Below are 72089 nucleotides of genomic sequence, written 5' to 3'. Positions count from 1 at the left end.
GATGCATGGTTTTGCAAATGTGCCAGTGTTTTATTTTTTGACAAGTGTAATAATGTAGGTACAAAAAATAGTCATATACCTTTGGTGACTGAGGTATAGCCTGTGGCCGTGGGCAGTAGCCAGATTGTCTGGGTCATGGCATAAGGTCATGACGTGGACAATCTGGCTACTGGCCATGACTAATAGGGATGAAAAATGGTGTTAAAGTGGCCATGTCTACCTGGGACCGGCTATGTGGTAAAGTTATTCGAAGGTAGCATAGGTTTGAAAGGGAAAACAAGTGCTTGTGGTAATATGTTCATAGGGTTTTGCAGGCTGCCATGGCAACGGAAGAGTGGCTGCGTACGGAGCCCCGTCTTCTCTTTCTATGTTGGCTGTATTGGAAAAGGATGCTGGCGTCCCGCTGTAGGAAGAAAAATATATGTTTTAGCACCCTGGGTTCCCGCTTTGGGAACGAGGGGTGCTAATGGCCTTTAACCCCCATTTCAGGGGCTGCAATGGACAATGGTCCGTAGCCCTCTTTATTTATTTATTTATTTATTTATTTATAACACACCAATGCCTGCTGACATCTGGCTGTGTGGTTACAGTATTTGTTACGGAAGATGAGGTGGAGGTAGACAGCTTACTACTTGCTGAGAAAGGAACAACCTTTCTGAGAGCATTGCGGTCATTGGATTTGGTGTGGTGGCGCATTGAGGTGGTCCCAAAGGAGTACTGTCCAAGTAGTCTGCGACTCACTCAGTGCATTTCACTTTGGTAGCTTTAGCATTTGGTACACTCCCAACAGTAGCAAAGAACTGGCACACCCATGATTCGATCTTGGTGCTAGAAGTAGGCACTTCCTCTACCTCATCTTCTTAGTTCTCTTCATTGTCTTTGAAAGTACTGCGCTATTTTTGTTGTGAAGGTCCTCCAGCTGGTGGTGGCTCTTGGGGAGGAGGGATGGCAATAACTGATGCCATTTTTAAGATAAATAGCAGTTTTGATCAAATTCTTTCAAGTATGTACTGCCTACTAGATTGATAATTGATAATGAGTACGAAAAGGTGTAGGAAGTGTGCAAGAGAAATTTTGAAGTTCAAGGTTCCTAGATTAGTAGAAAATGCAGTTCCGAAATGTCCGCGATGGACGGATCTTATCGTGAAGTGCGGACAGGTTCTCGGACACGTCATCATGCCGCGCATCAGTGTATGGTCATGTGGCACTGTCCGGAAGGTCTGCAATGAAGTCAGATGTTCGTAGACGTCTACGGATGCAAAACTAGTTGATATAGTTGCAAAAAGTGTATAGAAGTGTTAAAAATGATTCTAGAAGGTGGGAAATCGCAGTTTTAAGGTGACACTTTGTAAATTGGACACAAATATTATATTTGGTAAGTATGATATTAGTAAGTTGTAGGAAAATAGCATGCACTGGTAAAAAACCATGAAATTCACTTAAAAAATGTAGTTAAAGGTACGTTATGGTTAAGTTGGACTAATAAAAAACTATCAAATTCAATGAAATAATTTTGTTAAGGGGACGTTATGGTTAAGTTGCACTAATAAAAACCTATGAAATTCACTGAAATAACTTTGTTAAAGGGACTTTATGGTTAAGCTGCACTAATAAAAACCTATGAAATTCAGTGAAAAAACATTGTTAAAAGGACGTTATGGTTACAAGTAAAATCGGAAAAAAAACCTGAAAGTCACCAGTTATGGTAAGCTAAGCAACCATAACTCACGCCATCACCGTGCACTGCTAAGACTAACACCCAGGACATCAAAGATGACATCACAAATATCATTGATGACATCACATGTGTATTTACTTTTCATACAAGGGGTTGTGAATGTAATGTTGGCAAAAAAGTATCAGGGATTATCGGGAGATGTTTAATAAACTACATACTTCATTACACAATGTAGTGTTCTAAAGAACATTCCATTGCAGTGTTCTTTCTAGTACAGGAACCTACTCATACAGAAATGTAGGTATTGGCTGCAGCATACACCACAGAGGTGCTATGTTTGTAATTTTCCAAAGTTATATAATAAAACAGTGAATGCTTCTGTATCAGACTTTTCCGTACTGTGAAACATGTACTAAGAAGCTAATAATCCATCACTTACTACATATTTCTACTAATACACACAAAACATAAATAGACTACAATGCATACAAATATGGGGCTTATATATGGAGAGTAAAGTAAGCAAAAAAGAGGCAGTATCATTAGCAACTGTGTATAACCGACATGATTGTATTCACGCACAAAAATGATTGCTGTGTTTCACTTAAGGGGTTAATGAAACAGAAAATGTTAGAAGGCATTGAATGGCGAATACCAAAATCACCAAAAAAGGCCTTGGCACTGGTTGGGAAAACCCATGGCAGTAGGGCTGGGTCGATAACCCTGGTTCACGGATACTACACTTCAGCATGGATCATTGTAAAGTGGAGAATGTTGAGAAGGGCCCACTTTTTTTCTTTTCGTTTTTTGATTTCTAGGGTTAATATTAATGCATATAAGTTTTCCTGTGTCTTTTAAACAAAACAGGGGCGTAGATCAAACCACCCAACAGACGTCAAACCTCAACCCGGTGGTCCAGTGGGCAACAAGCACCACTTTCTTTTTTTATTTCAATGTTTTATTGGTTTATTTTCCATACAGCATGAAATTTAACAAAATTGGTTGAAAACATTGAGAACAGTCTTAACATTACGATCATCTATATGCATAAATACAAGATTACAAATCTATTAGGTAAGTATCATTGAGAACAAATGACTGTTTCTTAGAGAAAACAATCCGTTTTCATCATGACAAATCCCAAAAAGCTTTGGCTTGCTCCACACCCACGCAGGTGACATTTCCTCACAGGAACAGTGAGTCTTGTGTAACTATTGTAGACTATTGTAGACTGTGATATTCCGTTTACTATTCAATATACATATTCGACCACTGCATGATCTTCTCAGAGAAGTAGCGCCTTTCCATATCTGCTCAGGTTATACCCAGGTGAATAAGACCCTGATGCGAACCTAGATGAAACTCTTACCCATTTTAAGATCCTGTTTGAGTTTCTTCAGAGTTGGATGCCGCAAAACTGGTTGAGTCTAAAGCAGTCTAACAGATTTCCGTCATGTTCTGGTTGATACCAACTACAGGAAAGATCAGTAGAGCCTGGACACTCGCCTGTTATCAGCCCATCTACTGCATCTCAGAAGCAAACTAAATCATTGCAAGTGATCTCAGACTCAGCCCTGTTCTTGGTCCCACATTCCGCGACTACAGGGAGCATGCAATGTCAGAACTTGTTCAGTCCCAGGAGAAAGGACTGCATTGCTCAGGCCCTTATAGGTGCTAGAATAGATCGTTGGAAGGAAGTGCTATAAGAAGCCACTGAATTTGAATGCACCAAGAGCTGTGCCTCCAAATTACAATCATTCACACTGTAAAAAAAATCTCACAAAGGGAACATGTCTCTCCTAGCCTTGTGAAATTCACTGGCTTCCAGTCAATCCCATCATTTCTTTGTGGGCGTTGGTGCACAAACCTCTTTATGGTTCAGCATCCTCTTATTAGAGCACTAAGATTGACTGGAATCCTCTTCCATATTGAGGATAAAAGCAGATATCTGGTAAATACATTTTACATGGCTGTGGCCTTATAAAAACAATGATTCCAGGTTTTGGCTGACAGAATGTTGAATGTTCTCAACTATGTTACCTGATCTTCAGGAAGAGATTGCATACCCAACTCTTTTCTAGATGCACCCCCCCCCGACTTGCTGCGGTTAGTAGAAGCAATCTATCCAAATGAAGTATTTCCCCAACACAACCTCACTGTACCCCACTACAAACAGAACCGTAACGCACATTGCAACACTACTTCACAACAATCATTTGCCCATGGCAGGCATGTTACCTAATATTTAAAGTGGATATTAAGAAGTAGAGGTGTAATATAGGCTTCCATTTAATTTTAATGCAGTGGAGTGGCTTTTGTGTAAGGGAATTGCATCACTTGGACAGAGTATTGCTACCTAAATATTGGCATTCTCAGCCTTTCTAGACTTGGTTTTGTATCCTTTGGACTGGGTATTTGTTCCTTAATGTCTTTGTAGATTCGTTTTTATAATTATTAACCTTAACTGTTATAAGTTTCCTCCTTTAAAAAAAAAAAAGAAATGGCTATTTCCTGTGTATCCCCAACATACTTTGTGTGTGTTGGGTTGTTGGTGTTGCATGTGCATTGGGTATATTCCATGTTTAGGCATGTGAATACTGTCTCAAGTAGACACACAGCATGTCTTATTGTTCCTGTTTTAGAATACATGTTCTTAGTGCAGACCTGTAGTGTCTTGCTTATGTGCCTGCATCTCATGGACTGTTCCATAGATCATAAAAATAGTCTTTCCCTTGGGGGTACATAGTGTGAGCATGACGTGTCTGTGTGTGTGTGGGAAGGGTGGGTGTCTGCGCGTGTCATCTGCACAGGTGTGGGTGAATGGTATGTTACATGTGTATGTTCGCGCAGGCTCTTTATTGTTGCCTTTGTTTATGTTGGTGTATTCATTGTCCACCAATGTGCTCTGGTTAGTGTGCACGTGCATCATATTTTCGATGCATCCTATTTGTATGTGGGTGTTTACATCATACAGACAGGCATTATTCATTCATCCATCGCCTAACCACTCATTCATCCATAAACCTCCCCATCTATCCAGTAGCTGCTTCACCCATCCATCAGTGTGATTAGCCCTGCACCCCTGCCTGCACTCCTTCGTCTACTCTTCTGCCCCCCTCTCCTTCCATTACTCTGTCCTTCCATGCCTCCCCATTCCTCACTCATCCCACTTTACACCACCCCTTTACAACCCCTACCTCAATCTCTCATATCTCCTCGAAAGCAATACATTGGGCCTCATTACACGGTAGGCGGTAAACCATGGTGCTATTAGCACCATGGTTGCCGCCGGTACCATACCTGTACCACCATGGAGAAAAGGGGAATTACCACCCCATTCCAAGGTTGGCGGGGCGGTAAGTCCCCATTAACCCATTTACCCTTCCCCATTCCCATTTTTGCCCCATAGGGCTTAATGGGAATGGGGAAGGGGCTAATTACGGTATTGCAATTTGCCTTTGCGGGTCCCAACTGTAACGGCTGGTCTACACCAGCCGTTAAGGTCGGGTCCTGCAAAGGGACCTCGTAGTAAGGCGGGAAGGGTTTACCGGTACCGGTGCCCTTACTGGTACCGGTAAACCCTTACCGCCTACCGTGTAATGAGGCCCATTGACAACTGTGTATCATCGAACAATATTCTTTAATCACTAACATGTCACCACTTGCTAAAGTATATAAAGTCAGATAATTTGAATGAATTTACAGCAGATTCTGTAGAAATTGAATGTATAAAGTTTTCTTAAAAAACGTGTTATCTATTTAGGCATGAGCTGTCCAGATGAGACAACCGCGAAAAAATCACACCAGGGGCCCGATTCATGGCCTTTTTGCACGGTTCAAAGTGACTTTGCACTGCTGAAAAGTGACTTTGCACGACACAAACCCTGATTCATGGAATTGTGCAAAGGGCATTTGTGCAGTGCAAAGACATTTTGTACAGCAAAAATGACTATGCACTGACTTAGCACTGCAAAAATACACTTAGCACAGTTCCATGAATCAGGGTTTGTGTCGGCAATGCAACGTCTCTGTTCAGCAGTGCAAAGTCACTTTGAACAGTTCAAAAATTGCATAAATCGAGCCCTGAATCTTTTCATACACAAAAGAATCGAGTTCGAAAAATATTTTAAGTACTCCTGGAGAATTTTCTGTGAACTGCCCGACTCATATGAGCTAGCAAATCCTGCAGTGCCCCCAAGTGTCCACTTTGGGACTACACCTCATTGCAAATGCTTGTTTTGACAGGAGGCAGATTCTGTGTAGGTGTGAAGCTATTTTTTTGCCAGCTCAAATTATCCGCAGATGTACTCGGATGGCTTTGTTTTTGGAATCACTGATTTTCCTTCTTCATGCAATTAATTAGGCAACTTGGTACAATATATATATATATATATATATATCTCACGTGTTTTCTACTGAGCCAAGACCCCTGTAAGTGCACTCCCCTCTAAGAGAAAATACAATTTCCTGGTGAAAAAGGCTCTCATCCCTACTCGGATTGGCCTATAGGGCAATAGGCCCATGGTCGAACCAAAAAATGCTGATGTGGGCCAGTTTTTAGGGTTAAAGTGGGCCATTATTTCGGCCAATGTGGGCCAGTTTGATGAGTTGCTTCACTATGCAGCTAGAAGCTTTGACCATTGTTTCTGAATAAATATTCTTTAAACTACTCAATTTGCATTAAAGTTTATTAAAAACCTCCTCTGTGGGTACTATTGAAACAGTCTGTCACAAAAGCAATGAATTACCATTTGCAACTGTGGCCACTTTTTTCATTGGTGCCCGAGCCAATGTTATGGGCCAGTCAGACCCTGCTCTCATCTGGGCTAATTTGCATACCCACATTGCTTTGCTGCTTTGGCTCAGAACACGAGGTGAACTTCCAGCAATGGCTACTAGGTGGCATTGTGGAATCTGTGACTTGGCTCAAATGAACTAATCTCACATTTCATGTAAATATATATATAGCTCCTTTTTTGTATGCTTGGACTGCTCCCTGGTTACCCCGATGGATCTTCCAGAAAGACATATGGCAGTTCAGAAAAACTGAGGAGGCAGCTTATCCAAAGGAGTTGTGGTTTCAGCGAATTTAAATTAAATTCCAGAGAGCGCTGGATTTGGCCTTTTTTATCAATCAACAGCGCGCGGGTAATGCTTCCATGCAGATTGCCCGCGCGATCAGTCATAAACGCAAAGGAGGGAGTGAGAAGGAAACCCAAACCAGGCCCCCACAGAATTAATATCCGCAGACCTGTCTCCTTTCGTCAAAGTCTCAGGTTTAAATATTCATTGGCCAGGTTTACTTTCTGATGCATGTCTTTAACCGCAAAATATATTTATCATGTCCGCTCGTGAAATGAAAAATGTTACCAGGAGGGGTTTAATCAAAGGCATTCAAACGATGGAGAGCGCACAGCAAATTGGTATTCCATGACAGAGGGCTGTCAGGAAGTAATAAGAAAAATAGGACTTTTGACAACGTTGTTGAAACGGAATACATATTTTTCATATTTTACATTTGCATTATGGGTCAGCCTGGCCTGCTAACGAAGCGATTGCCGGGAAGCTTTCCTAGAGCCAAGGATTTTTGGCTAGCTTAACACCATTCCTCCTTAAATGTTTCATTTGAAATTAGTTTGGGCTATTTGGTGGTGCTTTAGCGACACCTATAAGCTGAAACTATTGCATTACAGTACAGCTAGGGCGAAATGCCATATGAGGAGGGACACAAAGCTTGTAGGTGTTGTTTGGCTATTTGTCCACATATTGACTGCTCGTGGCCATGCTAATCCCTATGGCCATTTCCACCCAGTTCCTGCCCCTACCTATCCAAAACACCTCCTCATGGGAATTCTTTGAGATTTTAGTATTTTTTTTAAAGCTGTCGATGACTTTAAAGTCATCGAGAGTTAATGACTTAATTGGAGCTGTAAACACACTAAAGGTATAATAAAAATGTCTGAATCAGTTCTGTCCTCAGTCACTCAATTTATAAGCACTATGTGTGTCCTTCACGGAAGTCCTCTTAAAAACCATCATTGGCAAATCCAACCGTTTTGGCTTCTGCATAAGCATTAGGCATCTGCCAGGCATTGCTACTGTATGCCCAGATACTTCCACCATTTTCCACCTGTTACCATCAATGGCCAGTTAATACCACTACCGCAGTGCTTGGCAAGCGCCTCTCCCATGCCTACACAAAAGCCCAAACGGTTGGCATTGCCAATGCTTTTTTATGACTGTCTTCAAGTGACTGCCCAAATGTCAGAACCGGAGCTACACAAGACCCAGTACAATTTACAATTTCTCTTTTAGGAATGCGGACATCACCACCATAGTGGTCTTAAAGAGCTGAGCCCTTGTCTGTTTAGATGCACATTGTGACCCCTACTATGGGCGGCAGTCAGACCGAGGTCTGTGGGGTGAAAAGAAAATGGGGCCTGTTAAGGGTTTCATTCGGGCAACACACCTTTGTTTTAGCCTAGTATGTAGCGCACAACTGGAACGCTTTCTCTTATTTCTATGAATTCAATTTGAGATGGTACACAACCCGTCTCACACCCCCTTTTTCAAATACCCCGGGTCACAATGGACCATGAACCAGACCAGTTGGTGGGAATGCAATATTTATTTGTTTTTAAATTTTAAAGAAAATCATACACATTTTAATATTGGGCAGCAATCACCAATGGGGTGATAATTACAATGGAAACTGAAGCAATACACTTGGTTAACCTTCTATTAGAACATTTACAAAGCAATCATGAACAGGAGCACTTTTTCTCTTTGGGTAGATAGCACCTGAGTTAAGATTTCCTCCTGCAATACCCTCCCAAACCCCTATGAATCGAATTTGGAATGGACAGAAGGTTCAGTGAGTCAGGGATATTGTGCAGTAAACAGAATCAAAATCCGACCTTCCCTCACAAAATAAGAGGCAAATGCAATGGCATGAAATGACACTCGGAAATTGACAAATAAATAATCAATGTGCGGTCAATGTGCGGTCTCTCTCGAGCCAGGCCGACTGAAGTTCTGTAAGGAGCTCAAAACCTTCCTCTTCTCCTCTGCTTTCTCTCTCTCTTCCCCGCTGACCTACCTGACTGGTTGCTTGCCTTCCCTCAGAGTCTCACTGGGTGCCAGGCTCTTTCTTGATCAGTCACCCTTGCACTACCTCTGGGCCTACCACGCATGTAGGGGCTGGACCCGTAACCCTGCAGTCCTTTGTTCTCCTTGCACTACCCAGATCTGCGCTGCCCTGGCTGAGATTACTCAGAGCATTGCTGTCCTGTTTTCTCCTCCCCTCTCTCTTGCCCTCCCCAGCCTCCCTTTCCCCTTGCACTTCTCGTTCTCGCACTGGCATGATCTGAATGACACAAGGCCTAGTAAGATTGATTGTCTTGTCCTCCCTCTGTCTTCCCTCCCTTGTCTTCTCGCACCTAGAAACACTTGTGTAACGGCGTGTTATACATTTCTTGTATGATATCATAATCTGTGTTAGGTCTGGAATTGAAACTACCCAAAGACAAGAGATCTTGTCGAATTTGTAAGATCCAAATTCTACTTCAAACTGGTGATGCATACTAACGGAGTGTACGCAGCTTGGACCTGTCCATATGTGTAATCTAGGTAAATATGTTCATGAGTTAGAATCTATTCAGAATGATTCCTTCTTGAACTATTGCCTAAATACTAATAATAAATGAATGTAGATGGCACTTTATAGAATATGGAAACTTATTATTTTTTTTTTATTTGGTTTAATTGTATAAAACAATTTTTACAAAGTTGAAGAGGAGACAAAAAAAAAGAAAAAAAAGAGAGAAATCCCCAAATTAGCTGGTCCGGATTCCCCGCAAAATCATTCTTTGTCCAGAACCCCAAACATCTCAAAATTCCCCGAAAGGCTCCGTCAGATCAATTCTTTTTTGATTCTAGTTCAAATTCAAAATCAGAGTCAGCGTCCCCCCAGGATAAGTTAAGGTGAGGACGCCCAGCTGGCAATCCTACTCACTCATAACTACAGTCAGGTAAACAGTTCAATCTCTCGGAAGAAGCCCACCACCGCAATCACCCAAGTAGTCTTCTCCCCACTTAGAAGCCGACACCACCATTTCATTTCTCGCCTCCTCACTTATTGCTAAAGACCTAAATGCCTAATAAGAAACCGAAATTGAATGTATGTTATGTTATTTGGCCTTTATATAGCGCTCTATATATCATTGGTATGACATGAAAGCACTGCTAGATTGAACGCCCTCGGGGACCGCAGTCCAGGTCAGTCGAGAGAGTAGGGTGTAATAGGGTGCTTGAGTGCACTGATTATGTGTGCAGCTGATGCAAATGCGTGCTGGTAGCTGCATCCTAGCATTGGGTGTGGTGGTATTTGTTATCAGTTGAATGTGTGCAGTCTGGAGGGAGTTCACCAAGACTGGGTTTTGGCTGTGTTAGGCCTGTGTAGGATGCTTGTGGGTATAACTGCGTTTAGCAGAATGTTGAGGTGTTCATGGAGTATTGTTCGTATGTGAGCAGCTAGGCCGAATTGATCGAGGGGTGTAGCTGCGCTTCATTTGTGTGTTGGTGTAGAGTAGAGAGTGAGCATAGTGGTAGGAGAGGTGAGTGTCTGGGTCGGGTTCTGATCTAACAAGATCGGTATTCTGTATTTCAAGTGTTTTTGATTGCCGTGTTCAGAGTAAACTTATTAGTGTCTTAATTGGCGCATTCGGTGGCATTATTGCTACTTATCTCATTGAACATTCGTCATCGGGTTGCAGGTCTCAGTCGCCGTAGATGGTCTTTGTGGGTTTTATGGAAAGAGCCAAGTTTTTAGAGCTTTGCAGAAGGTCATGTAGTCCTGGGTGTGTCCAATATGAGCGGGGAGTGAGTTCCACATAGTTGGGGCTAAGGTTGAGAAGGCAAATCCTCAGATCCTGGCAGAATTAGATGTTGGAATCACTAGAAAGATGGCAGTGCTTGATCTTAGGGTGCGAGAAGGGCGGTAGGGTTTTAGCTTCTCTTCTACGTACATTGGGCCAGTCTTGTGCACTGCTCGGTGGGTAATGCAAAGGGTCCTGAAGGTGGCTCTTCGTCTGACTGGGAGCCAGTGCAGTGTTCAGAGAGTGGGTGAGATCTGGTCTCTGTCTCCCAGTGCGAGGAGGAGTTTGACGGCAGAGTTTTGGGTTCTTTGGAGTTTGAGTTGGTATGCTGGTGCTCCCAGGTAAAGGGAGTTGGCATAATCCAGTCTCGACATAACAATAGACATAAAAGCAGCGGGTCTGTTGGGGTATGAGCGGTAAGGAAAGATGTGTTTAAGAAGTTTGAGGTGGTAGTGACAGCATTTTGAAACATTATTGATCTGGCGGGAGAGGGTTAGACCAGAGTCCATCGTGCAGCCTAGATTTTTGACTATATCAGAGGGAGGGGGTGGTGGGCCGAGGGAGGGCGGCCATGGGAGCGGCTGTGGGAGAAGGGAAGTATTGCTGCATACCATGATTTCAGTTTTGTTGGGATTCAGGAGGAGGTGGTTACTTGTCATCCATCGGGCTATATCACAGAGACAAGCTTCAAGGTCGGGAGGCGGGTCAGTGTTTGTCTTGGGAATTCTTAGGATGATTTGGGTACCGTCGGGAAGTTGTAACAGGAGAGGTTGCACACGTGAAGGATTCCTGGTAGAGTGTCAGATAGAGGTTGAAGAGGAGAGCAGAGAGGCATGCGGCTTGGGGTACTACAGTGTTCACTCGCCGAGCAGTAGAGAGAAAGGGGGGCGAGGAGGGCGATTTGTTTGCTGTTGCTGAGAAAAGAGGCAATCCATTTGGTGCCGAGCCACCTATTCCAAGGGAGTAGAGGTGGTCAAGGAGGATTGAATGTTTAACGGTGTCAAAGACTGCAGAGAGATCGAGGAGAATAAGTGCTGCGCAGCACTCTGCCATGACTTTGAGATCATCCCAGATTGAGATCAGAGTGGTTTCTGTTCCATGTCGCGGTCCGAAATCTGATTGTGCGGGGCCAAGGATTTTGTTGGATTCTACAAAGGGGTTGAGCTGGGAGTATGCAGACCGGTTAATGAGTTTTGCGAGAAATCTGGTGTTGGAGATTGGCCTGTAATTCTTAGGGTCAAGGGATGCCTTTTTTAGGAGCGGCTTGACATGCGCTATTTTAAAGGCTTCAGGGAAGATGCCAGAGGTGAGGGAGTCGTTAAGTATGGTTCTCGCATGTTCTCCTGCGCAGGTAGAAGAGAATATTTCCTTCAAGAGAGAGGCGGGGCAGGTGTTGAGGGGCAAACCGGAAGGTCTGCTGGCTGATAGTAGGTCTCTGGAGATGGGTTTCATAGAGTTCAATGTCAGAAAAGTTGGCGTCGGTGGAGTGGGATCACGAGGGGTTGGTGTAGGTGAGGAGGTGAGTGAGGGCAATTTTGTGTTAAGGGTTGCCATCCTGTCAAGTGCAGTTTTGTAGAAATGTAGTGAGAGGCAGTCACAGAGTGATTGTGTGGGAGTGGATTGGGCAGAGGTGTAAGTAGGTTTTACAAATTCAGAGATGATCTTGTTGAGTTCTTTGCTATTGCTGCCACAGTTCATAATTAATTAATTGTAATGGGCTTTTTTAGCTTTTTCAAATCTCGGTTTTCTAATTACGGTGGTGGAGGGCGAGCATGGATCTGCTGAAATCAGTTTTAGATGCTCACCATTTAAGTTCAAAAGAGTTATTTTGTTTTTTTGACAGTCCTCAGATGGGCGTGAACCATTTGGGGGACGGTTCTTTGTGAGAGGTTGCGGATTGCAAGGGGGTGAGAGGAATTAGTGATTCCTTACGCCAGGAGTAGAAGGAGTTGATGGTTAAGGGTCTACCAGAGGGCATTGTTGCAGGAGGGCAGAGTCACAGTGCTTTTGCTAGGTTGGGGAGTCCCTTGACTTTGTTCCAGCATTTGTGATCATGGGTGGTGGTAGGGGGAGCTGTAGGAGGAGGGGTAGCAGTATGGATCGAGAAAGGGATGGCAAGGTGGTCTATCCCGATAAGAGGTTTGGGACTGGATCTATAAACCAGGTCATTCAAGCTGAAAATCGCATCGAGGGCGTGAACACCTGAATAGGTAGGACCAATGGTATGTTGGGACAGGTTGAGTGCATCAAGACTGTCAACCAGTGGGCGGGTCATGGCGGTGTTGGGCATATCAAACCAGATATTGAAATCTCCCAGGAGAGGTAGAGATGGGTGATTTATCTGAATGGTAGCTATTGAATCAGAGGTTGTTGACAAAATGTCTGCCATATCCAGGGGGTCTGTAGGAAGATGTGAGTGAATGTTGATAGCAAGAGCTTCACCAGAAGGGACCCACAGGATGCGTTGCTTGCCTGGGATTTGACGAGTGAGATGGTGAAATGGGGTTTGTGGTGGATTCCCACTTCGCCACCTCTGGAGGGTCTATTGTCGGTGATAAGCAAGTAGCCAGGGGGGGAGGACTTGTGCGTGACTGGTGCAAAATCTTCGGAGAACTATGCTTCAGTGATATAAATGAGGTCGGGATTGGCAGAGGATAGGAGGTCAAAGATGCTGTGTCTGTTTTTTGCAACAGAGCGGGCATTAAAGAGGATGCATGAGACTTCGTGAGGGGAGGTGGTTTTTGTGACACTCGTGCAGGGGGTGCTTGTTGGACATGGGTGCCAGTGGAGGCAGGGGGTGTGGTGGGATCATTCTGGGTGGTAGAGACTGGCTGGGTTGGCTGAGAGGGTTACGTTGATGGGGGGCAGGAAGAGTAGGTGGATGGTGGTAGGTATGTGAGAGATGAGGGGGGATGAGGGGGAGTTGGGAAGGTAGCAATTAGATCACTTGAGGTGTGGGGGTTTAGGCGGGTTGTTTCTAGTTCGAGTTTGGAGGGTGCTGGGGGGTTTGGCATATTGGATGAGAAGTCAAGAGCAAGGGGGTAGAGACTCGGAGAAGGGGGAGGGTCTGAAAGTAGGTGTGGGAAAGCCAGGGAGGTTGGACCAATTGAGATGAGGTGAGACATGGAGGGACGAGGGAGAGGACCAGACACTCTTTTGGATTTTTATGGGTTTTGGTGCTATAGGATCATGGGAGAGGGTAGGAGGCTCAGAGGGGGGAAGGGGTTGAAGCTAGCATTCTAGAGAGGGTGAGACGTGTCACTTTTAGAGACTATACTGTAAGGTACTTTGTGCACTGATAAAATGTTACCAAACAATAGCAACAAAGTGAAAGACTATGGGAAACATTAACGAGTTTGCCAGTAAGAAAACCTAATTACCGGCATGCCAGTGCCACTGTGTCCGCCGGAAACACCAGCTGCCGGAAACACTGGTTGATTACGTGTTGGTGTGCATGCGCATTCCGGCATGTCAGATACAGTGTTACCGGCATGCCTGTAATTCCGACATCCCTCCAAAATGCCAGTGCCGGTGACTCTGAATCTGGCATCACGCTGCCAGGTCCACCAACACCGGTAAAACGGTGCTGCAGTTACTGTGACTGGAAATACAGTGATTGCCGGAACAGGAAATCGAACGGCGGCCATTAATAAAAAACAATCCATTGCAATCCTGAGAGCACAGGACAAATACCTAAATCCTGAGCACAGATTTGGATAATACACCATGACATCAAGAATCTGCCAACATGTTTAGCTCTGCCTCGCTGAAGCGTGGCTTGCACCTCTGGATTGTACAGACACCATTGTCCAACATGCGGATGAACTGTTCTCCACCAACCTACACAGGCAGGCATGGCTCTGCAAGAAGACCATCTGGGAGGAGGTTGCCCAGAAAGTGACAGCAGTTGGCACAACCACCCGCACTGTGTGTGACTGCTACAAAAGGTGGGATGACCTGTGCTTAAGTGTGCGCAACCACCTGTCATCCCAGCCAGACAGATTATGGGCACAGGTGGCGGCAGCGCATCCCCTATCCACCTGCAGCCCTGGGAGGAGACATGCATCAGTGTGCTGCATAGTGCATAAGAGGTGTCGGTGCTGCGGAGGTTGCAGCCATGACATCCAAGGAGGCTGGTGAGCACACGAAACCCCAATGCCACATCAACCTCCCTTTCCACCCTGCACACACTACAGCTGCAAAATACATCAAGTGCGTTGTGCATAACAACAATACAGCCCTTCCGGATCCCCCATGCCCCACAAACTGCAACCTGGTTGCACACAATGACATACACCTTTACCCCAAATCCCACTCATACCCCAATCACATATAGAACATAGCACTGGCACACTGTACTGCCAACATAACATGCTCCTGCTGCCATTCAGATACACTTCCCCATGCCACAGCAACATTTGTGTGTTTCTGCTGTGCTAGCCCAGGAACAAAGTCACGTCAGTACCAAGCACCTAGACCACCCACAAATGAACAGTGTCACACACCAAGGAAACCTGAGACTCTGTCGTTTTAGCCAGCCCGACCCATGAGCACAAATTTCCACCGATCCCTGTAAGTGCGACAGGAAGCAGGCAAATGCAAAAGGAGCATACCACTTGGCTTATTGTCTATGTTGATTTTATTTCATACTAATAACAGCCTGTAGGTTTGCTAGAATTCAGAGGATTTGCTTACGCGCAGAGTTCTGGTAGACTCAGGCTTACGTCAGGGTTGTGTATTTGCCCTGTTGTTTAATTTATATATTTTGTACTAGCCCTGTTTGTTTTGAGCAATCAGTTCTCCATCCTCCCAGAATGGGTACTTTGGATGGTGGCTGGCTAGTTTACGTGGATGACCTACTCCTGAAATGATGAGACTCTGATAGGTCCCCAGCGTAGGCTGTCAAAGACTGTTCAGTTCCTAACAGATAATGATATGTGCATCAATCCCAATAAATCTAGTGTTCTGGTTTATAACCCACTCCCTACACTGAAGAGGATAAGTTGGTGTATTAATGATGTCAAAGTACCTCATCTTCTTGCAATAATTTACTTACTTTTCTTACCTAAAAAAATAACATTGTTTAGTAAAAACTAGACTTGAAGAAAAAATAAACTCTTTCAGTGTCCAGATGAGAGCATTGAAAGGCGACTGTGTTTTTACTCCGTGTTGCCCGCTATTACCTTTAATAAGGCTAAAGTTACTCCTGCCATAGTGTATGGCTGTGAACTATTACCATCAAAGTTGAAGAGATGGTGAAAAGTAAAAGAAGGGACTTGTGGCAAAAGATCTTGAACCTTCCCCCCCAAAACAATTCCTATTGAAGCGATCCGACTTGAACTGGGCATCAAATCATGGTGATTTTACCAAAAATTGTTTCAACCGAGTTTATACTAAAAATTCCTGAATAGCGATAATTGTGAGTTTTTCATTCGACTGAAGAAGCAACAGCTCAAAAAACAAATATGACATGTCTTTTTTTCATAGATGAATGCAAGCAATATCTAGACGAAATTGTATGGGAGGGGACTTTGGTCTTGCCTACTAGCAAGTTACATTTAATCACTCGTGATCGATCAGAAGCCCTACCCCATCTGAATGAATTAACTTTGCTTAAAGATTATGCAGTCTTAATGTCTTTGACTGCATTATCTAATAAGCTTAATCCATAACCTTATATTTTAAAATCCTCCTGATCAGTTAGATTTAATGTATTGAGGTTTAGGTTTAATCGTTATATTGTGTTAGATATCTTGGGTCCTCGTGACAGTCTTATTGACTAGTTGTCACCCCTGTAAAGCTTCTTGTGAATCTTTGCATCATCGTATACTTTATTGTCCCATTTGTTTTTTTAACTTTTGCTTTAATTAAAGTTTCACACATAAACATGAATTACCATTATAATTGTTTCTCCAAGTCATTTTTCCCCAACCAATCCACCCCTCCCCATTACCCACCCTCCCCAACTATTAAAAGCGATTTCAAGCTTTTATCACACCTTGTCAGGCTCAACTATTTACTCTGAAAATAAGTCTTGAACAGCCTCCTTTCAGCTCACATATCCCCTCGGGGTTCTTATGCCTTTCCTCCCTTTGGTTTCTCCCCACAATATTATGTGCATCATTATGCTCCGCCCAGAGCTATCCGGCAAATTTATCACACCAATCCGACTCTCTCCATTTCTTCTGCTCGTCAACATCATGAAATTCTGGTGTAGAGTCAGCTTAACATTGACTCTTGCATTCACCCTTTTTCTGCAATGAACGCCCCAGACGCAATTCTTTTTTTGAAAATCATATTTTATTGTCATTTTCTTGTTACCATATCATACATTAAGTTTCATCAATATTCACCTTCAAACATTTTAACACTAACCCTTGTCCCCTGCCCTCCGCCCTCCCCCTCCCTCACCCTCAGCCATGGATCGGGCTCTGGTATGTAGTTCGTCCGGCGAGCTCATGGAAAACTTTTCAAGGCACAATCTGTCAGTTCCTTGCGCACTGGTGTCTTGGGCTCAGCTTTTTGCCGTCCTTGTAAGGTGATTATTCATATAGTGCCTCGTGTATATGGGGCATCATCCCTAGTGGCCATTGATGTCTGAATCAGTCCCCGGTGTGCTATTGTCACTTCAGGCCAGGCGTTCATACTTCTCAAAAAAGGGGAGCCAAAGTTCTTCAATATTAGTTCTAGATTCATCCATGAGGTGTGTCAAAAACTCCATGTCGTAAATGGCCCAGACCTTGTTGACCCAGTCTTTTTCTCCTGGCATGTGTGGGCTCTTCCACTTTTGGGCCAGACAGCACCTGGCTGCCACCAGCATGACCTGTAGCATGTGACCCTGGGTTTCCTCATGATCGTCTCCTACATCAATCCCAAAGAGGCCAAGGGCACAAGATCCTACCCGCTCCATTGACCCCTTTAATCCAGGATAGTACCTCTCCCCAGTATATTTGGACCATGGGGTATTTCCACCACATGTGTATGTAGTCACCTTTTTCTTTCCGGCATTTCCAACAGTGCGGGTCGTATCACGCCCTCATCCTGGCGATCCTCTGGGGGGGATAATGCCACCTATGCAGTATCTTCATGGCCTGGTGTCGGTATTGAAGCAATGTCATTGATCGATTGGCTCAAATGCACATTTTGGACCATCTTTTGTCATCAATTGCCCCTCCCAGGTCTCTTTCCCATTGTGTCCGGGCTGGCGGGGGTTCCCCGGGGGCCGAGTGCAGGAGGAGTTTGTAGAGGCGAGATATGACCCACCTGGAGCCACGGATGGAGATTAGCAGTTTCTCGAATTCTGTCAGGTCTCTCCTAAGGGTGTCTCCCCATGAAGGTTCAGTGAGGACTCCCTTGAGCTGGAGGTAGCGTAACGGTGAAAGTTTGCCCAGCCCCAGGGCCTTCTCCAGGTCTAGTTGGGGTAAGAAGGTCACCCCACCCACAGATGGCCTGCTCTAGTGAGACCTGCCTCATAACATTGCTGGAAAGCGGCCGGTTCAGCTATTTTGTCTATAAACGGGGGGCCCAAATGCAACTCAACGGAGAGGGCCATGTGGTGAGCCATCTGTAGTAACCACCTTCCCTCCAGACCGACCACAAGACCCCCCAGCACCGAGTGGTGTAGGACCCTTCTTGGGATGCGTGATCTTGGGACCCACAACCATTCATCCAGCGTTACCGGGGCTAGTACCTTGTTGTCCATTGCCACCCATTGCTTCTCCCTCCCAGGGTTAAAGTGATTTGTCAGGACCCTCAACTGGGCAGCCTTACAGTATGTTTCAAGGTCCGGGAACCCCACCCCTCCGTCTTCCTTGGGCTTCATTGTATCGCTGACCTGCATCCATCCCTAAAGGAGCCCATGTAGTAATTGACCATAGCTGCTAATTTGGCCATTTAAACATTTCTTTAAGTTTATGTAGCCAGTCCGAATGACCAGGGGTTCCAGTGCTCTTCCACTTCCCATGAAACATAATGCTAAATATTCTGTCCCATTTCTCCTTAGAAATCTCCTTTTCTCCCAGCTCATTCCAATATTTCTTGAAATGTTGTCTATCTGCTATGTCTTTCATAATCAATGCCCCATAGATTCTGGATAGAATTATTTTCCTGGACTCCGAGGAGTCTATAACCTTCTCAATAGAGTGAGAGCGTGCCACCGGTTGGTTCCCCATTTTGATCCGTGAATATCCCCTTGAGCCTGAGGTACTCATGAATCTTGATCTTTTCTCTGCCCAGGTCTTCACTGACTGAATCGTAGTCCAAGAAGGTCTTGTCCTTAAACAGCTGTCTGGCTCTTTCTAACCGCTTATATGACCAAGCTTGCGAACCCCCGAAAAAAAACCTTTCTGCCGTAGGTCCACATTTGTATACCACACCAATGTCATGGGCGATGGTCATGAGAATCATTTCTCATTAAACCCACTCCACCTCCACAATGACCACAACACCCCCAGTGTCGACTGGTTCCACAGTCTACTTGTTATGGCCATTCATGGGGCCCATAATACTCACTTTTGCTGGGTGAGTATCCATATCCTCTAGATACGTCCAGAACGTCCCTAGATCATCCCTCATGTGTTCTATTAAGACTCTCAATTGGGCTGCTAGAAAATACAAAAAAGGTCAGGGAACCCAAACCCGCCAGAAGCCCTCGGAAGGGGGATAGTGGTTCTCTTAATCCTTGGGCACTTGTTCTGCTAGACAAACCTGGACACTGCATATTGTAGGTTACCAAAAAGACTATCCGAGAGTTTCATCGGTAAAGCCGTGAAAAGGTATAGAGCTGGGGGAGCATGTTCATCTTTACTGCTGTCATCCGCCATACAAGAGATGATATGGGCAGGTCCCACTTCTGTAAATCCAGTTTGACAGTCTTCAAGAGTGGGTCAAAGTTTATTGCATAGAGCTTCAATAGATCTCTCGGCAGTAAAATGCTGAGGTACCTAATTGCAATCTTCTCCACCCATATATAAAGTATCTGTCTCCTGTGCTGTAGGCACAAATCCAGTCTACGCAATGCCATAATGGAATTAATGGGAGATTTGAAAGTATTAATTTTCAAACCTGGGAAGAGTCCAAATCGTACAATGAGAGACAGTAGAGTCGGGAGTGGGGGCTGTACATCTCCAAGGTAGCCCAAGCTGTCATCTGCAAACTGGGAGAGCTTGAATTCCACTTCCCCGTCTAATCCCTTTTAACACTGGATGAACTTATATAGCCCAATGTATGCCCATGGGCATCTTGGCACTAGCAGCAAATGGATTTGGGTTGTTTTGCCAAAGTAGAAAGATTAGCAGCGGAATTGACGGTAGCCGATTTTGCAGCAAATCATTTTTTACTTTAGCAAAACAACCCACATTTGTCCGCAGACCAAACCCCCCCCACTTACCTTTTAACTGGCAGCCGCTGCTCCTGTACCCCTACGGTGTCAGTTCCATCCCTCTAACATGGGTCAGATCTGATGCTGCAGGGTCCCTTTTTGTTTTTTGTTTCTTTTCTTTTTTTGGGGGACCCACGCTTCCATTGTCAAGGAAGCGGGGGACACCCCTGCACCACCGAAGCCAAAAAATATCAAACATGGGGAGCGGGGGACACCCCCGCAATGCCTGCTCCTCATGTTCAGTATTTTTGGGCTATGGATTTTTGGTGCAGTCCGATTTTGGCTAAATGGTCCATAAAACATTTTTTTTTAAAATTAATTTGGGTGTTTCCGCAGCAAGCGTGTAGGAGGGAAAATCAGGATAAAATTATAACAGGTAAGTCTTTAGAGACTTCCTAAATGACCAATGGTTCTCCATAGAGCGGCATATCAATGGTAGGGAATTCCAAAGTCTAGCAGTAGCAATTGTGAAGGCATCATGAAGCAGACACAGACAACAGGTTCAAGTTTGGTCCACAAAGTTTTATTAACTTAAAAATCAGGATGGAGTAAGGCCTAACATGCCCTATGCTAAGGTGAGATTTCTAAGGATAGTCTGTGCCAGGAAGTCCAAAGCAAATGTCTGTGTCCAAAACGTATACTTGCCCTCACGTCTAACTGTATACAATGTGTAGGGATTCCAGCATCAAAACACAAAGTGTTCAAAGAAAAGTTCAGAGCTTCTTCAAACTCTTGGCTTTTGCTCAGCTTTCCCTTCCCCAAAATAGTTCAAAAGGCACAGGGCTTTCTTTCCTTTGCCAAAAGTTGAAATCTTCCAGATTTTCAAAACAACAAAATTCCTTGGGACACTTCCCAGCTCTTATGATATTGTACATTTTCACTAGTTCACATAGGCAGTTCTGTCGCTTGACTTCAAAACCACACAATATGTTGTTGTAAAACACAAACTTCTTGATAGGTGCTTTCAGCCGTTTTTCCATACAGGAGTGCACTCGGTCTAGGCAGAGTTGTCCGACCACATGGTCCATCCATTACAGGTCACGCAACCAATACCCGTCTTGGCTGCTTTCCATCAACACTATGCCACTGCTTCAACTTGACAGTGATGCTTGATATATTTACCTGTGTCACACTTTCCTGACACTGTATGGTGGCTTGTTTGGTCACTATGGATTTGGTACACTTTCATGCACTCGCCTGGCTCATGTTTCCTCATGACATACATTCCTTGAATCCTCTTGACTTTTGCCAATGTTTGTTTTCTTATATAATGCAGTTCTTTGTATTTTTCATATAATACAGTTCTTTGTATTTGGCAGATTACAAACTTTCCTTCACTCTGCTCAGTAGTCACAAGTGCTCAAAACTTGCTTTCATTCCGTTCGGTATTCAAAAGTACTTTTTTTACGTTCACTTCATTCGGTGTTCAAAAGTGCTTATATTTGCTTTCACTTCATTCAATATTCAAAAGCACTTATACTTGCTTTCACTTCGTTGGGTATTCAAATCAATGTTCATTGCCTACATTGCATATTTGACTGCAAGGCCGGTGTTCCCCCTTCTTGGTACACTCATCGGTTGGAGCGTACGGCTTTTCTGCGAAGTCCTCTGCTGCCATAAGTGCACTCCTTCCCCTGCGATACCTCGCTCTTTCTCCCAGCAGCTCGCCATGGTACTGCTCTCCCAGCGATGCACCTCCTACAGCTCGGGACTCTTACCACAGCTTTGCAGAGTCACGCCAGTCTCCCTCTTGAGCTCTGCCACGGCTTCCAGCGTTGTTCAGCTTTGCTTCCCATTGCATAAACTGCATGCTTGAACAGGCCTAGAGCGCTCTGCGTGCCGCACCACTGATCCAGAGAGGTCTGCCTGCGCCCAGCTGCCTGTAGCCCTGCTTCAACAGCTGACTCCATTTCCAAAAGGATGTTAGCTTTTAAAGTTCCTGCCACCATGAGGAGTCCAGAAAAGACTAGACCACTCACTATTGAAACAGTAGTACTGCCTTCCTCTTGCTGTCTTCCTCTTGGTCTCAGTACCCAGCTGTGGCTGGTATGTGTGTGTATTAATAAAATGATGTGTCTCTTTAGTTGGTCTCTTCCTCATTCCAATGTTGTACTGGTGTTTCTTGGGGAATGTTTTAAGGGAAGTTAAGGAAAGGGCTGGCAATAGCCTACAAAGTCTTGAGGGATAAAGGATTTGTTATGAAAAGAATATGGGGGATACCATGTCTCACCCAAGGACGTCCTCTCCCAACTCCCCAAGTCTCCTCCACCCAGGTGATCTCCCCTCGCATATCCAGGGTCAAGATCCAAGAGCGATTGCCTTTCCCTGGCCACCCGACAGGAGGATACACAGGGAAAAGAAGTGAGGACACCCTCAGGTTCCTCACACGATACAGAACGCCCAACCTCCGATACACAAGTAATTAAAGCGTGAGATCAGAACCAGACGGGCATTGGCAGAGTGAAGGGCCTGGACTGCAACAAAGGTGTGAAATTTGGCTTGCAAATATTCTGCACCAAGGCCATGACAGGCATGATGGACCAGGCACAAGGTTTTAAATTGTATGCGCTTGGCCACCGGGAGCTAGTGAAGGTTACGCAGTACAGAAGAAATGCCCGTAGGAACTCTAGCTGTGTAATTCTGTAAAACCTGAAGATGCTGATAAGCAGGCTCTGTCAGATAAAGGGAGTAACAATAGCCCAATAAGGACAACACTAAAGAGGCAACCAGCAGAGCCCTAAATTCGGCCTGGATAAATGGAAGGACCTTCTGCAAGATCTTTAACTGAAGTAGCCTCTCTGGCACACAGCAGAGATTTGATTTTTTGGCAGAGAGAGAGAGGCAGACATTGTCAATAGGGTCGGATATATCTTCCTCTAACTCTGAAGACACAGTCTCCCCTTCCGCCCCTTCCTCCTCACCTGAAGATAGCAACTTAGGGTCCGAAAGCTTTTTCCTTCTTCGGACTGGTAGCTCCTTTTTTTTGTGAAGAAATGGCCTGCCTCGGAAGAAAGCCACCGTGACCACTAGGTCTAAGTGGATCGGTGGCCCCTCTCCCATAGCTGCCTAGAAATGGGGAAAAAGCCTCCTGGCATAAAAACCCCAATTGATGGATAATCCGTCCATAGCCGAAATGGAAATGCAGGAAAACTTGTCACTCTGGGATGTGAGGGCTTAATCGGTAGGTCCAGTAAAGAGGTTGAAGTAACTTGGCTAGTAAGTACAGCACACGGGCTGTCACCAGACGAGAGAGCAATGGAAGGTAAGAAGACATGGGAACTGAAGTGGGCGAGCCCAAAGGACCACGAGGAAGAGCAGGTAAGAGGGGAAGACAGGTAAGATACGAGGGAAGCAAAAGACCAGGCAATTCCAAAAGCAGCAGCGGGGGAGAGCGGAAGCAGGAAGAAAAGCGAGGGAGACTGCGAAGTGGCAAGCAAAAAGCTAATATAAGTCGTGAGAGAAAGAAGTAAAAGGAGGAAAGAACAGCAGAGCATCGCTAAGGGAAATCATAATAGAGCGCAACAACAAAGGAGAAATCCAGGAACGTTGCAACACGTCCGCCGCCGAAAAGAGCTGAAGGAAATACACCCGCGGCGGCCGTGTTGCAAAACAACTAGACCGGTGAGTGAACAGTGTGAGAGGGGCGTGGAGGGAACATCAATGGAGGATCCGTCTCCACCTATTCCAAACACGCCACCTCCCTAAAGGCATGACAGAAATTTTCACCCCGAGGTCCTCTAGAATGGATTTTGGGGTGGTAAAGGGTCCCAAAGAAGAAGGACAGAAAAGAGGGGTCCACAGGGCCATCCCCGAAGGAGGGCTCACCACTAACACCTTGGTCTTGTCACCATTTAGCTTGAGCCAATTAATGCGCATCCACTTACCCACGACCACCAGGCATGTTTTCATAGTAATTCCTGAAGTGAACTCCAATACTTTAAATATTATAGTGCATAGACCCAAGGTCAGATTTTATTTATAGCCCCCACCAACTTACTTTTCTGGGTTTCCCTTGTCTGCAAGTCAGAATTGTATCCGCCTTGTCCCCCTTCTCATAGTACTTTTGCTTGAGAAATAGCAACTTCATCTCTGTATACCATAACATTAGATCTTTGAGCTGGGCTTTTTAAGGTTTCAGCTTCCCTGCCTTTTCTGCAGTCATTATCCTCTGTCGGGCCCAACCCACTTGAACTGCTGCTATTTTATTTCTCAGGTCTTTTTCGTGCTTCATTCTTTTTCTCTTCTTGTGGGAAACAATCCTAGTTAGCTCTTCCCTAATCGTAATCCTAAAGCCCTCCCAGAGGGTACATGGTCCCACCTCTGCATTGTCGTTAAAGTGAAAGTATTCTTTAATGCCCACCAGGGGAGTTTGGGAAGTCTCTATGGGCCTGATCACGACCTCGGCGGTAATGCTAACGCTATTAGCGTGGGGGCTATTAGCGCGACAGCCATAGCCCCCGGTGCTAATAGCGCGGGATCACGAGTTGGGCGTAGTTGGAAGTCCCCATTCCCCATTGAGCCCATTCGGGAATGCCCCATTCCCCATTGGGCTCAATGGGGAAAATTCGCACTCTCTTATCGGCGGCGGATTTCCCGCCGGCGGTAATAGCGCAAATTTTCGGCGGATTTCCCCCCAGCCAGGAGCTGGGGCGAAATCTGCCGAAGCCCTGATTCGGGGGACCCTTAAATCCGGCCGTAATAGCGCTACCGCCGGATTTAAGGGTTACCGCCGAGGTCGTGATCAGGCCCTATGTCTTTTAAAAGGGAGTCATTGCATTTCCTCCTACCTCCTATGCGGCATTCCCCATCCCTTCCCAATCTCTATACGTACTAGGTTGTGGTCTGACCACGGTACCTGGTCCACCCAGAATCCGGAGATATGGCCCTGGAGACTATTATCTATTAGTATGTGATCAATCCTTGAGAAGGACTCATGGACCTGAGAGTAAAACGGAAACGGTGGGTCGCCGGGTGACGAGGGGTTCATAGAGTCTATTGTCTTTTTCTAATGCCTCAAAGGATCAGGTATTTTGGTTGTTTTGTAAAATCCTTGTCACCAATCATTTCTGGAAATCTTTGGTGGCCCCTTATGTGTACATTGTAAAATGAAAGGGGAAGGGGCTAGGTACCCTATTGTTTTATAATTCAGCTGAGCCTCTATAATGCGCTGGAGATTATGAGTGGTCTCTATGGAAGCCAAAAGAGGATGGCAGACAGACCTGGTTGTGTCCTGTCTTAGCTCTCAAAAGCCACATTAATGTTAGAGTGTGAGAATGGGTACTTAGTGATGTATTATTAGCAGGTATATATTTATTAATTTTATATTTTAATGTGTTACAGTCAAAGACTTTACACATAAAACAAAATAAAAGTAGTCATATAAAAGCTAATACAGAATTTAAAACATAATCTAAATGTAAGATACCATACATACATGCAGGTAGTTCATCATTCATAGGTTCATGCAATGCATATAAATGAGCAAACAAAATAAATAAATTAAAAGGACAAGAGGCAAAAGAGATAGGGAAATTCTATCTAAGCCTGCCTACCTATAAGGCTAGCCCTAGTCAGCACTGGTGTGTTGCTTATCTAATAGTGGATAAAGGAAAAGGAAATATATTCTTTTTTCTTATTTCTTTCAACTTGTGTACCAGTTTGTATCATACATGATTGTATGCAAGACAGGAATGACCAGTTTAATACCTTACTCATATAGGAAGTTAAAAGTGTTGAAGAGGATGATTGTCGAACAGTATTGTGGCAGTGATTACTTTATCGGCCAGTACTGTAGGATCAGCAAATCTCCATTAAAAGAAAACACTCTAAGTGAGGAGCTAAAACTAATTTTCTGTGAAGACTAAGGTGAGGGGTCTGTACACTCTAGTATCTAGGTGGACCCCTAATGTTGTGTCAGGGACTGCAGCAGAACCTTTTTTGCTGTCTACCCATATCTGTCGACTGGTTTCAGTGGACTCTTGTATTCTTGCCAACTACTTCAGGACTGTCTTCGTGATATATTGGTCAAAATTGTCTGCGTCTCGGTGTGACTCTCTTATAATCAATCACCCTAATTCTGTATCCAAGACACTGAGGTTATATTGGAACAGTCTCACCTTATTTGGTTTGTAGAGACATTCAAACTGCCCAAGTCATTATTTCAGTTGTGTTTGAGGTGAATGTCACTGGTAATATGGAAGGTTCACACTGAGAGCTGTTGGGTATTTTGTGGATATTTGGGGCTTTGGGGTATTTTCTTACCGCCAAAATACCTTTAGCAATAATCACTCTCTGTATTCATATTGGATCACACATAACAATAATACATTGCATTATTTCAGAATTCAGACCTATTTAGATAATGTGCACGATAATTTGCGTGGTTGGTTGGTATAGTGGTTGGTTTATTTGTGGCCCCAATATCCAACACCCCTTGTTTTTTACCTAGATTGTTCTTGATCACTAGAGAGACACTCACAACTGTCCATACGGAATATAATCATGCACACATCTGTTTTAAAATGACAATTGCACTGTTTAAAAATCTACCCATGTTTAAACCTTTTCCCATGCAAAATGAAAGAGAGAAATAATACACACTAGCTATCTGTTTTCAGATATTTTTGTATTATAGAAATTTCCTTTAAACACAGTTTAACCTTTTTTTTAACAGAAATAAATGAAATGGTACAACATTATTTGTGATAAAATGAACAGAGAGCTGCGAGAATATATTCAATTGGTAACATTAAATATGCTGATAAAGGATTGGGACTCCCTCGAATACACTGACTGAACAGTTTCGCACACTTTTGCACAGCTCCCACACTTCTGTAATTACCTTATCTGTTCAGCATGAGTTTTCTCCGGCTATTCTCTTTCTGAATTTGGCTCCCTTGAAGATTAACCCCAGTGAAAACAAGCGTCTGCCGTTCTCAAACCGGGTTATTGCCTGGAATTCTCAGCTTTTGCAGCAGGAATGCTTCAGCCAGGAAACAGGTCCTTCTCCCAGCTCTGCAAGATCTCGATTGTTCTCCCCCTCTCCTCAAGCTTCCCCAGCAAAACTCTAATCACAGCCTCTAGCATGATACTTGCTATGACGCTGCTCCAATCAGAATTAATCATGTCATCTCCTCCCTCACTACACAATGGCTCATTTCCACAGTAAAAATTGTAACAAACTGATTTCCTGTTCCTTCGAGCTCTTTGCTTCCTGTAGTTATGTGGACAGAGCAGCAGAGAAAAAAAAAATGAATGTGCGTTTAAAAGTTCACTTTCAGAGTAGACCTAATTCTGCAGTGGAGACACATTTTTATTAGTGGGTTATGTTAAATGAAGTTTTATTAGTCAGGTTAGTTATTAATAAGGTTAGTTATTCATTTTCAAATGTATCTCTTGCAACATAGGCATTTCAGGTGAAAATAGTGTGCGTTTTGAATGTGCACATGTGTGCTTTTAACTGTAAAAACAGATTTGTATCTTATATGTAAAAATCGTTTTTGACTGAATAGCCTGTCTTTACTTATATGTCCATGTTACTCTGGCAACACATATAGCAATGCACCACACCCATGTGGTGGAGCTGCATCAAAAAAAAATGCTACCTGTGCAGTAGTGCTGTACTCTGTGCTGTAACACGCCAAATATCCTTACATACCCTCCTTTTGTTTTTAGAACTTGGCTATGATCCAAGCCAATTCCTAAAAACAACTTGTTCTTTTTCTTCTTTTCACAATATAGCAATCCAACAAAATGAATATTCATGTGCATCAATGAAAAAGTTGCAATCAACACAGTATTCATCTGAGTTCATTAGTTTACAAAATGTTCTTCATTTGCCTTCTCAGTGGAAGTGGCATTACTCTAAGTTTCAATTTTACAAGTCAATTAAAAACAATAAAATAAAACAACTAACTAAAACAAATAATTAATATAACAAATTAAAATAAATAATTAAAATAATAAATATGTGGAACTCCATATGTCAGGACTCTTGTCTGCCTCTGATATGTCCCGACCAGCGATGTAATTTGGTTCATTCGAGTACACTTTCATCTTGGCAATCTTGGATCCATAGGAGTCATCTTTTTTGGCATTCTGGTTATCTTGTCTTCACCTCCACCTGGAGGCAGGCATCTTTTGGTCTTCATCCAGGGGACTGCAGGACTCCATCGTCTCCCGTCGCCTCTAATCCCGGAACCTCCGACCAAATAATGTTAATTTTCTAAATCAAATAGAAAAGAAACAAATTAAGTACATAGCACAATACTAACTTCACACTTTTGCCAAAAAGAAAACATGCTTGGTAAAAACATTTCGTTTTTTTTTTTTTTCTGAAATTAAACACAAGTTAAAAAGAAAACAAGCATATATAAAACAGCATTCAATATTTAATACATTTCTCTCTGCACACCAACCATGAGCTTCCATTATATTTATTTATTTATTTATTTACTTATTTTATATTATATATTTTTACATATATTACAGTGTTTATGTGCCATTATAACAATCAACTTTTTAACTTCTCTGTCACTGACTCCTGATTGTACACATTTATTTTCTCTTTTTGTATTCAAGGGACTTTATCTGTTTCTACATGCTCAAGCTGCCTGATCTCATGTCTGGGATGGCATGGTTTGATTTGATTTACATGGACGAACTGCTCTATTGCCGTTTCACCTTAATTTTTCAAAATTTTATAAACTACAGGAGAGACCTTATCTATAATTCGAAATGGCCCCTGCCAGGCTGCTAGAAATTTAGAATTTTTCTGTTTACTTTTTCCAAAATGAAACTTGTACACCTGATCCCCAACACTGTATTCTCTCACTGATGTTCTTTTATCATAGTATGTTTTAGCACAGTCAGCAGCCCTTTCCAGATTTCTCTGCACAAAAGCAAATGCATGTTGCAAATGCTTCCTCAGTTCATCAATGTACTCGTGAACTGTGGATGCACTCACAAGTGTCTGCTCATGTGTTCTGTATAGTAGGTGTTGTGGTAACACCATTTTCCTACCTGTCAATACCTCATGGGGGCTAACACTTGTTGCTTTGGCAGGAGTTGATCTGATTGCCATCAAAACCAACGGTAAACGTAAATCCCAGCTGGAACCTGCTTCTGCCACGAATTTCTTTTAAATATCCACAACAGACCTATTGCTCCTTTCAACTGTACCTGAAGACGCTGCCCGATATGCAATATGTAGTTTCCTTTTCACACCTAGTATTTGCCATACCTTACTCATTAGAGTACTTGTGAAATGACTTCCTCTGTCTGACTCAATTCTTTGTGGCAACCCAAACCTTGAGAACACATGGTTCACCAGCAATGTGGCTGATGTTTGCGCACTACAATCTGGTGCAGGAATGCATTCAATCCACTTCGACATCAAACATACCACACTTAAAATATAACGGTTTCCCATGCTCGACCTTTTTAAAGGACCTACATAGTCTATTTGCAAATCTGACCATGGGAGAGTTAGGCCTCTTTTCATCAATGGTGCTCTATGCATTGGTGAAGCAGGTTTAAATTGGGCGCATACTAGACATCCTCTAGTATATAATTCCACATCATGGGACATATGTGGCCAGTAAGAATAATCTTTTAGTATTTCTAATGTTTTTTGTGAACCTCTATGGCCTGCAGTTATGGCATCATGTGCATGGTGTAGCATTAGCCCTCTGAATGAAAGGGGTACCACCCACTGTATTTGTCCTGTTATGGACTCTCTAATAATGAGTCCATCCTGTAATTTAATTCGTGTTTTGTTCTTTAATAGCACCCTCAACTCTTCTTTTCCCATACACTCATTTTCTGTTAATGGATTTTGTTCAGGATCTATCAAATGATTATAATAGATTCCCAAAATTCGATCATTCTTTTGTGCCTCAATCAAATCTTGGTCTGGCGTGTCATGACTACACTGTACCACTGGTTGATCTACCTCCTTTGGTGCTTTAGAACGTGTTACTGCATCAATTTGTATTTCACCCATTAAATAATCAATAGGTAGCAATTCTCCCATCACAGCCCCAATCTTAGCCAGGTGGTCTGCCTTATCATTTCCCTCCTTATCCTCTCCTGGTGTTTTTAAATGCCCACAAATTTTTCTCGAGTATATTGTTAAATTATTCTCTGACACCAATTTGTCTATGGCTTGTATAATTTTTCCATGTTTAAGTGGCTTTTTGTTGTATGTAACCATGCCTCTTGCTTTCCAACCAGGCAAATACTCCACAAAGCTATTCCGTGCATAGTCAGAATCAGTCACCAGGACAATCTCACTGAACTTTTTATCAACTGCAGTAGCAATTGCTTTATAAATGGCTGCCAATTCCGCCACCTGACTGCTCCTATCTCCAATCCTCATCCCTATACTGGGGACGCCTTCACATTTCAACCAGACATTTCCTATTCCTGCCACTAATTGTTTATTACTGTCATTTTCAATGTGAAAAGCACAACCATCCACATATACAGTTGGCAAATCCTTGCATGTTTTTTCATCAAAAGCTTTGTGTGGTGATTGTTCAAATTCCTGCAAACTAGTTTCCACTTCCATTTCATTTGGTATTTGTTCAGCTGCGCAGTCATGTAAGTCAGCTAACCCTTGAGCAATTGGGTTCTTTTTATTTTGTCCATATCTCACTTCTACAGGAAAACTTTGTAATGCCAGCGTCCATGACGTGATTCTGGACTGCGCTAGATTACCTGATCTAATTCTTTTACCCTCTAAAAATTGCAAAGGTTGATGATTTGTTTCAATAATCACCTTTTCTCCCTGAACAATGGGGCGGAAATGTTGTAGCGCCCACACAGTGGTTAATAGGGCCTTTTCACATTCATTAAATTTCATTTCAACTTGGGAAAATGCCTTACTTGCATAGGCAATGGTTTTGTGATTCAAATCGTGTTTTTGTGATAACACTGCTGACATACAATGTTCAGAAAAACCTATTTCTATAAAGAAATCCCTGTCCTTTATGGGGTATGCTAAACATGGTGCCTTTACAAGACATTCCTTTAATTTAGCCACTGCATCAGACTGCTCTTTTTCCCATTTCCAGGGAGTATTCAGTTTAAGCAGTTTAGTCAATGGTTGAGTGATTTCTGCATAATTTTCAATGAACTTTCTGTTGTAGCCTGTCATCCCTAATAAACTTTTTACTCATTTCACATTTTTAGGATCTTTTAATCTTTGTATGGCCTCTATTTTCTTCTTTTGTGGATTTAGCCCATGTTCAGTCACTTCATGCCCTAGAAAGTTCACTTTTTTCTTGCACCATTGTGCTTTTTGCAAAGATACTTTGGCGCCTGCTTTCTGCAATTGGCCAAGTACATGTCTTATTTCATCAAAATGGCTTTTCAGGCTTTCATTTTTTATCAGGACATCGTCCACGTAAACTATTGTTCCTCTTTCCGCTGCATCCGGCAAGGCCTTTCTCAAAAATATGCCAAATTCACTCTCACTATTGATGTACCCGAACGGAGCTCTAAGCTAGGCGTATTGAGTCCTGTCAAATGTAAAGGAAAATAAATTCTGTATCTCCTCTGCCAATGGCACGCACCAATATCCAGAGGTGAGATCTAATGTGGTAAATACATTTGAACCATGTACCTGAGCTAGGCCCTGATCAATGAATGGCAGTGGCCATCTAGATACTGGTACTCTTTTATTTAACTCTCTCAAGTCTGCACATAGCCGCCATTGACCATTTGGCTTTAACACACCTAAAATAGGTGTATTGGATGTGCTATGAATGGGCCTGATGATTCCCTGCGATTCCAAATTTTTAATAATCTCTGCCAGTGATTCTAAACATGCCAGCGGTAGTCTATACTGGCGTACAAACACTGGATTTCTGCTACACCCTTCTGGTAGTGTCGCCACATGTAAATCAGTTAAACCACAATCATAAGCATCTTTTGCAAATACATCCTTGAACTCCATAAATATCTCCCTCAGATTGTCCCTATCCTCATTGCTTTCACACGCATCCGCTAAGGAGATCTGCTCTTCTACCATTTTGGAAAATTCTGGAAAATCTTCTGGTAAGGGAATCTCGGCGCTTTCCTCTAACTGTGTGGCTGTGTCTTTTTGTAAAGCTGCCACTTTTAAATATTTTGGCATATCAGCTTCCACTTCAATGGGCTGATTTTCTGTTTCATTTTCATTTAAATTAAATATTATGCAATCCTCTTGATGGCAGCACACTGTCTCATTTGAATCATAAGGATACACAGAATGAATTTTAAATATTCCTTTGGGCTGAGAGTCCAGGTGTTCTGGCAACTCACCCTTGGCATCTACATACTTTTCAGGGATATTTCCAATCACCATGTTATTTAAATCTGCCGTATAATGTGATTTTTGTATGGCCATTCCTAAAGGGGAGTTTTCCTCTAAATGAATATCCTGACAACCTTTATTATTTACCATAATTTTTACAGATCCTTCACCAATGTCTACCAATGGAATGTATTCATAATACAGGCCTTGCTGTTTTATGGATTCATTCAGGCATACAAATGCATCAGAGCCTTTCATCTGCTGTCCATTTTTGCATTTCAGTGTTATTGCAAACTGTTTTGTAAATGCAGGAATAATAGTATCTTTCCTCATTTGTAATTCGATTGCATAAGGAACCAGTTGTGCACAATGATAAGCCCTTCTTTTGTCTTCAAATTCAGGTGCCGGACCACCTAGGCGTGACCATATTTTTTGATTAAGGAAATCTAACACCATACACATTCTGTGCATGATGTCATTGCCCATGTAAAATTCATTTTGTGCTCCACTCACTATCCATACATTATGGTAAATTGTTTTCTGCCCAATGCTAATTTTAAGCATGCATCTGCCTGCAATTCGGTTTTCAAAGTCTGGACTGTCCAACCCAGAAACATATTGGTTTTTAATCCTAAATTTCGGGATTTCTTCCCTCTCCATTATTTTTTGCAACAATTTCTCATTAATGAAACTCCTTTCATGTCCAAGCGCTAAAGTGGCTTTTATTGTTTTAAAATAGTCATTTATACCAACATGAACCCATGGTTGCTCATCTTCCATGTGTATTTCTGCCAGAGTGGTAATGTGTTTTTCTGAATCTGTTTTAGGAGCAATATTCTGTTTGCATGTTTTCTCTTTTAAATAAAAACGTAATGTGTGCTCATCTATGGCAGTCTGCCAATTTTTCCTTGGGTCCAAGTATATTTGTACAGGTAGTTTTTCATTGTCGCTCTGCATTTTGTCTTGACACATTAATATAACAGTGACACTAGGTATGCAGCTATTCTGGAGATATACCTCCACAGCATCATTTGTTTTGGCAACGGTGTGACATTCATTTATATTGCTGTTTTGTGATTTTAGTTTCTTAGGCCTCAATGGTTTTTTGGTTAAGGGCCACAGCACTCCATTCACCCCATCTATGAGAGGAGACAATCTTTTCAGGCAATCTGTCCCCATCAGAAATGGAATTTCACAAATAGATGTGATCAATACCTCTTGTTTCATTCTGTGCTTTCCTAATTTTATGTCAACCTCAGTTACACCTATGATGGGCACCTCCTCCCCATTAAAGTTATGCACTGGACCTTGATTTTCCTTCACTGTGATCTGACTCTGTGGGGGTCTCCCTTCATTGATACTCTTTACCAGCTCCTTGGACATAATTGTGGCCTGTGCGCCAGTGTCAATCATAGCAAAGGTGTGGCATTTTTCTTCTACAGTGATGGGTGCATAATATCTGTCCTCAACTTCCTCTAAAACACATAATAAGTGTGAATTCTTACTGATTTCAGGGCTCACCTTTCTCAGGCCTTTTTCACTTTTGGCTAAGCACATTGGTAAATGGAAAGACATTTTTCCCTCCTTTTTACCCATTTCTGCGCGAGAGACTTTATTCATTTCTCCATGATCAGAGGTTTTTTGGAGTGTGGCCATTGTTCGCCCATCCATCTGGGTAACATCAGAGACCACATTACAACCTTCCAACTGAACATGTGTAACAACATCATTCAGCAATTTGTCATTTTTTAATTCTGTGCATTTGTGATCATTTAGTGTGATACCAGCCCTTTCAGCCTCTTCAAAAATATGTGGCTCAAAGAATTCTTCAGGTGATTGACTTGTACCCTCCTTTTGAGTATTTCCTTTTTCTTTCTGTGTTTGGTCATTGTTTTGCTTGCCCAGGGAAGGAGCTATAACATCCCCACTTACTCCCTGTTCACTGGCATTCCCCATACATGAGTCATTTTTCTTAAATCTGTCCCTTTGTTCTTTTGGAATTCCTAATGTTTCTTTTCCATTTGTGTAAATCTTTACTGTTTTATTTAGCTCTAGGTTAAACCGTACCTCTTTTTTAGAAGTATTTGCACTTTCTGTCACAAGTTCATTTACTGGCACTTTCATTTTTAATCCATTAGGCATCTCAGAGTCGTTATGCAAAATTATATCAGAGCAATCTGTCATTTTGGCACTGCAGTTATCATGAGTACTTAGTCACTTTACGGAAGCCCCCCGGTCATTGCTATGGCCATCAGCCCCCTCTTTGGAAGGTTGTTTTTGCGCTGTATAGAGCTTTCCTATTTGCTCAGCTAACATTTTCACTTGGGCCTCAAGGCACTGGAACCTTTCCATCTCTCTAGAATCCTCTTTCTGTGGCCTAGGTCGATATTGGTTGTTTTCCCCCTGATTGGATCTATTCTGATACCTCTCAGGTGATTGATGTCGGTTGGGATGGTTTCTGAGCTCTTGATTCATTTGTGGAGGGGAGCTGGTTGCACCCATCCTTTGATTATAGTGCCCTGGTGGGGAATCATTGTACTGACGTGGATTGTAGTTCACGTTTTGCCTCATGTCCTGTCTCTCAGATTGTGGGTACTGGCCCCTATGTTGATTTCCATTATCAGTAAATCGATCCACATATCGGGGTCTATCCTGATTACCATATATCATGGTGTTGGGATCAAATCTGCTCTGTGTCCCCAATGACTGGTAGGGACCATCATTTCTTTGATCTTGATTTTGTCTCTGGTTATTGTTCATACCTGCCATATCAGGCCGATATCCTACCCGGGGTCTGTCCCCTAAATACCTAGGGCTGATGTAGCTCTCTCTATTACTAGGATCATGTGATTGGAACATTGGTACAGGAAATGGCGATCTTTGTCGATTACCCCTTTGTTCAGGTGTCACATTATTTTTACCTTGGCTTTGAGCAGACTCAAGGGACATTTAGTTTTGTGCTTTGATGTACAATCCATTCAAGGGACTTGTCACGGTCAAATTCACGGACCAATTGGGATATGATGTCTTTCTGTAGCCCATAGAAGTATGCAGTTTTAAACTCATTGGAATTTGGGTCAAAAGATACATAAAAGCGAGAAAATGCTCTTTTTAAGTCTTGTAAAAATTGGCGAGGGGATGTATTAGGTCCAGCAGTAATTGTGTAAGCGACTTTCTTTGCCTCCTGCAATGACTGAAAAGGAGAAAAATGACGCCTAATTTCTTTTTCAAACTCCAACCAGGTCATATTCTGCTGTTCATTTAATCCCCTTATGATGCTGGCCGTCGGGGCATCTAAAGTTAAATGAAAATATTGTCTGTACTGTTCCTTAGGTATCTGGAGTGCTTTAAAAATGTCATGCATCGCTTCTAAGTGATCCTCAATGCAGCATTCACCTCCCTTTTTAAATGGTTTGATCAGGGCTTTAATGGATTTCATTATTTTTATGGGGCTACTTGTTGCAATGCATGGAATTGCACTATTTTGTGATTCAATCCTGTTTTCAGGTGTATGAGATTGGTGGCTGCACCCAATGGGAGTATCAAATCCCCCAATGGCGCTGCAACCAAGTTCAGTCACCGGCCCAGTCACTGGAGCACTAGCTCTTTGGGCAGAGCTAGAATTCACCTCCACTCCATTGAATGTGGTACCCTGCCGCCTCTCCCGGGACCTGGGAATGCACATTTGCTGTTCTAAGTCCTTACACTTTTTAAGGAGTCTGTTTGCTTCATTTTGCAAATAGTTGTTTTCATCACTCATCTTATTAATCACCTCCTGCATGTCGCACATTTGCATTTGGCATTCATTGAACTCTTTATTTCTCTTGTCTCTTTCTTGAATCATTTTAATCATTTCTTGTTCTGCACTCTGGAGATCACATTCTTTTTCACAATGTTCTTTTTGTAAAATCTGCATTTCTGAAACAACCTCATCTTTATCCTGTCTAATGTGGTCCACTGAGGCTTTTAAGTGTACCAATTCTTGCTCACTATCCTCAAATTGTTTCTTGCTTTTGGATAACTGAGCATCAAAGTCTCTGCATTTTAATTGCATGTCTTTTTGGCATACATCCAATTCTGCTCTTAACATTTCCTGATTTTTACTTGCCCCATCTAATTCAGTCTTTAACCTGTTAATTAGCTGGGTATCATTCTCCTGCATTCGCAGGGACTTATTCAAAATAAACCATATTTTGCCGCATAGCCGTATTAAACAGTCTTTCTCTGCACTTTTATCGGCTGCATTCAATAATCTTGTAAGGCAGACCTGAATTATGCTGCCTTCTGCAAAAATATTGTCTAGTTTTTCTTTCTGCACCTCACCCTGAATGCGGTCACGCCATTCTAAGGTGCTGTTCGACGACCACGTCCCATGTGCAAACAACTTTGCCTCTAAATATTGCACTAGGTCTGAAAATGTGGTTTCCCTTTGTGACATTCTGAAATTCGTTTTTAGTGGCACACTGCTATTATAAAATGGGTTCCCTTTAATGTGCAAATGGCAGTGTGAGACACGCTTGCCACGCCCAGTAGGTACTCTATGATCACTTTCCCGGCCTGCAACGCACTATAAATATGTTGGGTATTTTGTGGATATTTGGGGCTTTGCAGTATTTTCTTACTGCCAAAATACCTTTAGCAATAATCACTCTCTGTATTCATATTGGATCACACATAACAATAATACATTACATTATTTCAGAATTCAGACCTATTTAGATAATGTGCGCGATAATTTGCGTGGTTGGTTGGTATAGTGGTTGGTTTATTTGTGGCCCCAATATCCAACATCCCTTGTTTTTTATCTAGATTGTTCTTGATCACTAGAGAGACCTCAGGCCTACATTTTAGGGATACCACATTTTCAGTGTTAGTGTTGTGTGCCACCATGGGCTATTGTGGTATTTTTGTGGTAATTTCCACTACCTTATATACGGTATGGAACTATGTCCAGAGAGTCTCTCTTCCCGTTGGCTCATGTACCTCCAACAAGCTATGCTACAAACAGTCACTCACAACTGTCCATTCTGAATATAATCATGCACACATCTGTTTTAAAATGACAATTGCACTGTTTAAAAATCTACCCATGTTTAAACCTTTTCCCATGCAAAATGAAAGAGAGAAATAATACACACTAGCTATCTGTTTTCAGATATTTTTGTATTATAGAAATTTCTTTTAAACACAGTTTAACTTTTTTTTACAGAAATAAATGAAATGGTACAACATTATTTGTGATAAAATGAACAGAGAGCTGCGACAATATATTCAATTGGTAACATTAAATGTGCTGATAAGGGATTGGGACTCCCTCGAATACACTGACTGAACAGTTTCGCACACTTTCGCACAGCTCCCACACGCTTCTGTAATTACCTTATCTGTTCAGCATGAGTTTTCTCCGGCTATTCTCTTTCTGAATTTGGCTCCCTTGAAGATTAACCCCAGTGAAAACAAGCGTCTGCCGTTCTCAAACCGGGGTTATTGCCTGGAATTCTCAGCTTTTGCAGCAGGAATGCTTCAGCCAGGAAAGAGGTCCTTCTCCCAGCTCTGCAAGATCTCGATTGTTCTCCCCCTCTCCTCAAGCTTCCCCAGCAAAACTCTAATTACAGCCTCTAGCATGATACTTGCTATGACGCTGCTCCAATCAGAATCAATCATGTCATCTCCTCCCTCACTACACAATGGCTCATTTCTACAGTAAAAATTGTAACAAACTGATTTCCTGTTCCTTCGAGCTCTTTGCTTCCTGTAGTTATGTGGACAGAGCAGCAGAGAAAAAAAAATGAATGTGCGTTTAAAAGTTCACTTTCAGAGTAGACCTAATTCTGCAGTGGAGACACATTTTTATTAGTGGGTTATGTTAAATGAAGTTTTATTAGTCAGGTTAGTTATTAATAAGGTTAGTTATTAATTTTCAAATGTGTCTCTTGCAACATAGGCATTTCAGGTGAAAAATAGTGTGCATTTTGAATGTGCACATGTGTGCTTTTAACTGTAAAAACAGATTTGCATCTTATATGTAAAAATCGTTTTTGACTGAATAGCCTGTCTTTACTTATATGTCCATGTTACTCTGGCAACACATATAGCAATGCACCACACCCATGTGGTGGTGCTGCATCAGAAAAAAAATGCTACCGGTGCAGTAGTGCTGTACTCTGTGCTGTAACACGCCAAATATCCCTACAGAGCTTATTCTACTATTAGCTCCGTCATCCTCCTGGAGACGGCACCACGGCTGAGTACAGTTCAGATTTCTCATTCAGTGACTCTTTTACATTTTTGGAATTAAACTTGGACCCTTGTGGGTGATTGTTTATGGACAGTATTACATTTTCTTTAGTTGTGTGTGTTAATTACATGTTTATATGAATTGATGTATGCCATTCACATACTTTTACATTGTATGCTATTGCAATGAATGATTTGCTTGTATTTTATTTGCAAGATTTCTTTAATGTAATGGAAGCACAATTGTTGAATAAATAAATTCATTTGCAATGTAAATACCAAGATCCCACCCAAAAATAAAAATAAAGAATGCATCCATGTGACTTTGCTGCACTAGTCGCCTGATATCTGAATCCCATGCTCTCCAGAAGCACAGGGCAGTTGCAACGGTCACATGTGCATCCCTGACAACTACAGTGATATAGTCATTACAGAGGTAGCATTTTAACTTCTGCACCTCTGGTATAAAATGTAATCATTGTTGCTTTTTCATTCTGGTGGCAGGGTAATTTCTTTTTTTAAAAAAACGTTATTTATATAGGTGGATTCACGTCATACTCATATGATTGTTGCATCAAATAAACGTGGTAGGAACAGTTAAAACACATCCGATACGTAAACTGACAACAGTGGCCTTCCACGCTAGCGGAGGCGGGTAAGCAGCAACCAAAGTTCTTAGACCGGGGACACCACATCCACTGTGGCAGCATCAGGGCACTGTGCTAAAAGGTACGTCTCGAGGGTCTGGTTCGAGGCCCACACAAGTCCATGATCCTTATTAAGCTCCCCCAGTCTAGCCAGACTATCCAGCCAGACCCAGCTAGTAGAGTGGGGGGGGGGGCGTGGGACAGATGGTCCATCACGGCAGTATACACTTCCTTGCTATGATCATGCAGGTGGTGAAAGGTTTCCGCCCTGACCCTGGGAGCCCCAGAAGCCACCCAAACATGCAGCACAGTAGATCAAGAGGCACAACACAGTCCAGCAAGCCCATGAGGATTCCCGTCACCCCTTCCCAGTACGCTCATAACCGAGGACATGCCCACAACATATGGCAGAAATCAGCTGAGTGGATTTGGCAGCGCAGGCATTTTTCGCCCTTTGATGGGTCAAACCGTGCATGGCGATGAGGTGCTAAGTATGCCCAGTGTAGTGTTTTAGGTTGAATCAGCTGGAGTCTGGTATTAAACAGTGCCCTATGTGACTTCTCACACAATAGTGCCCATTCTTCAGAACTGAGAGTGCCCCCGGTGTCCTGCTCCCAATGGTGCCTGCATTTCAACTGCACTTGTAGGGACTCTCATTGTACCTTCCCCGCTGACTCGATGACACTGAGTGTTAAGAATTCGTCATGCCAGGTGTTCGAGAAGAAACCCTGTTAAATGTGAAGCATTCATAGCTTGAAAGATAGAGAATAACATTAGCAGAATGAGAACATCCTGGACCTTATTGCGCTGCCTCCGTACGTATACAAATGCAAGCAGATGTTAATCGTGAGTAAACTGCAGTCGAAAAGACGCGTGAGAGAACTGTCACAATTAAGCATTGAGTAATCCTGGCTAGAGGCACCTTGGGTGAAAACTGTCTTGCCGTTACAAAGCAGTGGCATTACCACTCCCATAAGCCTAAGGGTTCAACTATTCCCTAGGAGAAAAGGACCTTAGGAAAAGGGGATGGTGTTAAAGACCGGTTTCCTTGCCAACCTGGTGAATGCCATGCACTTATCATCGGGCGTGTGGAAAGAGATGCCGGCAAACTGAGACGCCACGTATTACGGTTAAGAACCAGTTGTGAACAGGAGGCCAGATGAAAGTCGCTTCACGATTCTTAGTGTGACAGCTACAAATTAAAATGTATGCCGTTCCCTTTCAGGGCAGCGGACTTTAAGAACGCAGTATTTATAGAGCCTGGAAAAGTGAGCAACATTTTAGCCGTACAGTCAAGACGTTATAATACGAGGAACCCGTTGATAGCGATACCCAAGAAGGAGGTAAGTGAGCGGGTTATGCCCTTTAGACTTTTAATAACAGTTGAAGAAGTGACAATACTCAGACGGTCCCCGTCTGATGCTACAAATACAATTTCTTTCATATCCTTCAGGGTGACATATTGTAAGAACACGCCAGTAATTTAGCGATGAAAAGAGAACATTAGTTTACAGCCGTGAAGCCATGACGGCTAGTACACGAGGAACCCGGTGATACAGCCACCTACGAATAAGGTAAGCGAGCGGATGATATACTGTAGATTCTCAACAACAGCTGACGGAATGATAACACTCAGACGTTGACCGGCAGATGTGTGAAATGCAACCTCCATATGATGCACGGAGTAGGAAACGAGATACAACTTAGAGTGACGTGGCATATACTTAAAAAGCCACGATGGATACATCTAGAGGCTAGAAGTAGCACAAGCAGACAAAAAAAAAGTGACACTTGGCTAAAGTAATTTAAACTCTGGAATGATAATGTGGAATGGAAATGTGGGATGGAGGATTAAGTAATTGAGATCCCATGCCTTTTTTCCACGGCATATAGGGCGAGGGCCAACTGTACAGATATTGGACCTCATTACGAGTTGCCCGGTAAAAGCGGGGACATTACCGGCATGCTGGAATGAGTGGGTCCGTGCTCGTATGAACCCGCTAACAGCGGGTGATTACGAGTGCGCGAGCACGCGCATTCCCCCATGCCGGTAGTGGCAATACTGCCATGCCGGTAAAGGGCCACCAACCCCCCTATAACGGCATTGGGGGGCCCGCCCATAGCGTTACCGCCTTATAACAACCCCTAAATACCAGCACGGTAATACCGACACAGTATTACCGTATTCGGATAAAAAAGGACCCGGAAATTACGTCATCGCGCAGGAGCGGGAAATGGGCTGGCGGCCATCTTTTAAAACACAATCCATTGTCATCCTCCATAACCATTACTTCTTTCGTGTTGTTGTGCGTCACAACAGAAGCAGGATTTCTAAGGCTACCAAGAAGTCGACCCAAAGGAAGAGAAAGCAGTGTTTTTCAGATGCAGAACTCACCATGCTTGCCAACAGCCTTGCTGTTAGGACACTCACCCGGGATCGGGATCGGCCGTGTCCTCGTGGGCGGGGTGATGCCTGGCGGCTGTACCCGCGGTTTCGCCTTGGCCATGGGCGCATTCTCCGAGCTCATCGCTCATTTGGGGTGCGGGCCCGCTTCGGGCGAGTTGGGGTGCATGCGTGCATACGCGGAAGCGGCAGGGAACGGGCTTGTGGTCCAAGCCTCGTTCCCACGAATACCGTGATTCCGCGCATGCGCCGACTCGGATTGCGGGTCAAGCCTCGCTTCCGTGCCGAATCACTATAAAGGGGCTTCCGGATCTGAACTCGCCGCGTCTCAACGCGGTTTGGTCCTGACCTCCCGCTCGCTTCTGGAAATCCTTGTTCTTCCTTGGTCTTTTCGCTTGCCTCCCTTGTTTCCTTCCAGTTTGCCCGGCCTTCCCTTACCCTGGTGGTTAGGTTCCTTGGTTGGGGGTCTGCTCTCTTGGGTTGGGTATTGTCCGGTCCTGGCCTGGTTCCTCCGGTCCCTTCATTATTCCTCCTTACCTCCTATCCCTCTCCTGCCTGACCACCTTCCTTACCTGAATACTCCTCTGCCTTGTGCTGGGTGCCAGTGCCTCCGGTGCCTTTGTTCGGTCCTACTTGCCGTCTGCCTTTTCTGCCATACTACAGTCCCGGCTGGCTTCTCTCCACATCTTCAAGAAGGATTCTGCAGAATCACAGCAACGCACTCAAGCTCGCAGTCTTCATCTACCGGCCTTCCCTGTTCAGTGCTCGCACTGTTCTGGCGCCACGTAAATCCAGGGAAGTGTTCACCCGTGGCGTCAGGAATCGGACCCATTTTCAATCCTGCAATCAGGACGGGACCTGGGCCGGTTCCTGGCGTTACCCTCTCATCTTTCGTTCTACAAGCAACGTCCTGGCGACCCCGGCATGCAAGTCTACAGGAAACACAGGTACGCAGCGCCCTAGGGACGCACATCTTGACAGATTGAGACGCCTAACCTCCGATTCAGACCCAGAGATGGAGGAAACCTCTGATCTGAGGGACGAAATCAGGTCTTTAAGGGCTGAAATGACAGCACTTCGTCTAGAAAACGAGACTCTACGTCAGATGGTGGTGCATAGGACTAGCACCACAACCCAGGCTGATTCTGCCATGGCACAGACGACACCCATGAAGTTCGACGGGGATTCTAGAAGAGTGGCCGAATTTTGTAACCATTGCAGGATCCATTTTTTGTTCCGGGCTTCCCATTTCACCGACGAGAAGGCGAAGATTGGGTATATTCTAGGGAATCTAACTGGAAATGCGCTTGCATGGGCAGCTCCTTTGGTGTCAGTAAACAGCCCAATACTGGGTGATTTTGCCGCCTTCGAGAAAGCGTTTTTGGAAGTATTCCAGTCACCTAACTTGGCCGCCTCAGCACAAAACCAATTGATGGATTTAAAGCAGGGTTCAAGTGATCTGATCTCATACATTGGTCGGTTCCGTCAATTGGCGGCGGATTCTCAATGGCCAGAAGTAACACAGAAGACGCTTTTTCGGCGAGGTCTGAGAGAGGAGTACAAGGACGAACTTCTTCATATACCAGAACCGGATACTTTACAGGTACTTCAGGAACAGGTCCTACGAATCGATCACCGTTTGGCTGAGCGGAAGGGGGAAAGACGTCGGTTGGAGAAGCCGTACCCCAGGTCTTTTCCATCACCTACTGGCGCTTCAAGTACAGCAGAAACGGGTCCGGAACCCATGCAATTGGGGGCACTCAGAGGACCTTTGTCCGCGAAAGAGAGGAAACGTCGAAGGGACTTGAATTTGTGCCTATATTGCGGTGCCTCCGGGCACTATCTGGGTACTTGTCAGTTACGACCACTCAGGAAGTCGGAAAACTAGTAGGCCTGTCAGGTATAAGGAAGGCAATGACAGGCCTACCGTTCACACCAGCCCTTCCGGATACCGATGGGATCTTACTGCCCATGTCTCCCGCAGCCCTTTTGGTACTCCGAATTAAAGTACTGTGGCAGGATAAGTCAACTGAAATCATGGGTCTTCTAGATTGTGGTGCATCTGGCAACTATATCGATGTTGAGTTCGTCAAGAAGAACCAGATCCCTCTACTTAAGAAAAGGCAAGCTACACCGATTAAGGTCATTGATGGTACACCTTTGTCTTTTGGTCCCATTCAACATCACACCGGAGTTCTGCAGTTGCGGATCAATGAACATCTGGAAAACATATCTTTGGATGTGATTAAGTCACCATCTTATCCGATCGTGTTGGGTTTACCCTGGTTGTTGTACCACAACCCTAAGGTTAATTGGGTAACCCGTACATTGACCTTTAATTCGGATCGTTGTTTGCTGGATTGTTCCTCCGCAAGGTTATCAGTTGGGATATCTACAATTGCCACGCAGACAGAGGTGAATGGAACATCTAGTGTATGCCTGTTGTCTACCATACCTTCTGAATATGCGGATTATTCCTCTGTGTTTTCGGAACCTAGGGACATACCCCTGCCTCCTCATAGAAGTTTTGATTGTGCCATAGATCTGTTGCCAGGATCTGTGATTCCACATGGACGAGTGTATTCCTTATCCCCACAAGAAAGAACAGCCTTACAAGAATATCTCAACGACTGCCTTCAGAAACAGTATATCACCCCTTCCAAGTCTCCTGCGGGATTTCCGCTGTTTTTCGTCAAGAAAAAGGAGGGTACGTTACGTCCCTGTGTGGACTATCGGCAGTTAAACGAACTTACTCGGAAGGATAGATATCCATTGCCTCTAATACGTGATATCCTGGAATCCTTGCATTCTGCCTGTATATTTACTAAGTTGGACTTAAGAGGGGCTTATCATCTGGTACGAATCAAGACTGGTGACGAGTGGAAGACGGCTTTTAAGACACCCTTAGGGCACTATGAATATCGTGTAATGCCTTTCGGACTATGCAATGCCCCAGCCGTTTTTCAGCGTTTAATGGATGACATATTTTCGGATTTATTCGGAATATCAGTATGGGTATACCTAGATGATATACTGATTTTCTCAAAGAATGAGAAGGAACACATCATACATGTCAAAGAAGTTCTCAACCGTTTACGTCAGAACCACTTGTACGCCAAGATTGAGAAATGTCTCTTCAATCAAGACAAGATTGAGTTCCTTGGGTACGTGATTTGCAGTTCTGGCATACAGATGGACCCAACTAAGTCACGGGCTATTCAAGAATGGAAACGACCTAATGATGTGAAGGCCCTTCAGCGATTCCTTGGATTCGCCAATTTCTATAGGCGCTTTATACCAGGTTTTTCCAATCTCACAGCACCTTTAACCAGTTTAACCAGCAGTAAGACGTTGTTTGTGTGGAATGAGGAAGCCACCAATGCGTTCGAACGTCTCAAAGACGCCTTCAGCACCTCTCCCATCCTACATCATGCCGACCAAAGTAGACCATTCATTGTGGAAGCAGATGCGTCGAATTTCGCCGTTGGATCAGTTCTGCTACAGAAGGACCCGCAGTCGGATGTTGAATTCCCAGTGGCTTATTTTTCCCGAAAACTAACGTCGAGCGAACGGAATTATGCCGTGATCGAGAAGGAACTTTTAGCCATCAAATTGGCTTTTGAAGAATGGCGCCATCATCTTTTGGGAGGCCAATTTCCTGTTGAGGTCCGTACCGACCATAGAAATCTACAGTATCTACGATCTCTTCAATGTCGCAATTCCCGTCAGGCCCGTTGGGCGTTTTTCTTTTCTCATTATGATTTGAATGCTCAGAATCTGAAAGCAGACGCGTTGTCTCGCTCCTTGGAAGACATCAAGCAAGACAGCCAGAACCAGTTATTGCTAGCCCCAGAACATTTCTTGTTTTCAGTGTCTCATTGCCTGGATACGTTCTTACAGGAAACATTGGCAGACCCTTACAGAACGGAACTATTGAAATTGCCCCAAGTTAGTGAGAACGAGGGATTGCTCTACTTCAGTGGGAGATTATATGCACCCACCGACTCTCTTCGGAATGCCATTTTGCATGCTTTTCACGATTCGAAGATCGGGGGTCATCGGGGCATACGTGCTACACAAGAACTTGTCGCCCGACAGTTTTGGTGGCCAGGATTGGCCAAAGAAGTTAAACAATACGTGGAATGCTGTCCAGTATGTGCACAAGTAAAGATACCCAGAAGGAAACCACTCGGTCTACTCCAACCCATCGAGACACCGCCCTATCCTTGGCACACCATAGCTACTGATTTCATAGTGGAACTACCACCTTCCGAGGGCTTCACATGCATTATGGTAGTAGTTGACTGTTTTTCCAAGATGGCTCATTTTATCCCTTTTGTTAAAGTTCCCTCTGCGAGTTCCATGGCCCGAGCATTTCTGCACAACATTTACCGGTTGCATGGACTACCTGATAAGATCATCTCGGACCGCGGTTCCCAGTTCATATCATCCTTTTGGAAACAACTGTGTCATCACCTGGGCATACATCGAGCACTTAGTTCCGGCTATCATCCACAGTCCAACGGACAGACGGAGAGGATCAATCAGACGTTGGAACAATATCTGCGCTGTTTCTCCAACGCCTCTCAGACCAACTGGGCATTGCAACTGGACTTTGCTGAGGTAGCTTACAACAACTCGATTCATTCTGCAACAGGAGTAAGCCCCTTTCTTTGTACCTATGGACTCAGTCCTAGACTTTTTCCGTTTGTTCCTGTACGACCAAGCGCGGTTCCCTCTGCTGATCAGCTGATTCAAGAGATCCGAAGACTGCATGCCCAGGCGACTGGTACCCTGGTCAAGGCACGTGAGGACATGAAGGTCCAGGCAGATAGGAGGCGAACCCCGGAACCTATATTCAAGGTTGGTGGGAAGGTGTGGCTTTCTTCCAAGAACTTACTTGTTCTCAACTTACCTACGAAATTTGCTCCCCGTTTCCTAGGACCCTTCCGGATTACTAGACGGATTTCCCCGGTGGCATTCAAACTGGATTTAGCCCCATCCTGGCGGGTGCATCCTGTGTTTCATGTCTCCTTGTTTAAGCCTCACCTGGAGGACCCCTATGGGCGCTCGGGCTCTCGTCCTGTGGCCATTGAGGTGCAGGGTGTTCCTGAATATGAGGTCCGAGAAATCTGTGATTCTCGTTTCCATCGGGGTCAATTGCAGTTCCTGGTGGATTGGGAGGGGTATTCGGCTTGTGACCGCACTTGGGAACCTGTTGGGAATGTCCATGCTCCCCGTTTGGTGCGTGAGTTCTATTTACGCCATCCTTATAGACCGGGGGCCCCGGGTCTTTCTGGGAGGGGGCATGGTGTTAGGACACTCACCTGGGATCGGGATCGGCCGTGTCCTCGTGGGCGGGGTGATGCCTGGCGGCTGTACCCACGGTTTCGCCTTGGTCATGGGCGCATTCTCCGAGCTCATCGCTCATTTGGGGTGCGGGCCCGCTTCGGGCAAGTTGGGGTGCATGCGTGCATACGCGGAAGCGGCAGGGAAGGGGCTTGTGGTCCAAGCCTCGTTCCCACGAATACCGTGATTCCGCGCATGCGCCGACTCGGATTGCGGGTCAAGCCTCGCTTCCGTGCCGAATCACTATAAAGGGGCTTCCGGATCTGAACTCGCCGCGTCTCAACGCGGTTTGGTCCTGACCTCCCGCTCGCTTCTGGAAATCCTTGTTCTTCCTTGGTCTTCTCGCTTGCCTCCCTTGTTTCCTTCCAGTTTGCCCGGCCTTCCCTTACCCTGGTGGTTAGGTTCCTTGGTTGGGGGTCTGCTCTCTTGGGTTGGGTATTGTCCGGTCCTGGCCTGGTTCCTCCGGTCCCTTCATTATTCCTCCTTACCTCCTATCCCTCTCCTGCCTGACCACCTTCCTTACCTGAATACTCCTCTGCCTTGTGCTGGGTGCCAGTGCCTCCGGTGCCTTTGTTCGGTCCTACTTGCCGTCTGCCTTTTCTGCCATACTACAGTCCCGGCTGGCTTCTCTCCACATCTTCAAGAAGGATTCTGCAGAATCACAGCAACGCACTCAAGCTCGCAGTCTTCATCTACCGGCCTTCCCTGTTCAGTGCTCGCACTGTTCTGGCGCCACGTAAATCCAGGGAAGTGTTCACCCGTGGCGTCAGGAATCGGACCCATTTTCAATCCTGCAATCAGGACGGGACCTGGGCCGGTTCCTGGCGTTACCCTCTCATCTTTCGTTCTACAAGCAACGTCCTGGCGACCCCGGCACGCAAGCCTACAGGAAACACAGGTACGCAGCGCCCTAGGGACGCACATCTTGACACTTGCACAGCATGCAGATATGATCAGGAGCACTGACCGGAAGCATGCGGCCCAAACAAAAAAAAAAGAAGTATGGCAGGAGGTCGCACAGAGGGTGTTGGCAGTTAAGAGCGCCCCAATGAGTGTGCGTGACTGCCGGAAGCGGTGGGACGACCTCCGCCTCCGGGTGAGGAAGATCCTTGCGGAGAACAGGAGGGCCGCAATGGCGACAGGCGGGGGCCCACACTCCCCTGTGAAGTTGACGGCATGGGAGGAGACCGCAAGTTCCTTCATCGACCCTGAATCAATCAAGGGAATTGGAGACCAGGAGGTTGGTGCCGCATCATCCACAGAGGAAGGTGAGTGAACCATCACATCCATGTAGACTAAACCATGATGTGGCACAAGTGATGTGGAAGTGAGTCTAGGCAAGGTAATGCATGTCCCAAGGCTACTGTCATGATGCCTACCCCCGGGGACCGAGACTATGTCCAGCAACCCCGGAAGCAGGCATCAAGTTATCCTAAGCAAGCCCAACAACCCCTGCTAGGGGCTATTTGGGTCCAGTCCTGGTGCCTTTGGCGCCAGGCTCATGTGGAGAGTCAGTCCTGGTGCCATAGGCGCCAGGCTCATAGATTAAAACTTACCTGATGCAGACCATGCTGCAAACTTACCTGATGCAGACCATGCTGCAAACTTACCTGATGCAGACCATGCTGCAAGAGCTCCAAGCCAAAAGAGGCTTGGAAGGGACTACTTTACTTAGGGACTATTTTTTTACTCGGGCGGGGCTGGGGAGGAATACTTACCTTGGACTACTTTGGTGGCTATTTAAACCACGCCCGAAGAGCAGCACACGCTTCGCGTTATTCTGCATCCAGCAGCGTAATGCTCACTGTGCCTGCAAGTCTGCATCCAGCCTTCTGCCACGCCCGTCTCGAGTTTGGAGCTCCTAGAAAAGGGAGAAAGAAGGAGAAAAGGTTAGAACAAGAGCAATACCTTTAATCCTTACCTGAATTCCCGATCCATCGCGCCTTCGAGCTGGAAGAAAGAAGTTATTTTATGCGCGTCGCCTCGCCTGCTCAAGCGCCGTGCTGAACTCACCGGCCTTCGCAGCATCTTCACATTCCACTGCATCCTCCTGCATGTTCCCGCCGCACTCCGGCACCTAAGGAGAAGACAAGAACAGCAAGGTGAGCCAAGGGAATACACAGAGGAATATTAGTTACCCCCCCATAGACTTACCTGATTTTACCACCGGGGGTACTATTCCTCTTCATGGGTCTGCGCAGCTTCCACTGCATCTTCCCCGAACCCCGGCCCCTAAGGGGAAACAAAAGGACAGCAAGGTGAAACAAAGGGACTGCCAAGGGGAACCCTCATCACCACAATAGACTTACCTAATTTTACCGCCGGAGGTATTATTCCCCAAGACTTCATACTTTCTCTCAGCGCCTGAATAAGGGAGAAAGCAACAGGTTACATATTGACATTATTTTATCGAACTGTGTTGGAAAATCCAAATCCTTACCAGAATACTACCGGTTGCCACGAGGAACTCTTCATTAGGGTCAAGCTGCAACCTGCAAGGAATCGGACAAAAGTGAAAGTCAGGCATTTGAACTCTTACGAACTTTATACTTACGGCGTCTTGCTGGGAATTTCGGAGTCAATAGTGTTCTGGAACTCACCAATTCCTTCGAGCCAGTGAAGCAACTGGTTATCAATGCGCCCCTGCGCTCAATGCAGGATGGAGAGCTCATCTTTTCAAACCATCAGGTGAGACTATAAGAGGGGACATCAAAGGTGATCTGTGGGGAGAACAGCAGGGGTGGGGGGATTTACGCTCGACTCCATGGGTGGTTAATTCCCTTTCTGTAAGGGCATACATTAATAGCGGGCCATAGGAAACTATGTGGACTATGAATTGGCTTCCAGGATGAATCTACCTCTCTGCCGAAAAACCACCTCAGATGTCATCACTACAGTCGATGGAACTGAAATTGCCTCTGGGCCTATAACTCATTCCACCGCAGAGATGACACTATTGGGTCAGGATGGGCATCGAGAGACTATTGTGTTTGATCTAATCAAAGCCCCACAGTTCCAAATAATACTGGGGATACCTTGGTTGGAAACACATAATCCTTGTATTGATTGGCGAGAGAAGAGAATAACCATCCCGGATTGTGCACAAACCTGTTACCCAAAGAAAAGTCAGAACGCAGGCCTGGCCACAGTAACCACAGCAGTCATGCAACTACCTCCAGAATACCAAGAATTCCACGATGTCTTCCAAAAAGAACAGGCAAACACCTTACCTCCTCACAGATCGTACGATTGTCAAATCGATCTCATACCCAGTGCACAACCCCCTTGTAGCAGGATCTATGCCCTTACGGAACCTGAGAACCTTCACCTACGACAATACTTATACCAGTACATCAGGTGAGACTATAAGAGGGGACATCAAAGGTGATCTGTGGGGAGAACAGCGGGGGTGGGGGGATTTACGTTCAACTCCACGGGTGGTTAATTCCCTTTCTCCACTTGCAGAAGAATATTCCTACTGGCCAAGCAAACGAAGCTAGATGGGCCAGTACAGTCCATCATCTCGGCCCCACGCGTCACGTTGGTGGAGACCGCAGCTGTCCAGTTCCGATCGACGCCTCTGTGGCAGCCAGGTGAGCGTAACAGCTACATCAACATATCCATTCAAGAATGTGTGCCACACCCTGCACCACACGCATGCTGAGTGCCAATCCCAATCCCAACAGAGGTGCAACATGACCCAACCATGCCCATGGAACTCACCACACAGACACCAAACTAATGCCATGCCACCAGCCATGCATTGATTGCCTACATGCCCCCTCTGAACACCAAATGCCACACCCCAGAAATGAAATGATGCTTGAATGTATGAACATATCACACCGCAATACATCATAGCTGCCATTTGCCACCATCACTGATGACCTGCATCTCTTCTATCCCCCAGGCACAGATGAGGAAGATGGAATGCAGGACAGGGGTGCAAGTTCATCCACTGCACGCCAAGGGACCAGGGCCACTGCCACCCCACAGCCCAAGAAACTGCCTAGAGCAACAGCCAGTGTACCACACAAGGCAGTAACCCTGCAGGGGACACCTACAGCCACAGAACAGCAGCAGCCACCCACAACAGTGGGAGGCATTTCCATTGATGCTCCACTAGCCACCACGGACGTTGTGTCTACAGAGGTGGATAATGAGGCAGAGATCATGTCCGGCACACCCACCCCAAGCCCCATCACCAGCCTCCCCCCCTACAGAGTCTGAGAGCATGGACGATCCGTGCCTCCATGACTCGGACCTAGGAGACTCTGACATTGGCATCTTTGAGGAGGACAGTGCCCTGGACGTCGGCCCCACGCAGGTGCCATCCACCACCCTGCCAGCCACCACCCTTCCAGCCACCACCCTGCCAGCCACCACGCTGCCAGCCACCACCCTGTCTACCACCACCCTGGCCACCAGTATTACTGCAGCCGACAACTCTTTCGAGGCTCGCCTGGCAAGGGTTGAGGCCCGACAAGAGTCCATGCTAGAACTCATGCGGCAACAAGGAACCACTGGGAATGAGGCCATGAGGGCCATTGCCATGGCCATTGCAGCCAATACTGCTGCTGTGGAGGCATCGACATGTGCCTTTAGGGAGTTTATGGGGTCACTTACACAGGCCCTTCTTGCAAATCTGCCACAAATGCAGCGCCCACACCTTGGGCCAGCCATGGGACTGACCATTGACACCTCCACTGCAACAACCCCTTCCACCTCGCCCCAATCGAGCCCTGTGCGGTTCACGCGGAGGAGTGCATGGCGCTTGACCATGGCACCCCCGGATCCAAAAATTGCCAAGAAATAACAGGTCAGGCAATGAAATTTTGAAAATGTAAATTGATGAAGGGACCACTGTTTGTTTGACATATTGGGACATTTGGGTTCTTTGGGGTGGGAGTGGGAGTTTACTGGGGTATTTTGGGGGTTTGTGGGGTGGGAGTGGGAGTTTACTGGGGGTTGTGAGGGGATTATGTTCACCATATCACGTCTGCTGAAAATACACCGTTGTGTACAAGCAAATCATTGGCTGGACATCGTTCTTTTTGTACATGTACATTTATTGTGTGATGGTGTACAGTGGGCCAATTCTAACAAACAGTGTGCATGTCCAGATTCAGCCAGTGTGTTGCAGACACATTACTTACATTGTCCCTGCGTTTCAAAAGTATCCGTCAATTAGTGCTTGGCCATCTCGTGCATCACGTAATGGCAGGGGGGCTCCTTCGCCTCTGTCTCCATCCCCTTCATCCTCACCCAGCCCATGCATGTCAATGTCAGGTGGCAGTGGTACATTCCCTCGGACGCACATGTTGTGCAGCATGACACAGGCCATGGTGATCTTTGCCACCTTCTTGGGCCTATATAGGAGGGCCCCACCAGACCTGCTAGGCAGTGGAACCGTGCCTTCAACAGGCCAAAGGTCTGCTCAATCACAACACGGGTACGAGTGTGCACACAATTGTACTCCTCTTCATGGCTGTTCTGCGGGTTCCGCACAGGGGTAAGTAGCCACGGCCTCCAGGGATATCCTCCATCACCTGCACGAAGATTCAAATAGGTGTGTGTCACTCTGAACTGCCACCTTCAGGGAGCACGGTCATTTATTTATTTATTTATTTATTTATTCACATTTGTTAAGCGCACATCAGACCGTAGGCATCGTGGCGCTGGTTACAGTGTTTCTTAAACTTAGTTACACGCTTTTGTACCCTTGGTTACATTGTGCAATGTTTATGCTTAAGTATATGTACATAGAGAACACAGTGGTTATGCTTAAGTATATGTACATAGAGAACACAGAGGTGGTCAGTTGCACAAGTTAGTTGAAGAGAGCAGTTTTAAGTTGTTTCCGAAAGGAGAGGAGGGATGATTCTGCTCTGAGGTTGGTGGGCAGTGCGTTCCAAAGCTTGGGTGCCAGGTATGGGAAGCCTATACCTCCTGCCTTGGATCTATTGGTGCGTGGTATAGTGAGACGGTTGGCGTATGTGGATCTGGTTGGTCTTGTGGATTGGGATCTAGACAGTGTGTCAGATAGGTAGGATGGTGCTGTGAGGTTGATGCATTTATGCGTTGTGGTGAGGATTTTGAAAGCAATCCTATCCTTGACTGGGAGCCAATGGACGGCTTTCCTGGCTAGGGTGATGTGCTCTCTTTTAGATATGCTGAGTGCTGCTCTAAGAGCATTATTTTTGGTGGTTTGGAGCCTTGCTAGGTTGTTCTTGGAGGTGCCGGCTAGGAGCGCGTTGCAGTAGTCCAGTTTGGCTCCAATTGTGGCTCTTGCGATGGACAGGCAGTTTTCTTTTGTTAGGAACGGTTTTATAGCATTGATGAGTTTAGTGCTCAATGCCGATCCCGAGACGATTGCGCTTACTTGTTTATCCATAGATAGGGTGGTATCTATGTGAACTCCTAGTGTTTTAACTGATGATAGGACTGGGATAGTGCAGTTGTCTATGCTAAAGTTAGTGTAAAGTGGGTTAAGGTTGGCAAGGGTGGGCTTCTGGCCTAAAATGAGGATTTCAGTTTTGTCCCCATTCAAGCAGAGTCCATTGGTGGCCATCCAGGCTTGTATGGTGGAGTAGATTAGTTGGAGGGAGGTGGAGTCTTGATGATAGTTACCAGTCAGGGGCAGGATTATCTGCGTGTCGTCAGCGTAGTTCGTGTAAGTGATCCCCATAGCGTCCAGTTTGTCAAATAGGGGCTTAGTAAAGAGGTTGTATAGCATAGGGGCCGTGCAGGAGCCTTGAGGAACCCAACAGTGGATGATGGATGGCGCAGCATGAGCTGTGTTGGAGAAGACTTTCATAGCTCTGCCTTGTAGGAAGGAAGTTACCCGTGAGGCCGCGTCCTTAGAAAAGTGTGCTGCTTGTGTTAGCTGATTGGTGAGAGTGTCATGATCTACTAGGTCAAATGCTGCTGATAGGTCGAGGAGGAGGAGGAGGGCAGGCTTGCCCTTGTCGAGGATGTTAGTAATTTCATTTTTTAGGTCTAGAAGGGCGGTTTCAGTTCCCTGTCCCTTACGGAATCCAGATTGCCTTTTGCCTAGAATTGCGTTGGATTCTAGGTAGTGTTGGATCTGTATATGTGCGGCTTTGTCAAGTAATTTTAGAAGGAATGGGACTGTGGTTATGGGGCGATAGTTGTTAGGGTTTGTGGGGTCAAGTGTGTTTTTTTTTAGGAGGGGCACACCCAGGCCTCTTTGAGGGTGTCTGGGACTATGCCTGACGTAAATGATGCGTTGATGAACGCAGTGAGGAGAGGAGCGAGCTGCTCAGCACATTCTTTGATGACTTTTGGGGGGCATATGTCACCCTTACAGAGTGAGGGTTTGAGATGTTTGAGGATGTTGATGACCTCAGTTTTGGTGATTTCGGTGAAAGTGAACTTGGGTATGTTGTTGGCTTTGACACTATGTTTCATGTGTGCGTGTGAACTTTGCTTAGGTAAGGAGTTGTAGTGGTGTGATATCTTTTTTTGGAGGAGGTTTATTTTTTCTAGCATGGCTGTTTGTATGCCTGTGCACCAGGCCTCGTCCTTGATGATCTCGTCTGGGCAGGTGTGCGGTATGGTTAGTTCTTTAAAGATACAGAATAGCTCTTTAGATTGAGAGTTGGCCGCCGTGATGCGTTGGTTGTAGGCTTCGGATTTGGCTCGGAAGATGGCCTCTTTGTATTTTTTGGCTATGGCTTTGAATATATCTTTTGTGTTGTCGCAGGGATTACGTTGCCAGTTCTTGAGCGCTTGGCGTTTGTCTGTGCGCATTGCTTGGAGATCCTCTGAGAACCAAGAGTTGGAGTGGAAGGATTTTTTCTCTTTTTTGCTTTCTAAGGGGGCGGCAGTGTTGACTGCCCTTGTGATAGAGTCTTTAAATATTTCAGCGAGTGTATTAGGGTCTGATGAGAAAGGGGGCTTTAGACAGGCCACGTTGAGTAGTGCACTGATATTAGCTGCTGTGAGTTTTTTGGCACTTCTGGCTAGAGTAGCCGCAGCTTTGGTGGGCATTCTACTGCTTACAGTGCAGGGGATATCGAATAGGATGAGGTTGTGGTCTGTCCACGGGAGGCTGGTGTTGGCGGTGATTACTATGTCGCAGTTGTGGTCAGAGATCCAGTCTAGGGTGCGCCCTTTGGCGTGAGTGGGCGCTACGATTTTTTGGGAGAATCCTAGGTTGTGGAGGTCCTTGGCTAGAGTTAGGGCAGCTTTGTCCTTGAGGTCGTTGAGTCCTAAGTTTAAGTCTCCTAAAAGGAGTGACTTCGTGGATTTCTTAATGTTGTTTCCTACGAGGTGGTTAATTTGGCCTTGGAAGTTGGTGGAGGGGCCAGGTGGACGGTAGATAGTATGGATATTAATAGTACAGTTAGGACATGGTGCTAGTTTGATAGAAAGGATGTCAACATTTCCGTCCTCTTAATGAGGTATGGTTCTAATGGGTAGGGTTTCCTTGTGTATAAGGGCAACCCCCCCTCCTGTTTTGGTCATTCTATCTTGTCTGATGATGGCATACCCTGTAGGTAGGGCTAGAGCGATGGCAGGGCCGGACGCTTGGTGAAGCCATGTCTCGGTAATGGCCAGTATGTCTAAGTTATTGGAGGTAAGTAGGTCATGTACTTCTATGGCGTGGGCATTGAGGGATCTAACATTGAGGAGAGCGCACTTGTATGGAATATGGCCGGAGTTCTGAGGTCGCATGGTACGAGGATTTGGTGTGGTGGTATCGTTAGTAGGGGCGCAGGGATTACTGCTGGGTATAATGATTGTGGACTTACTCCTATGGTATGAGGTAGAGTTCCTTTGATAGTGTGGTGTACTAACTTTCGTGGTACGTGAGCTGAGTCTGTAATTTCTGAGTGTTATGTGTGCAGTATTGGCCTGGTGTATGAAGGGAGCTGTGCGGGCTCTGAGTCTGCCTAATCTGAGGTTCGCGTCTGGTGTCAGTGCCGTGAGTTGTGGTAGAGGTGTGGGCGTGCGCATACGGTCCATTACAGTTGGGTGTCTCTGTGAATGTTGGGCGAGAGTGTGGACTCTGTTGTGGCTGAGTAGTGTGATCATGAGGGTTAGTAGCGCACATAATAGGCAGGTGTGGAGGTGCGAGGAGAACATACTGGGCGTGAGTTAGATACACGGGGCAAACTAACACAGTGGATGCAGGCTATCACAATGGAGGCAGGCTAACACAGTGGAGGCAGGCAGTCACAATGGAGGCAGGCTAACACAGTGGAGGCAGGCAGTCACAGTGGAGGCAGGCTAACACAGTGGAGGCAGGCTATCACAGTGGAGGCAGGCTAACACAGTGGAGGCAGGCTAACACAGTGGATGCAGGCTATCACAATGGAGGCAGGCTAATACAGTGGAGGCAGGCAGTCACAATGGAGGCAGGCTAACACAGTGGAGGCAGGCAGTCACAGTGGAGGCAGGCTAACACAGTGGAGGCAGGCTATCACAGTGGAGGCAGGCTAACACAATGGAGGCAGGCTAACACAGTGGAGGCAGGCAGTCACAATGGAGGCAGGCTAACACAGTGGAGGCAGGCAGTCACAGTGGAGGCAGGCTAACACAGTGGAGGCAGGCTATCACAGTGGAGGCAGGCTAACACAGTGGAGGCAGGCTAACACAGTGGAGGCAGGCTAACACAGTGGAGGCAGGCAGTCACAATGGAGGCAGGCTAACACAGTGGAGGCAGGCTATCACAGTGGAGGCAGGCTAACACAGTGGAGGCAGGCTAACACAGTGGAGGCAGGCTAACACAGTGGAGGCAGGCTATCTCGGTGCTGGCTAAGGCGATTCTATGCATTAACATTTGCAGCATCGGTGGTGACTTACGATTGCTCTGTCTTCCATGTGGTAGGGCTGTGCGCATTGTAGTCCATAGTTCTTAGCTCTAAGCACAGATTGAAGTTCATGGAGCAGCTTCAGTGGCGCCTCAATAGTGGATAAATGATAAAATTGAGGTCCAGGACAGCAGCTATTTGGCATGGCAGCAGCTCTTTGGTGTGGGCATGCACATGTCCCTGTATGTGTCCAAAATAGTCACCTATATGCAATGTATACTGTACAGAGGTATGGTACACAGGATGGGGTTGACTAGATAATGCAGGGTGTAATCCTGCATGCTGAGGCAGATTTGCTGTGGTAGTGTGACAATGTTTAGTCTCAAATTATTGCTGTATATTGATTGGTATGCATGGCCACACTAGCCGCATTGCCACAGTTGCCATCCAATTCAGTCATGCATTGCCTGCCATCACCATGGTGCCCTGGTTGTGGCTGTTACTTGTTGTCATCCATATGCAATGTTTGTGATATGTGGCCCAGTGATGTCTCCTGTTCCGTTTTGCTAGTTCAGGTGAGGAGTGTTTAGCTCTGCATGCATTCTCCACTCACTGGCTATTGCCACCCAGGTGACCTTCCCCCCCTTCCCACCCTGGTGCAGCAGTCCCCCCGCTTATGCATCTGCACACATCAGTAGCCCACAGCATGGCCATGGCCCTGTTCTGCAACTCACCAAGCAGACAGGCACGTGGTCCAGCATGTCGCTCCATGTGATGGGGTAGCGTGCAGTTGCGCAGTGGCATGGCATCATGTGTGGATCTGGGATATCGGGCGCAGCAATGGTTGATGATCTTGATGGAGTCACATACCATTTGCACATTGATGGAGTGGGGGACTACCAATTCCACATGGTCGCAGTCGATGGCACCAACACAATTGGGCATGCCTGCCAGTGTGTGGAAGCCTACTTTGGTTTCAGCTATCTCCTGGCCAGTCTGTGTTAGGGATATATGGGTGCTTGCATGCTTCAACAGGGCTTCCAGCACTTGGTTCAGCATGCGTGAGAATAGTGGTTGTGAAATGCCATGCAGCTGGCCCACTGTGTGTTGGTACGTGCCTGTGGCCAGGAAGTGTAGTACAGACACCACCATTAGTAGTGGGGGGATGGCAGTGCGTATTTGTATGTGGCTGGCAATGTCGTTCTGTATCATGTCCACTATGGTGGTGATGGTGTCACGGTCCAACCGGTACAGGGTGTGGATCTGCTCTGGGGTTAGGTTGAATGGGCTTGGTCTGGTGCGAGGGATTGCTGGCTGCTCTGGTTGCTGCGCTGGTGGTAATGGCTGGGCCTGTCTCACCCTCCTTCTCCTCCTGTGTCTCCTCTGTGCTGCCTGTTCTTGCTGCTGTAGTTGTTGTTGTTGTTGCAGTTGTTGCTGTAGTCGTATCAGTATGGCCATGTCCTCCTGCGCCATGATTGCAAATGCTAGTGGTAGCATTTTGGTGTAGGAAGGGGTGTGGTGTTTAGTTGTGCTCCTTTTGTACTGGGCAACTCTACATTGCCTACACCTGTGGGTGGTCCACAATGCCTGTTTTGGCGGCATTGTGCTGGCCGTTATTACCGGCTTCGTGATGCCGGTATTTGCATGTATGCGTGGGTTGGAATTACCCCCTATTATCGGCATGCCGGTATTTGCTCCCTGAAGGGGCGCGTGTACGCGCCTATGCCGCTGTTAACGGCACCGTTGTTTAGTATGCCGCTAAAACCGGGGTTCCAGGTTGGAATGCTACGGAACGGTGAACGATGCCGGTATTAGCATACCGGCATCATTTTTCCCTTACCGGCATACCTCGTAATGAGGGCCATTGAAAGAAGTGGAGTGGATTGAATCGCACACTTTGAAGTTGGAACTTGGGTGAGTAGGCAAGGTAGCTGCGAGCAAAGATGCGTTCTAAAGATTGAGCATCGTACTCTTGAAGTAAAAGACTTGTAATAGTGTGGTTTTTTAAAAACTATAGAAATGGGAAACTTAAATCCCCGTTTTTTTTTCCTGTATTGTATACCCAAGGGTAGAAATGGAAGTGGGGCATGGAAGCCAGTAACAGAGCTACATGGAACAGGACATACTGATCCTAAAGACAGGATAAAAAGAAAAAGCATTTCATAATTGAGCTATGACTACTATGCCTTAAAGGAGTGGAAACGAATAATAGTGTACCCCTGAAGCCATTCCAGGATAATTGTTCTTAAATAGTGATTGAGAAGGAGTGAAACATGTTGGGTTGTGAATGGAGAAATGGAATCACAGTGGACATTTAAAGTATTATGTGAGTGAAGAGTTTTAATGAAAAGGTGAAATTTGGTAGCTATCATTTGTTGAACACTATTGCTTGTTTTCCACCATACTTGTACAATAATGATTGTGTTAAGATTGTAACATGTTAATTATTTTGTATTTAATAGTGATGAATAAAAATATTTTGTGTATGTTGTAATAACAGGGTAAGACAGTTTAATGACAAACATTTACGGTGAGCCAGATGCAGTAAGAGTCTGAGGTTACATATTCCCCTGCCGTTTGGGTCCACAATACATAACCTATGGAATATTAATGTGCTATTTATATATAGGGGAATTATTCCTATAGGTTGTTAAACTCACCTCTAGTCTCTATTGCATATTAGTGGTTCTTTAGAATATTCAGAGCTAAACAACATTTTGGCGCTCTCATTCCCATGGCTCGCTTATTATTCAGAAAGCATATCAGGGACACAATGGCCGTCTTGGTAATCTGCCTCTATAGGGTTACTATAGGTTTGTGTTAAGTTATGGTGCATTGTAAAGCTTACGTTTGCCATCAGGCTCTCTACTTTGCACTTCCAGGCAAGGAGGGTTGTCTACTGAGGCAGAGGGGGATCTAGTTTTTCTGCTATTTGGACATATGGGAAGTTAGGTATGGAGGCAGAGAGTGGGGGCCAGTAGGAAGAATGTACCTCCCCCAACCTAGTCTTTGGAATGTGCAGGAACACAAAGGAAAGTGCTTCTTGAGGATCAGTGAACTGGAAGGGCTGTATGTGCGCTAGGAAGTGAAGCAAGGGCTAAACATGAACACATGGATTTAGCTTGGCTGGACTAGGTGTCAATCTCGGATCCAGAGAGGAGGCTCAGTAGTTAAGAAGCTTAATTTATGGTTCTTTGATAACATGGATGCAATGGATGGGGTTGCAGATTAACTCAGAGTCCAAAAAATCTAATCATCTCAGGAAGAGGGCAAAGGTTGTTGTTTTATTAACAATTATCTAAAACAGGGAGGTTACAATGGACATCAACAGATGTTCGCTGAGCTCTCAACAATGTTCTCATTAAACATAGACTTTATACTAAAACACATCAGAGGTGACGTCATACTACGTGGCAAATAAGCAAAACCTACAAGTGATTAGAATTGGTTCAAGAGGAACATCCAAGCAAACTTTCTATAGGGACTAGGATTGTGATTGTCCACCCTGCTGTCAGGTGGACAACTTATGCCTACCTCTAAAACATGTGACCTCCAACACTATTAAGTACATCTTTTTTAGTGGTCTTCAAACTATAAGGCCCCTCGTCATACAGCCTTCTTACAATTGATTGGCATGCACGTGCCATGTCTGAAACATTCCGTTCACTTAGCAGCACGTAAGCTCAGACCCAGGTGCCAGGAGGTGGGCTTGACTGAACCTCCCCACCCAATCAGCTCATCTCTCATCACCCATCCCTTCTGCCATGAAGATTGTCTTTGAACATGGCCTTGCAAAGTATCCTCGTCTGTGGTAATATGTGGGAGTGCAGGCTCTCACTATCGTTGTTCTAGGAATCCGAGCTCAACTCTATTTCCATCCTCGGCTCACGTGATGGGAGACCACGATTTGGTCCAATTGTGAGCATTTAAATGTCTTAAATGAATAAAACTTGGCACTCCTGGTGTTCTTTCTTTGCCCCTTAATAAGGGATGATTCATCCTTCGCACGTTTACTGCTTTTAAGAAGAGATAACCGACCCTGGCTGCTTCAGTTTTGATACCTGGCCAGACAGGCTCTTCCACAATCTCAGCTTATTCTTGCTGCAACACCATTGTCTGCCTTTCCTCTCCATGGGTCCAGGCTTACTAAATTCATGACACTGATTTCCAGCTCCTGTACAATGGCAGCTTCGCCTGCATTCTATTCACTACATATAGACAGATTCTATGATAAATTGGTCTACTTGTGTTTCAGCATCTGTACAATTATTGAACATTTGATTTTCTGTAGCACTTCGCACATGTGCAATCTTTTTTCCCCGTACGAAAGTTCACTTGATTTTTTTATCACCATCATTAGTTTCTGTAAGATCCATGCATTCACTTCAGCCAGTATTCTCAGGGTGTCACGATTGTCTCTTGTGACATCACTAGCTTGGCTCTTTTGCTCCTTTTCATATTACTTCATGGAGTTCCTCCCTCAGATTGGTGTCTCTTCGGGGATACATTCCATGGCATTTTCGCATTGGATATCCTTTTTCGAATATTTGCTGCGGTATTGGCACACCTGCTGGTGTCAAACATGGCAGGATCTCAGGCCTCCAACATATAGGAGGAAGGGGGGCGGGATTTCCTACTGAGGCATGCAGCTGCTCCTCTACAAAGCAGAGCATAATACAACAACATAAAGATTTGTATGGCCATCTAAATAACGAGGAAGGTGGCCTACTGGCGCCTCTGTTTTCCAAAAGTCATTAGGAATTGGGCTGAAATGTTACATATCAGCAGTGGGAAAATGTTCTCATAAAATATAAAGTTGTTTTCAAAGGTTGTAAAAATACAATGGCTGCAGCAATGCTCAATGCATAGACTCTATTGAGCACCCGCTAAATAGTGCAGGCTGGAGTTGTCAGACATCAATAGATGTTGGAAGTGTGAAAACTCTTTTACTTTTGCACCTTTGGTCTGGCTTTAGAAACAGTATGATAACTTAGGTCCATTTTGGTCTCAGACCAACTTTCGATTGTCCTTTAGGTCTGTCACGCTCAAGGGATTAATGGACAGCTCAAGATTGAGGATGGGTTCACTAGACCATTTATTTTCATACCAAACAATACAATAAGGGTTAGTGTTTTGTCTGGATTCTTTGGGGAATCTCACAGCACAGATGCCTTACTTTAGAATCATGGTCCTCGGTCTTTCCCCCTAATTCCGGCCCAACTTCCCTGTGACAAACATTCACTCACAGTCTCTAAAATGTGTCATACCAAGTACCCCCACCTGGCGCCCTAAGCCATCCAATGAGTGTTGGACCGAAATCTGGCAGACGGTGCCCCCCAGATGTTAGCAGACTTCGACCCTCATTTGGGACGGTGCCAACAAGCATGACATCATGCCTCTACAAGGCCTATGGTTTGAGACCTCTGCCCCTGGACCACTGTATGATATTACTTGGAAAGAACATGCAGGGAATACATTAGCTCGTCACTTCCTTTACACCTTTTCTCCGCCTTCCGAGTCTCTTTCCTACTTCTCCTCCTCTCTCGCGCTCTCCCGTCCATCTTTCCTCCCCTTTCATAGTAGAGTACGGTTGGCCTGAGGTGTACAATAGTTTGATTGTGTTCAGCAGGGAAACCCTTTCCTGTGACTTGCTATAGGGTGAGCAGGCAATGTGCTTCACAACTGTTTGGCCCCATTACTCTACTAGTGAGGCTATTCAGCATGCAGCCCAAATTTTGGATGACCTCTGCAAACAATATACGTATCTGCAGCTGTTCACAGGGGCTGCTATGTACTCCATCCTGCATCTTAGTACGGTATCAACATGGGATCTGTTCTGGTCTTTGCAGCACCATTTGCATGGCAACAAGCAGGGTATGTGGTCATTGTAATGTAATTTAATTGTACTTGTAAAGCGCTAACCATGGCCCAAAAGCATCTAGGCGCTGAGGCAAAAAATAGGCAAAGGCCCTCATGAGAGCAGCCAGAAAAGAATGAACTTCAACAGGACAGGACTAAAACAGACAGGGTTTTACAGCTTTATGGAAGCCACAATAGTTGCTAGTTTCACAAAGCTGAAGTGGTAGAGCATTCCACATAGAAAGCGTAAGAACTGAAAAGGAACGGCCTCCAGCTTGCGCTTTCCGGTGTCTGGGGACTCTCAGTAGCTTCTGTCGAGCTGGAGCATCCGGCTTGGGGCATAGAGAGCCAATATAGATGGGAGATACCCTGCTCCCGATTTATGAATTGCACGATGCACAATGCAAAGAATCTTGAAATTAATACAGGCTCTTTACTGGAAGCCAGTGAAGCTGTTGCAGCAGGTTACAGGAGTGTGAAGGTCTAGGGGCTCCCATTCCAGGTGCACTACAGCATTATGAAGAAACTGCAGACTTTGGATGAAAAATGCAGGTGTCATGAAATAAACCCTCCCTCATAATAAGTCTATCCGGGAGAATTTATTCTGAAATGGAATCTCCCCCTACAAGTAAATTCTCCCCCATGACAAGAAATTGATGTCCCCTCCTTTTGGACCTTTCAACATCTTTTTTTTTTTTTTAAACTGTGTCTTTACTCTTCTAGGGAGGGTTTTTGGAAAAGTCCAGTCAGCCGAGTCTCTGTTGAAATATTATTGAAAGTTGCAAGGGATTGAATGGGATCCTACAGCATGCGACTTTGCAGCACATAGAGAGGGGTATAATTCATTTAGCAAGGGCTGCAAAAGTATTCCTCCACCCGGAGATTCTATTTCAGAATAAAGTCTCCAGGGAGTTTGTTTTTTGTTGCTTTTTTTCCGCGGGCAGCCCACGCCGAGGACTGAAGTCAGAGAGCCTCAGCCAGCCACATATGATGGTGGCCCTGGCCCCCATTGATAGCACTGCTCATGGACCCAGAAATAAACGCAGCCTGAGCGCGGGCTCAGCGCGTGCATTTCTGCTTTGGCCAGCTCGCGCTTGGCTGGGTTCACTGCCTACCAACACTGTGTCCACAACTAAGGAGAGGTCTGAGAGCTGCACCAGGGAGTGCCATTATGCCACCTACTCAAGAGTTTGGGACTTGTGGACCGGAACAGCCCCTGACTGTAGCAGAGCAACTAAGGAGCAGCAGGCGAGTAACTTAAAGACTGTGGCCCTCATTACAAGTCAGGCGGTGGACCATGGTGCTATTAGCACATGGTCCATGCCGGATTCCGCCATGGTGGATGGCGGAATTACCGCCCCATTCCAAGGTGAGTGGGGCGGTAATTCCCCATTCACCATTTGCCCTTCCCCATTCCCATTTTTGCCCCATAGGGCATAATGGGGATGGGGAAGGCGCTAATTACGGCACCGTAAATTACGGTGCCGTAATTAGCACCAAGGTCGCTTAGCACCTTGGACTTTAACGCCTGCAAAAAGCAGGCGTTAAAGTGTGAATCAGGCGTTAAGGGTTAACGGCGCCGACGGCGCCGTTAAACCCTTAACGCCTGACTTGTAATGAGGGCCTGTACATTTCAATTGCGAGCGCAGTGAGGCACTCCTCATTACGAATCAGGCGTTAAGGGGTTAACGGCGCCGTAAACGGCGCCAACCCTTAACACCTGATTCCGAGGTCCCTTTGCGCCATGGTGAGTTTAACGCCTGCTTTTTGCAGGCGTTAAAATCCATGGCGCTAAGGGACCATGGTGCTAATTACACCACTGTAATTTACGGTGGCGTAATTAGCGCCTTCCCCACTCCCATTATTCCCTATGGGGCAAAAATGGGAATGGGGAAGGGTAAAATGAGAAATGGGGATTTACCGCCCCACTCACCTTGGAATGGGGCGGTAAATCCCCCATCCACCATGGTGTAAACATAGTTTACACCATGGTGGTAAGGGTACGACCCAGGCGGTAACTTACCGCCTGGGTCGTAATGAGGCCCGTTTTAAACCCGGTCAGTTGCACTTGTTTTGTTATGGGATATACTTTCACAAATTTTGAATAGGTTTATTCATGGCCGCCGAGCCGCACAGTGGGTATAGTGCGGCACAAGGTTTTGTAATATGAATTAGGTTTGGTTGTTCGTGGCGGCCGCGCTGCGGTTTTAACTTGGGATCTATTGTATTTTAGATGGCTGAGCGTGCAGGGCATCCTGGCCGCATGTTTCATTTTCCCAGTTTCATTTGGGTGCATGTTTTGTTAGGGGCAATAGTTCATTCTACGGCAATGAATTGCAGTCTAATTTGTTCAGCGGAATGAGGTTAGCGCAAGGGCTACACGCTTGCCCTGGGAGTGAGACGACACGGTGCAGCACATAGACACAGAATAGGGCACGTGCCAGGTGGTGGTGGTGGTGTATTTATTGGCCAGTGATGGTAGCAGGTGCAAAATGGGGCGAGTGCATGGCCATAGAATTGTGCCTTGCAGATCCCAAATGCTTATACACAGCCCAAAACTGTGGGCTTTGAGAGGTAGGTGCGTGCATATCCCCTGGGCCGGTTGCCTTGTATGTGCAGAATGTACTATATAATAACTCACAAGTATTGCCATTATGCCACAAAAAATTTGCAATCCCGGAATTGCAAAAGGGACGGATGAGGACTATGGAAGTAGGGATTCTTTTCATACCGTCATGTTTCCTGTGCCTTGGTAGACTTTGCTTACAGGGACTGCAGTGGAATGCATGGAGGTCTGCCAGAGTGATGCAGGACAGTGGAACGTAGGTCAGTGAGAGTGATGGAGGTCGGAGGACAGTGGGATGCATGGAAGTTTGCGAGAGTGATGCAGGACAGTGGAATGTAGGTCAGGGAGAGTGTTGGTGGTCGGAGGACAGTGGACTGTATGGAACTCTGCGAGAGTGAGGCAGGACAGTGGAATGCATGGAAGTCTGCGAGAGTGATGCAGGACAGTGGAATGTAGGTCAGGGAGAGTGTTGGTGGTCGGAGGACAGTGGACTGTATGGAACTCTGCGAGAGTGAGGCAGGACAGTGGAATGCATGGAAGTCTGCGAGAGTGATGCAAGACAGTGGAATGCATGGAAGTCTGCGAGAGTGAGGCAGGACAGTGGAATGCACGCTGCACACATGTCTGTGATTATATTATTCTCTCACTTTCCAGTCATCTTCTCAGTCAGCTGCCGATGATAAATATGGTCCAAAGTGTCTAGACTGCAAAATGCGTTTACATACCAGCTTCACCTCTTAATTGATTGTGTGACCCTGGGCAAAGTATTTTCTCACTATGCCATATTTGTCAGTCGTGGCATCCCAGAATTATGATGGCTGTGTGCAGAGTGGGGTCACTGGGGTGGCAGAGTGGGGGTGCAGGAGGCCAAGTATAGACTGTTTTGGAGTATGGGGAATCAGCATGCTATGTGCAGAGGTACTGTGGCATATGATGGCCCATGCTTTAAATAATTACCATTAACAAAAAAAGTACATTTGTGTGCAGGCAGGGATTGCATGTATGTATAAATTTAAACATCACAACAGCTCATATGGTCGGGCAAACCTGCAAGGGTGACTTACTCATCCCTCGTGCTTCCTGTCAATAAGGGTGGCCTAGCTCTACCCGATCTAGAACGGTACTACTGGGCGGCACAAGCTCAGTTTCTCAGTCATTGGTACGAACCCCAATTCATAAGACCGCATGTACAGGTCGAACGGGCACTAGCCTCACCCAACTTGCTGAGGGCCGTGATTATCAGCAATCAAGCTGTGCCACACACGACACTGAACATAGTGCAATCCACTTTCGCAATATGGCGAAAATGGCCCAAAAGTACAAGATTCAGCTTAGATACTCTCCTCTTCTACCCACGAAATTCATTCCCGGGATCCCACTCACCGCCGAGAAAGTGTATCTGATCTGGGCGGACAAGTGCAAAATAAAAACATTTGGCGACTTCTTCATACAAGACACCTTCATAACATCCCAGCAGGCAAGGGAAAAGGGGGGCACGTCCTCCCTTGACATCTTTTTGTACTTCAGAGTGCGGTACACCTTGCAGGCCCTCATCCCAACATTCCCACAACAACCTCCCTCCTGGCAACTACTGCATGGGACCATTCAGGCACAAGGGGAGGGCAAACTAGTCTCATCCATCTACAAAACGCTGCTCACAGACACCCTTCCCTCGAACCCCAAAACAAAGACAAGATGGGAAACCACGCTTCAAACCCCCATTCTTGATGAAGACTGGAGCAATATCTTACAACAGACTCGAAAAGTGGCACTCAATTCCCGCTTCAAACAAATCCACTTTAACTATCTGCATCAAACCTATTATACCCCTAAAAAGAGAAACAGATACCACCCTGGGTCCAATGCATCTTGCGACCGTTGCGGGTCCCCGGATGCTGACTTCCTGCACCTAGCGTGGAGTTGCCCGCCAGTGTCTAAATTCTGGTCAGATGTGCTCGACGAAACTGACGCAATAATCGGCGAGAGAGTGGGACACTCACCACTGGTGGCGCTCCTCGGCCTAACGAGACCCCTGTCCTCACACGTCAGGAAACTGGCCAGCATGTTATTGGTTTTGGCACGTAGAAGAGTAGCCATGGCATGGGGACGAGGAACGCCCCCCACTCTTGCGAACTGGAAGAGGGACATCACATACTGCCAAGAAACGGAAGCAGAATTCATAAAGACACTTCCCCACCACGCAAGACCCCCAGATATATGGGGCCCGTACATCTCGCACCTCCTCTCTAGCGCAGCACCAACCGAGACAACTGATCAGCCACCACAGACTTCTTCTGTGTAAATGTAAAAGGCGTTAACTGCCTGTTGTGTGATGGGACTGTCGGAGGGTGGGGGGCGGGCGTGCGGGGGGCAATCGGCGGCATGTTAGTAGCCCACTGTTTGGGCTTGTTGGTACACTTGTTTACTAAAATGCAAAAATAACGTTTTTTTTAAAAAAAGGGAAAAAAAAAACATCACAACAGTCATATGTAAACAAAAGTATCCATATGTTGGTGCAAACCAATGGGGCTGTATAAAATCTCACGGGCTACAAAATCATTTTTGAACCTCTGCACTAAAAGTGTCCTGCAAAGCCATTTAGAAAAGTTGGCCACTCTATTGCAAAGGGCAATTTATCCAGGTGTGAGTTTTTGGGATAGTGTCATGATCTCTGCTTCCAAAAGGTCAGGGTTTTCCCAACTCCCTTGGAAGCAGATCCATAACCCAGGTTACGAGTGCCAACCAGTCCCAATTGGGACCTTTTGGACCCAGTCCTGGCGCCAGTGGCACCAGGCTCATAAATATGCCCAGTCCCAGCGCTGGAAGCGCCGGGCTCATAATGCTTGGGTGGACTTACCTGCAGCAGACCATGCTGCTTACTTGCCTGCCAGTTGAGCCTCTGATCCTCTTCTGTTTGGAACTACTTTTCCTGTTGGGTGGGGCTGGAGCCACTCCCTAGATTCAGAACACTGGAACTCTTCTGGAAGGCAGGAACTCTTTTCTTACCAGGAACTCTTTTCTTACCTAGGCGTGGCTGTGGAAGGAGACACCTAAGCACTACAGGAGGCTATTTAAACCACACCCGGTGGATGAATCTTGCTTTGCGTTATTCTGCAACCTCTGCAGCAGGACGCTCATCGTGTCTTCTGCATCCGGTCCTGGGCCTAAGGAAAAAGGCTTACCATCCTGAATCCAGTCTTCAGCAACACCTATAAAGACAAGAAAGAACAGGTTAGCATTCCGGCATCTGAAAGGCAAAGGCTTACCATTCTGAATCCAGTCTTCAGCAACACCTATAAAGACAAGAAAGAACAGGTTAGCATTCCGGCATCTGAAAGGCAAAGGCTTACCTACTCTTTGTGCGCTCCGGAGGTCTTCACACTGCATTCCGGCATCTGAAAGACAAAAGCTTACCAACTCTTCGCACGCTCCGGAGACCTTCGGCGCTGCATCCCGCATCTGAAAGACAAAACAAGGTGCGTTTAAAGACATTGGGGAACTTTAATACTCACGTGCCATTACTCCTTTCCACATCTAATCCAGTGGGTATTCCGGCACCCTGCAGCCGCTCCGAACTCGTACCTGCAAAATAAAAAGACAGTTAGAGCGCATCGTGAAGCAGGCAACAAGCGCTTACTTACGTGCTTCCAGGCGCTTCTATTCATCACACGGGCTCCATCTTCAACTCACTTCAGCCCGTCATCCGCCATCGCCGGAACCCTGCAAAACAAGAGACATCATTACTAAAGACTTTAAAGACATTTGAATGACTCGAAACTTACCGTTCGTGCAGTAAACGACGGACAGCAGTCCTCTGAAGTCAAGAGGCCTGCGCTACCTATCCAGTGAAGAAACTGGTTACAGCACCCTGCCCCGAGGCAGATGGAGAGCTCGGCATTCACGTACCTAAGGTGAGAGCGTTAACCTTTGGGGGTCTACAGGAGAGGGGAAGAGGAAAGAGATAGGGACACCCCAATAACCCCAGTTCATTAACCCCATATTTTCTATCTGCAGACATCTTACTCTACACGTCAGGCATACAGTGCACAGAGGTCCAGCCCAAAGAGCCAACCGGGTGCTACACATCACCTTTGAAGATACGGTAGTCGCCCAGTCAAGACCGGCGCCTCTGCGAGAATCAGGTGAGCGTTACAGAACGCAAAGCCTACCGCAAAACTCTCGCCCAGGCGCTATGGAAACCTCGGATACTGACCCCCTAGCCCGGTTACTTGGGGAACTAAGGGCAGAAGTGCATGCAGCTCGTCAGGAAACGAATGCTCTAAGAAGGGAACTAATTATTTCCAAGGAGAGAACAGACAATCTTGCTAGACAAGTGCTACAGTCACAAGCCGGACAGACCCCGTTACCCGCATCAGGGGCAAATCTTCCTTCAACATCCTCTATGAATCCAGTGCAGATCAACCTACCTGGGAATGTACCTCTGGCTCCGCCCGAACGATTTTCTGGTGACCCAAAGAGGTTTGCAGTATTTATCAATCAGTGCCGGTTGCACTTCTTATGCCGGCCAGCAGCCTTTCCAACTGATCAAGCAAAAGTAGCTTTTGTACTTTCGTACCTTAGTGGCAATGCGGCAGACTGGTCGATCCCTCTAGTTAATCAAGATGATCCGGTTCTCCATGATTTTCAAGCCTTTCAGCTTAGTATGAAAAAACTGTTCGCAAGACATTCACAGGGGCAGGCCTTGGACAATGAGCTTCTTTCGTTGCGACAGGGTAATCAAGACCTTTTGGCTTATATTGCATCTTTCAATAGACTAATAGTGGAAACTCAATGGCCTGAGGACAAAAGGATTACGCTGTTTTATAGAGGTCTACGTGGAGAGCTCAAAGACGTTTTAGCCCAAGTAGTGAATCCCCCACAAGACTGTTCGGATTATATAGACTTGGTCATTCAAATAGATCACAGGCTGCAGAACAGGAAGGCCGATCGTTCCAAGTTTGATGCTCGAGTATTTTCCAAACCGCCAACTCCTTCCAAAGGAGTAGACTCCGGGGAACCCATGCAAATAGGGGGTCTGAAAGGTCCTCTAACACAAAGGGAGCGGGAAAGGAGGAAACAGTTGCAATTATGCTTATATTGCGGAAACTCAGGGCACTTTCTTCGAGACTGTCCGGTGAAACCTGCCAAGAAGGCAGTAGGAGCTGCAGTTACCAAAGTTACAAACTCTGAGCAGGGAAACGACCTTGCCCGACAAGAATAGAGGTCCTCTTGCCGAGCGTGAAAACCAGTTCCGTGACCTCGCATTTCGTGATACCTATGGTCCTCATTAGCCCTGATAATCTGGATCGATTACATGCAATTGAAGCTTACGTCGACAGCGGTGCCATCGGCAATTATGTGGATCATGAAATGATTTTGAGGATGAATCTAACTCTTTGTCCCAAGGCTGTAAAGGACGTCATTACTACGGTGGATGGTACGGAGATAGCCTCCGGGCCAGTAACGCATACCACTCAAGAGGTGACGCTAGTAAGTCAAGATGGACACCATGAGAAGATCGTGTTCGATGTGATCAAGGCCCCTCAGTTTCAGATTATTCTAGGAATACCTTGGTTAGAGAAACACAATCCTCTGATCGATTGGCGAGCAAGAACGGTCCAGTTTCCAGAATGTGTCTCTACTTGTCACCCTCCACCTGGTGTTGCACTGGCCGCAATTTCTTCAGAGACTCCCCAGTTACCTCCCGAATACCTAGAATACCAAGATGTTTTCCGGAAGGATCAGGCTAACTCTCTACCTCCTCATAGGTCTTATGACTGCCAGATAGACCTGATACCTGGATCTACTCCTCCTTGTAGTAGAATTTATGCCCTCACCGAGCCTGAGAACCTTCACCTTCGACAATACCTGGATCAATACCTGGCAAATGGGTTTATTCGTCCTTCCAAGTCCCCTGCTTCTTCAGCTTTGTTCTTCGTTCCAAAAAAGGAAGGAGACCTTAGAACTTGTATCGATTATCGCTCCCTGAACCAGATCACCGTTAAGAATAGATATCCGTTACCTTTAATCCCTGAACTCCTGGACCAAGTCAGAAAAGCATGCATATATACAAAGCTGGATCTTAGAGGAGCTTACCACTTGTTACGAGTAAAAGAGGGTGATGAATGGAAGACGGCCTTCCGCACCAAGTACGGGCTATTTGAATATCAGGTCATGCCCTTTGGACTTTGCAATGCCCCGGCCGCCTTTCAATATTTTATGAACGATGTCCTCAGAGAGCTCATAGATGTATGTGTTGTTGTTTACATTGACGACATCCTCGTTTATTCTTCATCGGAATCTGAACATCGGAAACACGTGAAAATGGTCCTCGAAAGATTGCGTCAACACAAACTTTTCGCTAAGTTGGAAAAATGTGTTTTCAACGTGACTGAAGTTGAATTCTTGGGATTCATATTATCACCTGGCGGAGTGCGTATGGATTCAAAGAAGGTCGATGCAGTTCTCAAATGGCCATCACCATCCTCCGTAAAAGGTGTGCAAAGAATGTTAGGCTTCGCTAACTTTTACCGCAGGTTTATCCCCGAATTCTCTCGAATAGTCCAGCCCATCACTGCCTTGTTAAAGAAAAACAAACGTTTTGAATGGTCTACCGAGGCGGAACAAGCTTTCCAGGATTTGAAGACTAAATTTATCTCTGCACCAATCTTAAAACACCCTCGCCCCGAACTCCCCTACATCGTGGAAACTGATGCTTCAAGCCTTGCCATGGGGGCAGTTCTATCACAAAAGGACCCGGTAACCAATCAGTTGCATCCCGTGGCATTTTGGTCCCGCAAATTCTCGCCTCCTGAAATCAATTACACGATTACTGACAAGGAACTTCTGGCTATCAAGTCTGCCTTTAAGGCTTGGCGGCATTATCTGCTGGGGGCCCGACACACCGTTACTGTGATTACGGATCACCGAAACCTGCAATATTTGAAAACCGCAAAAGCCCAATCCTCTAGACAACTCCGTTGGGCATTATTCTTTGCCGAGTTTGACTTCATAATT

This window comes from Ambystoma mexicanum, chromosome 11 (genome assembly GCF_040938575.1).
Source record: "Ambystoma mexicanum isolate Mex_15411 chromosome 11, UKY_AmexF1_1, whole genome shotgun sequence".
Lineage (NCBI taxonomy): Eukaryota > Metazoa > Chordata > Amphibia > Caudata > Ambystomatidae > Ambystoma > Ambystoma mexicanum.
The sequence above is the reverse complement of the archived record's forward strand: the minus strand, read 5'-3'. Positions refer to the sequence as shown.